The following is a 72,089-nucleotide window of genomic DNA, read 5'->3' on the forward strand; positions in this document are numbered from 1 at the left end:
GTTTTTTTCCTGATTCAGTTATCACAGATGGTAAAAAAAGGGCTGCCCTTTTAGTTTTTTTTCCAACCAATCGCGGCCAGGTTACTGTTAATCGGATCCCCAGAAGCCTCTACTAAATATCTTAATACTTGTGATTCCATTTATACTGCGCCAACAGATTCCGTAGTTACTTCTTATGAACGATTGCTACATGCAAAGGGAAAAGCATTTTACCTTATGCCACCCAAAAGTAGCAACGAGCTCTTTGGGCCCGACTACACTATACTTTTCAGATCCCTAGGGACCTATACTAAATATCTAAACACTTGGTAGTTCATTTCTACTGCGCCGACAAATTCTCTGGTCACTTCTTATGAACGATTTCTACATGCAAAGGGAAAAGCATTTTACCTTATTCCACCCAAGGGTATCAAAGAGCTATTTAGGCCCGACCAAACTATACTTTTCATATCCCTAGGGACCTATACTAAATATCTAAACACTTGGTATTTCATTTCTACTGCGCCGACAAATTCCCTGGTCACTTCTTATGAACGATTTCTACATGCAAAGGGAAAAGTATTTTACCTTATGCCACCCAAGGGTATCAAAGAGCTCTTTGGGCCCGACTACACCATACTTTTCAGATCCCTGGGGACCTATACTAAATATCTAAACACTTGGTAGTTCATTCTACTGCGCCGACAGATTCCCTGGTCACTTCTTATGAAGGATTTCTACATGCAATTGGAAAAGCATTTTACCTTATGCCACCCAAGGGTATCAAAGAGCTCTTTGGGCCCGACTACACCATACTTTTCAGATCCCTAGGAACCTATGCTAAATATCTAAACACTTGGTAGTTCATTTCTACTGCGCCGACAAATTCCCTGGTCACTTCTTATGAACGATTTCTACATGCAAAGGGAAAAGCATTTTACCTTATGCCACCCAAGGGTATCAAAGAGCTCTTTGGGCCCGACTACACTATACTTTTCAGATCCCTGGGGACCTATACTAAATATCTAAACACTTGGTAGTTCATTTCTACTGCGCCGACAAATTCCCTGGTCACTTCTTATGAACGATTTCTACATGCAAAGGGAAAAGCATTTTACCTTATGCCACCCAAGGGTATCAAAGAGCTCTTTGGGCCCGACTACACTATACTTTTCAGATCCATGGGGACCTATACTAAATATCTAAACACTTGGTAGTTCATTTCTACTGCGCCGACAGATTCTCTGGTCACTTCTTATGAAGGATTTCTACATGCAAAGGGAAAAGCATTTTACCTTATGCCACCCAAGGGTATCAAAGAGCTCTTTGGGCCCGATTAAACTATACTTTTCAGATCCCTAGGGACCTATACTAAATATCTAAACACTTGGTAGTTCATTTCTACTGCGCCGACAGATTCCCTGGTCACTTCTTATGAAGGATTTCTACATGCAATTGGAAAAGCATTTTACCTTATGCCACCCAAGGGTATCAAAGAGCTCTTTGGGCCCGACTACAGTATACTTTTCAGATCCCTAGGAACCTATGCTAAATATCTAAACACTTGGTAGTTCATTTCTACTGCGCCGACAAATTCCCTGGTCACTTCTTATGAACGATTTCTACATGCAAAGGGAAAAGCATTTTACCTTATGCCACCCACGGGTATCAAAGAGCTCTTTGGGCCCGACTACACCATACTTTTCAGATCCCTAGGAACCTATGCTAAATATCTAAACACTTCTGACTTCATTTCTACTGCGCCGACAAATTCCCTGGTCACTTTTTATGAACGATTTCTACATGTAAAGGGAAAAGCATTTTACCTTATGCCACCCAAGGGTATCAAAGAGCTCTTTGGACCCGACTACACCATACTTTTCAGATCCCTAGGGACCTATACTAAATATCTAAACACTTGGTAGTTCATTCTACTGCGCCGACAGATTCCCTGGTCACTTCTTATGAAGGATTTCTACATGCAAAGGGAAAAGCATTTTACCTTATGCCACCCAAGGGTATCAAAGAGCTCTTTGGGCCCGACTACAGTATACTTTTCAGATCCCTAGGAACCTATGCTAAATATCTAAACACTTGGTAGTTCATTTCTACTGCGCCGACAAATTCCCTGATCACTTCTTATGAACGATTTCTACATGCAAAGGGAAAAGCATTTTACCTTATGCCACCCAAGGGTATCAAAGAGCTCTTTGGGCCCGACTACAGTATACTTTTCAGATCCCTAGGAACCTATGCTAAATATCTAAACACTTGGTAGTTCATTTCTACTGCGCCGACAAATTCCCTGGTCACTTCTTATGAACGATTTCTACATGCAAAGGGAAAAGCATTTTACCTTATGCCACCCAAGGGTATCAAAGAGCTCTTTGGGCCCGACTACACTATACTTTTCAGATCCCTGGGGACCTATACTAAATATCTAAACACTTGGTAGTTCATTTCTACTGCGCCGACAAATTCCCTGGTCACTTCTTATGAACGATTTCTACATGCAAAGGGAAAAGCATTTTACCTTATGCCACCCAAGGGTATCAAAGAGCTCTTTGGGCCCGACTAAACTGTACTTTTCAGATCCCTAGGGACCTATACTAAATATCTAAACACTTGGTAGTTCATTTCTACTGCGCCGACAGATTCTCTGGTCCCTTCTTATGAACGATTTCTACATGCAAAGGGAAAAGCATTTTACCTTATGCCACCCAAGGGTATCAAAGAGCTCTTTGGGCCCGACTACAGTATACTTTTCAGATCCCTAGGAACCTATGCTAAATATCTAAACACTTGGTAGTTCATTTCTACTGCGCCGACAAATTCCCTGGTCACTTCTTATGAAGGATTTCTACATGCAAAGGGAAAAGCATTTTACCTTATGCCACCCAAGGGTATCAAAGAGCTCTTTGGGCCCGACTACACTATACTTTCCAGATCCCTGGGGACCTATACTAAATATCTAAATACTTGGTAGTTCATTTCTACTGCGCCGACAAATTCCCTGGTCACTTCTTATGAACGATTTCTACATGCAAAGGGAAAAGCATTTTACCTTATGCCACCCAAGGGTATCAAAGAGCTCTTTGGGCCCGACTACACTATACTTTTCAGATCCCTGGGGACCTATACTAAATATCTAAACACTTGGTAGTTCATTTCTACTGCGCCGACAGATTCTCTGGTCACTTCTTATGAAGGATTTCTACATGCAAAGGGAAAAGCATTTTACCTTATGCCACCCAAGGGTATCAAAGAGCTCTTTGGGCCCGATTAAACTATACTTTTCAGATCCCTAGGGACCTATACTAAATATCTAAACACTTGGTAGTTCATTTCTACTGCGCCGACAGACTCCCTGGTCACTTCTTATGAAGGATTTCTACATGCAAAGGGAAAAGTATTTTACCTTATGCCACCCAAGGGTATCAAAGAGCTCGTTGGGCCCGACTACACCATACTTTTCAGATCCCTAGGGACCTATACTAAATACCTAAACACTTGGTAGTTCATTTCTACTGCGCCGACAGATTCCCTGGTCACTTCTTATGAAGGATTTCTACATGCAATTGGAAAAGCATTTTACCTTATGCCACCCAAGGGTATCAAAGAGCTCTTTGGGCCCGACTACACCATACTTTTCAGGTCCCTAGGGACCTATTCTAAATATCTAAACACTTGGTAGTTCATTTCTACTGCGCCGACAAATTCCCTGGTCACTTCTTATGAACGATTTCTACATGCAAAGGGAAAAGCATTTTACCTTATGCCACCCAAGGGTATCAAAGAGCTCTTTGGGCCCGACTACACTGTACTTTTCAGATCCCTAGGGACCTATACTAAATATCTAAACACTTGGTAGTTCATTTCTACTGCGCCGACAGATTCTCTGGTCCCTTCTTATGAACGATTTCTACATGCAAAGGGAAAAGCATTTTTCCTTATGCCACCCAAGGGTATCAAAGAGCTCTTTGGGCCCGACTACACCATACTTTTCAGATCCCTAGGAACCTATGCTAAATATCTAAACACTTGGTAGTTCATTTCTACTGCGCCGACAAATTCCCTGGTCACTTCTTATGAACGATTTCTACATGTAAAGGGAAAAGCATTTTACCTTATGCCACCCAAGGGTATCAAAGAGTTCTTTGGGCCCGACTAAACCATACTTTTCAGATCCCTAGGGACCTATACTAAATATCGAAACACTTGGTAGTTCATTTCTACTGCGCCGACAGATTCCCTGGTCACTTTTTATGAACGATTTCTACATGTAAAGGGAAAAGCATTTTACCTTATGCCACCCAAGGGTATCAAAGAGCTCTTTGGGCCCGATTAAACTATACTTTTCAGATCCCTAGGGACCTATACTAAATATCTAAACACTTGGTAGTTCATTTCTACTGCGCCGACAGATTCCCTGGTCACTTCTTATGAAGGATTTCTACATGCAAAGGGAAAAGCATTTTACCTTATGCCACCCAAGGGTATCAAAGAGCTCTTTGGGCCCGACAACACCATACTTTTCAGATCCCTAGGGACCTATACTAAATATCTAAACACTTGGTAGTTCATTCTACTGCGCCGACAGATTCCCTGGTCACTTCTTATAAAGGATTTCTACATGCAAAGGGAAAAGCATTTTACCTTATGCCACCCAAGGGTATCAAAGAGCTCTTTGGGCCCGACTACAGTATACTTTTCAGATCCCTAGGAACCTATGCTAAATATCTAAACACTTGGTAGTTCATTTCTACTGCGCCGACAAATTCCCTGATCACTTCTTATGAAGGATTTCTACATGCAATTGGAAATGCATTTTACCTTATGCCACCCAAGGGTATCAAAGAGCTCTTTGGGCCCGACTACAGTATACTTTTCAGATCCCTAGGAACCTATGCTAAATATCTAAACACTTGGTAGTTCATTTCTACTGCGCCGACAGATTCCCTGGTCACTTCTTATGAACGATTTCTACATGCAAAGGGAAAAGTATTTTACCTTATGCCACCCAAGGGTATCAAAGAGCTCTTTGGGCCCGACTACACTATACTTTTCAGATCCCTGGGGACCTATACTAAATATCTAAACACTTGGTAGTTCATTTCTACTGCGCCGACAAATTCCCTGGTCACTTCTTATGAACGATTTCTACATGCAAAGGGAAAAGCATTTTACCTTATGCCACCCAAGGGTATCAAAGAGCTCTTTGGGCCCGACTACACTATACTTTTCAGATCCCTGGGGACCTATACTAAATATCTAAACACTTGGTAGTTCATTTCTACTGCGCCGACAGATTCTCTGGTCACTTCTTATGAAGGATTTCTACATGCAAAGGGAAAAGCATTTTACCTTATGCCACCCAAGGGTATCAAAGAGCTCTTTGGGCCCGATTAAACTATACTTTTCAGATCCCTAGGGACCTATACTAAATATCTAAACACTTGGTAGTTCATTTCTACTGCGCCGACAGACTCCCTGGTCACTTCTTATGAAGGATTTCTACATGCAAAGGGAAAAGTATTTTACCTTATGCCACCCAAGGGTATCAAAGAGCTCTTTGGGCCCGACTACACCATACTTTTCAGATCCCTAGGGACCTATACTAAATATCTAAATACTTGGTAGTTCATTTCTACTGCGCCGACAGATTCCCTGGTCACTTCTTATGAAGGATTTCTACATGCAATTGGAAAAGCATTTTACCTTATGCCACCCAAGGGTATCAAAGAGCTCTTTGGGCCCGACTACACCATACTTTTCAGATCCCTAGGGACCTATACTAAATATCTAAACACTTGGTAGTTCATTTCTACTGCGCCGACAAATTCCCTGGTCACTTCTTATGAACGATTTCTACATGCAAAGGGAAAAGCATTTTACCTTATGCCACCCAAGGGTATCAAAGAGCTCTTTGGGCCCGACTACACTGTACTTTTCAGATCCCTAGGGACCTATACTAAATATCTAAACACTTGGTAGTTCATTTCTACTGCGCCGACAGATTCTCTGGTCCCTTCTTATGAACGATTTCTACATGCAAAGGGAAAAGCATTTTTCCTTATGCCACCCAAGGGTATCAAAGAGCTCTTTGGGCCCGACTACACCATACTTTTCAGATCCCTAGGAACCTATGCTAAATATCTAAACACTTGGTAGTTCATTTCTACTGCGCCGACAAATTCCCTGGTCACTTCTTATGAACGATTTCTACATGTAAAGGGAAAAGCATTTTACCTTATGCCACCCAAGGGTATCAAAGAGTTCTTTGGGCCCGACTAAACCATACTTTTCAGATCCCTAGGGACCTATACTAAATATCGAAATACTTGGTAGTTCATTTCTACTGCGCCGACAGATTCCCTGGTCACTTTTTATGAACGATTTCAACATGTAAAGGGAAAAGCATTTTACCTTATGCCACCCAAGGGTATCAAAGAGCTCTTTGGGCCCGATTAAACTATACTTTTCAGATCCCTAGGGACCTATACTAAATATCTAAACACTTGGTAGTTCATTTCTACTGCGCCGACAGATTCCCTGGTCACTTCTTATGAAGGATTTCTACATGCAAAGGGAAAAGTATTTTACCTTATGCCACTCAAGGGTATCAAAGAGCTCTTTGGGCCCGACTACACCATACTTTTCAGATCCCTAGGGACCTATACTAAATATCTAAACACTTGGTAGTTCATTCTACTGCGCCGACAGATTCCCTGGTCACTTCTTATGAAGGATTTCTACATGCAAAGGGAAAAGCATTTTACCTTATGCCACCCAAGGGTATCAAAGAGCTCTTTGGGCCCGACTACAGTATACTTTTCAGATCCCTAGGAACCTATGCTAAATATCTAAACACTTGGTAGTTCATTTCTACTGCGCCGACAAATTCCCTGATCACTTCTTATGAAGGATTTCTACATGCAATTGGAAATGCATTTTACCTTATGCCACCCAAGGGTATCAAAGAGCTCTTTGGGCCCGACTACAGTATACTTTTCAGATCCCTAGGAACCTATGCTAAATATCTAAACACTTGGTAGTTCATTTCTACTGCGCCGACAGATTCCCTGGTCACTTCTTATGAACGATTTCTACATGCAAAGGGAAAAGTATTTTACCTTATGCCACCCAAGGGTATCAAAGAGCTCTTTGGGCCCGACTACACTATACTTTTCAGATCCCTGGGGACCTATACTAAATATCTAAACACTTGGTAGTTCATTTCTACTGCGCCGACAAATTCCCTGGTCACTTCTTATGAACGATTTCTACATGCAAAGGGAAAAGCATTTTACCTTATGCCACCCAAGGGTATCAAAGAGCTCTTTGGGCCCGACTACACTATACTTTTCAGATCCCTGGGGACCTATACTAAATATCTAAACACTTGGTAGTTCATTTCTACTGCGCCGACAGATTCTCTGGTCACTTCTTATGAAGGATTTCTACATGCAAAGGGAAAAGCATTTTACCTTATGCCACCCAAGCGTATCAAAGAGCTCTTTGGGCCCGATTAAACTATACGTTTCAGATCCCTAGGGACCTATACTAAATATCTAAACACTTGGTAGTTCATTTCTACTGCGCCGACAGATTCCCTGGTCACTTCTTATGAAGGATTTCTACATGCAAAGGGAAAAGTATTTTACCTTATGCCACCCAAGGGTATCAAAGAGCTCTTTGGGCCCGACTACACCATACTTTTCAGATCCCTAGGGACCTATACTAAATATCTAAACACTTGGTAGTTCATTTCTACTGCGCCGACAGATTCCCTGGTCACTTCTTATGAAGGATTTCTACATGCAATTGGAAAAGCATTTTACCTTATGCCACCCAAGGGTATCAAAGAGCTCTTTGGGCCCGACTACAGTATACTTTTCAGATCCCTAGGAACCTATGCTAAATATCTAAACACTTGGTAGTTCATTTCTACTGCGCCGACAAATTCCCTGGTCACTTCTTATGAACGATTTCTACATGTAAAGGGAAAAGCATTTTACCTTATGCCACCCAAGGGTATCAAAGAGTTCTTTGGGCCCGACTAAACCATACTTTTCAGATCCCTAGGGACCTATACTAAATATCTAAACACTTGGTAGTTCATTTCTACTGCGCCGACAGATTCCCTGGTCATTTTTTATGAACGATTTCTACATGTAAAGGGAAAAGCATTTTACCTTATGCCACCCAAGGGTATCAAAGAGCTCTTTGGGCCCGATTAAACTATACTTTTCAGATCCCTAGGGACCTATACTAAATATCTAAACACTTGGTAGTTCATTTCTACTGCGCCGACAGATTACCTGGTCACTTCTTATGAAGGATTTCTACATGCAAAGGGAAAAGTATTTTACCTTATGCCACCCAAGGGTATCAAAGAGCTCTTTGGGCCCGACTACACCATACTTTTCAGATCCCTAGGGACCTATACTAAATATCTAAACACTTGGTAGTTCATTTCTACTGCGCCGACAGATTCCCTGGTCACTTCTTATGAACGATTTCTACATGCAAAGGGAAAAGCATTTTACCTTATGCCACCCAAGGGTATCAAAGAGCTCTTTGGGCCCGACTACAGTATACTTTTCAGATCCCTAGGAACCTATGCTAAATATCTAAACACTTGGTAGTTCATTTCTACTGCGCCGACAGATTCCCTGGTCATTTTTTATGAACGATTTCTACATGCAAAGGGAAAAGCATTTTACCTTATGCCACCCAAGGGTATCAAAGAGCTCTTTGGGCCCGACTACACTATACTTTTCAGATCCCTAGGAACCTATGCTAAATATCTAAACACTTGGTAGTTCATTTCTACTGCGCCGACAAATTCCCTGATCACTTCTTATGAACGATTTCTACATGCAAAGGGAAAAGCATTTTACCTTATGCCACCCAAGGGTATCAAAGAGCTCTTTGGGCCCGACTACAGTATACTTTTCAAATCCCTAGGAACCTATGCTAAATATCTAAACACTTGGTAGTTCATTTCTACTGCGCCGACAAATTCCCTGGTCACTTCTTATGAACGATTTCTACATGCAAAGGGAAAAGCATTTTACCTTATGCCACCCAAGGGTATCAAAGAGCTCAATTGGGCCCGACTACACTATACTTTTCAGATCCCTGGGGACCTATACTAAATATCTAAACACTTGGTAGTTCATTTCTACTGCGCCGACAAATTCCCTGGTCACTTCTTATGAACGATTTCTACATGCAAAGGGAAAAGCATTTTACCTTATGCCACCCAAGGGTATCAAAGAGCTCTTTGGGCCCGACTACACCATACTTTTCAGATCCCTGGGGACCTATGCTAAATATCTAAACACTTGGTAGTTCATTTCTACTGCGCCGACAGATTCTCTGGTCACTTCTTATGAAGGATTTCTACATGCAAAGGGAAAAGCATTTTACCTTATGCCACCCAAGGGTATCAAAGAGCTCTTTGGGCCCGATTAAACTATACTTTTCAGATCCCTAGGGACCTATACTAAATATCTAAACACTTGGTAGTTCATTTCTACTGCGCCGACAGATTCCCTGGTCACTTCTTATGAAGGATTTCTACATGCAATTGGAAAAGCATTTTACCTTATGCCACCCAAGGGTATCAAAGAGCTCTTTGGGCCCGACTACAGTATACTTTTCAGATCCCTAGGAACCTATGCTAAATATCTAAACACTTGGTAGTTCATTTCTACTGCGCCGACAAATTCCCTGGTCACTTCTTATGAACGATTTCTACATGCAAAGGGAAAAGCATTTTACCTTATGCCACCCAAGGGTATCAAAGAGCTCTTTGGGCCCGACTACACTATACTTTTCAGATCCCTGGGGACCTATACTAAATATCTAAACACTTGGTAGTTCATTTCTACTGCGCCGACAGATTCTCTGGTCACTTCTTATGAAGGATTTCTACATGCAAAGGGAAAAGCATTTTACCTTATGCCACCCAAGGGTATCAAAGAGCTCTTTGGGCCCGACTACACTGTACTTTTCAGATCCCTAGGAACCTATGCTAAATATCTAAACACTTCTGACTTCATTTCTACTGCGCCGACAAATTCCCAGGTCACTTTTTATGAACGATTTCTACATGTATTGGGAAAAGCATTTTACCTTATGCCACCCAAGGGTATCAAAGAGCTCTTTGGGCCCGGATACACCATACTTTTCAGATCCCTAGGGACCTATACTAAATATCTAAACACTTGGTAGTTCATTTCTACTGCGCCGACAGATTCCCTGGTCACTTCTTATGAACGATTTCTACATGCAAAGAGAAAGCATTGTACCTTATGCAAACCAGCTGCACCATATTTTTCAGATCCCCGGGGGCTTATGCTATGCTCTTACGGCCGGCTGCGTTATGTTTTTTAGATTTGCAGAGATCTATTCTAGACATCTCAGTACATGTATTTTTATTTCTACTGTTCTGTTTACATATCTATGGTTTTATATATTTTGTAGGCCGCTGACAATAAAATAGTAATTTTGTGATATTTAAACTAGTTTCTCGTTGGATTTAATAAAAAAAAAGTTGCCATTGCTTTATTAGTTTTATTAAAATTGAATTTTTAAAAAATTGGTGGTTAAATTTTTGTGGTTTAATTCACAAGCTTACATATCTGAAATACAGGTGGCGCTGTTTTAGTTTAGCTATTTACCGCTAGATGTCGCTACTAGTACCTCTAAAATATTTTGGCGGATGGATTTTTTGGTGGTTAGTTTCACCCAGCCCCGTGAAAACTCTTTGTTGCCTGAAGCTGCCACCAAATGTCAGTAGCGCTAGCTACGTTTCAAATGTTCAAGGTCTGTTCACATGAACTGTATAACACTGTTTAAAAGTTGGATTCAAAACAAGTAATTAATAACAATATATGAGAAATCACGCTTTCTCTTGCATCGCTTCTTCTCCACAAAATCCGAACGCTTTTATCACCTGAGTACCAGTTAAGCACGTCGAAATGTAGTTTGTTTGCATTCGATAAGTTTCAGGTCGAGTTAACAACATTGGCTCGTAGCGATATGAACGTTGCTTAAAGCGCGTTCGCTGTCATTTTTGACAACTAACCGAGCCAGAAAGCCAGCTTATGTTGGCTTCACTCATTTTTCAAAGAAACGTCAAAACATTCACCCTCTTGGTTTCACCCAAGTAACTTCCACTACCTGCAACCTATGTGAACTTTAATGTATGCTTCCAGAAGTCGGAAAAAGAAAGAGGACTGTACAACATCCATCCGGTGAGTGTTTAGGATTTCGAGAAGCACATACAGTTCTCGGTTGGGTTTTCAAAAGGTCCTAAGCGACAAAAGTAAACAAATTGTGTTATCCACATGTAACCACTCCTCTCTAAACTTACTATCGCAGTACACGAACAGGATTCTCAAAATAAAACTTTTAACCAAGTTATAAAATAAATTATAAAACGTCGTATACGTTCTATCCACTATATTTTCCCAAATAACGTATACGTCCTTTTGGTTTCCCACGGTCGTATGTACATTTATTTTGGAATCCCTAGAATGAAAAGATACGCGCGTAGTAAAAAGTCGTAAGTGACATTTATTAAATTACTATTGAAACGTCACATACGCTTGTAGTAAAAGGACCTAAATCCGATTTTTTTAAAATTATTTTGTAACTTAACATAAGCTCATTAAAAATGAATTAGTCTAGTTTTTTTTACGAATTTCTTATGGTTCTTCAGTACATAATTATAAATCGCATTGCTATGCCTCCAACCAGCATAATTGCATTTAACTTTTCGTACCTAATGACTCTTATACCGACAGAACAACTATAGAACTATTATTCAATCATGGTCTCGCGTCTATAGCAAGATTAGAATCAGTCAACTGATACGTTTGTTGGGGACGAAGAAAGTTCTCACAGCTATATTTGAAAACGCTCATGTCGGCATTGGACCGACGAAGACACCTGTCCATCACATAAAATATGTCGACGCGACTGACTGGCTAAAGGACAAAATCGCCAAGAAATATTTAACAAGTTTGGCGTAACTTTTCGGAGGGCCCGAGATGAAAAATAACTAGTGCTGTAATTTTTATATCTAATAAATCAATACTCAGAGGGATAATGGAATTATACTAGGCATCTAATAGCACATTGAATTAAACAAACCCTCACGGCTTTAACACCTTTGAGTCGTTCTCATTGACCTGTTTAGATAACTACATCAACGACACTACATACTCATTACATACAGCTCGTTTTCCAATATGAACCAACGATGTGTTCCGTTACCAACCGAGAGAATTCAGATTAAATAAGTTCCCACCGGTAGCATCCAAATGTAAGTTACTTGACCGCAAGAACACAGATGCGCTTTGTAATGGATATCTTACCAAATCACGAGAAAATTTTCCTTCTCCCCGACACAGACAGTGCACTAAACTTGTTAACAATTGTTCTTTGGGAATAATTATAAAAAACACGCGAAATCACATAAAACTTATAAAACTTTCCTAGGTCGTATGGACAAAAAAAATAAATTTAAACAAACGTCCCTTTCGTCGTTTGCCTTATTGTTTACATCGTGCGTATGAGAAGAAACAGAGGGGACAAGATTATTTTGACGTTTCGTCTTTCTACAGTACTACACTATTACATCAAGTTCCCCTCTTTTTCAGTAAACTCGATTAAAAGTGTCGCGCGCTCTCTCGGGAAGTAGATGAACATTGAATAATGGTTGCAAGATTTGATTTAAATCGAAACGTTGTTTTATTTTAATAACAGATTAAATTATTTTTTTCAATAGTCGTATGCACTCTGTTGAACAGAAATCAGACCAAAGTGCTACGACGTATATGAAATGTTTACAGGAAAAACGACGTATCTTAAACTATCAAAATGTCGCATTGACAACGAAAGGTCGTATTGTCAAATTTTATTTAAAACTCATAATAAACGGAAAAATTTCTTTTCGACTAAATGACACCTTTAAAGCCAATGAAGAAAGATAACTATAACTATGAAAATTGTTATCTGAACCACTTTAGTTACGAAATAGGATTTAAAAGTATGTTCGCAAAACTTCAACCTCATTTTTCTCTGTTCAAGCAAAATGTCAATACGGCCTTTTGAAAAATCATCCGGGAGTTGTAAATCGTCAATGTTGCGGCACTCGGGAACCGGTGGTATATTATGAGACAGGCAGCACACGTTTCATGTCTAAAAATAAGACCAATAACAATTTGACAACTAGATTGTATTCCTGAAACGAGCCCGAAGCGTTTTTTCGTCGGAATTAACGATAACAATGCTGTAGCGGAATAACCGAAGGTTTGAGGAAGGAGGCAACCTGATTAATAACAACTGCTGGATTCTGATTACGCACCAGAAAGATCACTACTTTTTTATTATAGAATGAAGAAGTAGATGATGACGCTGAGATGGGAAACCCTCAAACCTTGGACGAAAAGGACTTCAAAAGAGTACTTCCGTCGAGTGTCATAATCGGTCAACGTTCGTTGTTCCAATACTACAAGGAGCGCCTTAACCCAAGCTCAGTGGTGAAGAAGTGTACTCACTGGCCGAATATCATGCCCTCTGGTGGACCAGCCAACAGCAATGACTCGGATTAGCTGGGACATGAACGCTATGAAGAGACTTCAAGATACAAACAGCGTAAATACTCCAGCATACAGGCGAACCTCTAAATATTACTGTTAATAGTGCTTTTTGCTCTGTTACGCACACAATTCGTAATGGTTTGTGTTAAACGTTTGTACGCGTATTTATCGCTGCTTCGTTATTTCGCTTTTTTTTTAATGTTAAAGTTGACGTATTAAGTTTTTTTTTGTACCAGTAAAAAGAATAAACGATGACTGTTCCCCGGATTATCACATCTTCCGCTATCAAGTAGATAAACGAGTTTTTTCCTGAATTTATTGGCCAACTGGGTGATCTCTATACATTAATGATAGCAGCACAATTAACACAATAGCCCGTGGCTGGGTGGCAGTTGCGGGGAGTGCGCTGAAGCAGCACGATGACTTCTGTTCTTTGCAATGTGTGCTCCCAGCGTATTACTACAGAAAATGATCGAGTCTATTGCTTTGGTGGATGCGAAAAAATCTTTCTCTCTAAATGCTTGGATATCTCATCTACTTGTGTCAGTGAGATGAATAGTAATATAGCGTTGAAATATATGTGTTACGAGCAGAGCTTAAAAAAATTGACATCGTTGCCTGAACTTGAAAGAAAACAAAATTCAATTCACGGCCGCAGCGATGAATGAAATTTTTGGTTCGTTTCAATCGTCATTCGTTCGGCCGACGCAGCGATTTCAGGTACGGACATGTTCGGTTTCATAAGCAAAGTGAATTTTATTTCTATTCTAGCTCTGAGAGGGATTATTGATCAAAAGTGCACCAAATATAGATTACGCAGTTCCCTTATGCTCGAAAATGTAGAAGATGCTAACTTCTGCCTTAAAACTGTCCACATAACAAATGAATGCTATGGTTGGTGAATGAATTTATATTTCCTCTGCACTCAAGCATTCGATTCTGCATGAAATTTCAGTCAGCTGGAAAGTGAATGAATGAGGGAGGCATTGAATCTGAATGTCGGTTTCGGTAAATGCGAGCAGAAATAGGTAACTGATTTTGAAATTTCGTAACACTGGTTACGAGTGTCGAAGAAAACAAATCAGCTTGAACGATATTATCAGCAAGTGCTCTGATCTAACCGTGAAAGTAAACAATTTGGAATCGCTTATCAGATAGCTAGAGATTAAATTGTCAGCATCTTGCAAGGATTATCTGACTGATTTCGAGAATCGAATATCACAAGTTTTGCAGTCTAAACTACAAGACATTGCCAGTAATGTTAAGATTTCTGGAAATTCAGTTGGCTCTGTCACCCAAACTTATGCAGATGTGGCTCGCGTAAGTACCAAACCAAAGGCACAGCAATCAACTGGAAAGAACTCCAAGTTTAATTCTGCAATACAACAAACAATCAGTGATAGTCGCAATGCTGATTCGGAGGCATTGGCAGTAACTACCGGTGGCCTACTTCGCTCGGGAAAAAGGCGTGGTGCAATATTTGACGGCTCCAATTCTGTAGGTTATTTTACGGTCGCGTGTACGGCGCACGCTAATCGCAGAATGATTATTTCTATACAGTTTATTCAAAACGTAATATCTAACAAATGTAAACAAACTGAGTTTATTATGCCAAATAAAAGCTAAGCATTGACTCTTTATCGTCCACAAATAATAGAGAAAAATGATAACTCTTTATATGTTAATTTAATCTTAAGTCAAAATGTCACATATAATATACCAAAGCTTTGCTAATATTTTGTAGATGTGATGTTTTGCGTTGTGATGTTTCTCCAAGTCGACTGTAGTTAGTATGTTTTTCCAATGCCAAACCTCATATCTACACTCTCGGTTGCAATTGACCATTGTATGAAATGCCTTAACCTCACAAATTTGACAAGTGCTGGTCCTTTTGTTTACAGTTTGGACTTAACAAATTTGGATTCAATTAAAATAAGCTTAGTGCTTAAAATCAATTCCCAAGAAATTTCACCGCAAAAACTACTTACCCATTCAGAGAACACTAGAAGTAATTGATAAACAATTGATTAGCTCACTTATTAGATCTTTCATATACATTTCCCCACAATAGGGAATAGCACAATTTAATTGTAAGGCGTTCTAGAGTACATCTATACTTCCAAAAACATGATTCCCAATATATTTCAAATGTTTCCCAATATATCATTTTGAGAATACGAATAATCTCTAAGTTCAAAATATAATCAACAGGACCACCGCCTGTCATATTTAATGCATGACGTCACTGTGCAGTGAACAGCACATGAAATATATCACAACTACAAGCCCGTCTCTCTAAACGTCACAGTAAAACGTGCCATCTACAAACGGAGCTGCCAAGACTAGGGGCAGATCACTTGAGATGCATTTTTAAAAATCAGCGAAATTAAATGCATTTATTTCCATCAAAATAGAAATTCATAATGTATTTTGCGATGCGTGCAATGTTTTTGCGTTGCGTGCAACGTTGTTTGCGTTGCGTGTAAGACGTCAAAACCCTACAGAAAAACTAGCCCTACATTTAACAAAATGTCGAACAAAGTGGATCAACGTAGGACGTTTGTTAAACAAACTTTTCTGCGAGGGAGTGCAAAGCTGATGCAAAAATGGAAATTAAATGCATTTTTTCTAAGGGGCCATACACAAATGATGTAGCTTTTTTCGGCGATTTTTGACTAGTAGCATTTGGTCACAGAATTCTAACCTCCCCCTCGTAAATAACGTAGCATTTACCTACCCCCTCCCCCTTGTACCATGTAAAGCGGCCGAGCGATGAAAAAAAAATTACATATGTTTTTCAATTATTTTAAATACATGTCATTTGAAAATGTTTGACGACTTTTATAAACTTTTTCATTATAACAGAAAATTGCATGCAAAATAAGCCCATTTCATGACAAATATAGTGTTGATAGTTTTGTTTTGAATTTTATATGTCAAGGGGAGCATGAAGAAAAGTTCTCTCAGTTCACAATCCTACAGCTGCCAATGATTCTAAGAAGCATACGTTCATCTAAATTACTAAATTGTGTTTGGTTTAATCCGAAGTGAAAATTTAATTCAGCTTCCAAACTAAGTCTACTAGTTAGCAACATTAGCTAACTAATGTAGCAAGTTAAAACGCATGCAAAATCTTTTCGAATTTTTGCGAACTTGTAATTCCGCGAATCGTAAAATTTACCTCATGAAAAACCACATCAAAAGTAACTTGTTTGCATTTAAATTTATTTCTCTTGGGAATGGAGGATCATTAAATTGTTTTCTCTAAACAATAAGTTTTAAACTTAATGCTACGTCGCACAACTTCAGACCCTACCCTCCCCCTCGTCGCATTTCGTCACAAATTTGGTACACCCTCCCTACCCCCCAAAATGCTACGTCATTTATGCATGGCCCCTAATTTGATGCAAATTTGTTATACATTCTTAGAGTGATCTGCCCCTAGCGCCAAGACCACATATGTAAAAGAGCATAATAGCAAAAGTGATCGGCAAAATGTAATAAAATAATAGTTATCAATTATCTCTCTATTATCTTCGCGAAAAACATGTAATATGCTTATACGATGCTGCAATGAGTAAATAAAGAGATGATAGTAGAATTAATAGCCTTCTGTGTGCTTTGTTAAATAAATTTGCGCACGCGATTTTCGTTTGACGTTTCTGTTACACACAGAAAAATGGATTGCACGTTCAACAAAACATTGGGTCAAATTCAACAAAGATATTTGTCATCTCAGGGCTAAAAAACATGTTTGTTGAATTCAACCCGGGATGTTCGTTGATTCTACAATCAGGATAGTTATCACCACCACTCGACACGTTTGTCATTTCAACAATCATTTTGGTTGAATCAGCGAACATTTTGGTTGAATCAACTATCAGTTTTGATGAAATGACAATGCTGTTTGTTGTCTTTCCAAACATGTTTGTCATTTTAAAAAAAATGTTCAGCTTGGATTAAGAGTATTTTCCTTTCTTTTTGTTTTTGATATCAATATACACATTTTACTTTCAAGTTTTTTTAATTGTCAATCAATATTTACATTAAAATTACAATGTCTGTAGTACAATTTGTTGTTCATTGTGTGCAAATCAAGAGGGTGAATGTTTTGACGTTTCTTTGAAAAATGAGTGAAGCCAACATAAGCTGGCTTTCTGGCTCGGTTAGTTGTCAAAAATGACAGCGAACGCGCTTTAAGCAACGTTCATATCGCTACGAGCCAATGTTGTTAACTCGACCTGAAACTTATCGAATGCAAACAAACTACATTTCGACGTGCTTAACTGGTACTCAGGTGATAAAAGCGTTCGGATTTTGTGGAGAAGAAGCGATGCAAGAGAAAGCGTGATTTCTCATATATTGTTATTAATTACTTGTTTTGAATCCAACTTTTAAACAGTGTTATACAGTTCATGTGAACAGACCTTGAACATTTGAAACGTAGCTAGCGCTACTGGCATTTGGTGGCAGCTTCAGGCAACAAAGAGTTTTCACGGGGCTGGTGAAAATTAATTGTATTCAAATTGATTGAACTAATGTTATTGATTGCTTCCATTATATTCGTTTTAAGCATTTCAATTGATTGTAAATGTTCGTTATAGCTTATGTATTGAATTTTGGAACCAATCAACGTAATGTTGTCATATCGATCAACTAAAATACTCCTCAACTCATACATCTTGATAAGGTTGCGTTGACTTATTACGAATATAGTTCCGTTTGTGTACACTCTACCGTATTTGGTGAATCTATTAACGCATTGAATTAAATTATGAATATATTCATCTATGTTGACGACAAACCGTTCGTAGTGAGTTGATTCAATATACTAAGTTATGATGCTTAGGCTTAAGGCAATCGCTAAATAACTTTTGATATTGCGCATGATGATCACTGATTAAGCTTTTCAATACAAAGGTCATGCATTAAATCGAAATAAACATTGTACACAATATGGTACGATGGAATTTTGTTAAAAATGCTGTTATTTTTTATACCAGTCTGTGAAATGTATTGTAGCTGCAAGTCATATTCATAGTTCTCTCTTGTTCTTAAGCTATTGCTGAACTCTATCGTATCTTTTTCTCTCTGTTCGCGATTTCGTTTGCACCTACGACAGTAATAATGAGCACGAACTGATTCAGCTAAGTCTAAGATGCCTTATAATCCAAGGTTATCGCCAGTTATGAACGCTAACATAAAATGAACGTGGATTTTGTTCCCTTCGTGAAGAATTTCAAGTCCTTCGATCTCCAAGTCAATCAATATATCAACTAAAGTTGTAAAAAGTTCCTTATTACTGAAAAAATTTCCTGTCTTCAGATAAAACATAACCTGCTACCAAGATGTTCACCAATATCGAAAGTACGTAGCCTGGTAAGCACGGGATGTAGTAATATATACCGCAAATAGATGTTGTTGATGCATGTGGCGAGACAGTATCGGTAGTATTGAAGTCGTCGAAGAATAGATTCAAGGGTATCACAATTTTGGAACCCATTTCTGCAGTTCTCATTTTCCAAATGCTGCCGTCCACAACAGTACGAGCGTATCCGCCTCCGGATGGAAGTAAATGTTGCAAAACTGTTTTTTATACGTTTGAGGACTCCAGGTATTTTCGCAATTGAAATTTGACTGGCATCAAAACTCCTGTAAATATATATATATATATATATATATATATATATATATATATATATATATATATATATATATATATATATATATATATATATATATATATATATATATATATATATATATATATATATATATATATATATATATATATATATATATATATATATATATATATATATATATATATATATATATATATATATATATATATATATATATATATATATATGTGTGTGTGTGTGTGAGTGTGTGTACATATACAGTGGCAATTATTTAGTTAGGTGCTCGCTAATTGGGTCGCGCCCCCAACTAAAAACTTAAAGCAACTTGATGTAAAAACCTTATGTCAAATTTACTTTGACAATTAAGCAAACAATAAGTAAAGTGTGAGCAGTTGAATTATACACTCCTACCCAGTCACCAAATTTTCTGGCAGAGACCGTTCTGCTAGGTTTCTTTCAGTCTTGTTTTAGCAGTCCTGTCAGATTTCTGCGCGCATCCTGTCGGGTTAGCTGAACTAGGGCGAACTCGGTTTCGCTCGCATTTTCTGGCAAATTCTGACAGGAACCGACCAAAACCCTGGCACAACTCGGAAATAAACCGTGCAAAGATCCTGGCAATTCCTACCTGGTAGAATTTTAGCACGAATCGAGCAAAACATCTGACAAAGTTATGGCAAGAAGCGTACAGAAATCCTGACCGTACGTTCCTGGCTGGATTCTGGATTAAAGAAAGCAGCATCGGTTAGTTTATATGCTTTTGTCAGAAATGATTGTTCCATTTGAGCGAATTCTCTGCCGTAATTCTCGCATAAATCGCGTAAAATGCTTTCAGAAACTCTGCCACCATCAATTTCGCTTTGCTCGACTTCTGCTAACTTTCTACTAGGTCACGGTGACTGGGTACCATTCTTTTTTGAAAGTTTGTGACATCTGTGAATCGTGTTCATTCGTTGGAGCGAAAGCGTGACCCATCTAACGAATCTGCGCTGTAATATATAATTTGATGCTATTTACGCACGAGTTATTGGGTCATTTCCCATTTGTTGCTCGTTTTTAACTACTCCAGGTTGCAGTTGATTGGTTATAATGAATTCCCTCGCATCAACATATAAATCAAGTGCCTATTATCTTTGTTTAAATTTATATTCCGTTTTGTTCTTACAAAAACAATCGATCATATTTTCTAAAATTTTCTTTCCTGTTTGAGTGACAAATCCTGTGCTCTCTAGTGCATTTAATGTATCTTGAAAAGGAACAAATAATGTATGTTGCAAATCCTGTTGTAAATCGAAGACTGTTTTTCTGGGCATAAAGTTAATATTAAGCCATTTCAATTTCAATTCCAGATTCAATTTGGTCATTTTTTCAGTTAATCTGTTTTGAAAGTTACCTAAATCATCTTGTTCTGTTGGCTTACCAACAGCTACATTATTCCTAGCTTTATTATTAAATTCGTGGGAAGGAAAATGTTTTTGGGGCTCGCAAGTAGATTTCATATCATTTATGACGTCTACATTCGATATGTTGGTTGAGCCTGAACTGCAATTGTTATCTTCATTACTGAAATGACTTTTGAAGTGTCTTATAAAAGAGGATCGTATGCCGTAAGTTCTCGTGCATTTTCCAATATTACATGCGTATTTATTTAACTCCCCGTGATATTTTTTCAAATGGTCGTATAATCGATCGTATGTGGCAGACTTCCACGTGCATCCGGGTATAATGCATCGGATCATTTCGTCTGTGTCAGCCTTTTTAACCCATTATGTCCTAGCGTATGAAATTTCATACGCAAAAACAACACATTTCTGGATCATACTTGTTATACAATAAAGGCGTTTTATAACTTCTGGTCTTCTGTGAACGTTAATTAATACCCTATAGTTTATAATGTGTATGCTCAATAATCTTTTTTATAAAATTCCTTTGTGTTTTCGAATGTCAAAGTTGGACAAAATTCAAACCAAAATATGAACAATACATATTATTAATTTTCTCTTCTAAATCACTCATTCTTGTTTCGAATTGTGAACGAATGGCCATGAGAGGTGTGAAAGATGTGGCTCAGTGCGAAAAAAATGGAAGAAATTGGTGAAACAATTGCGAAAATTCTGCTGGTAGTTCAAGGTATGAAATTTCATACGCTAGGCTGAACCGATATCTTTTTTCCTAAGGCAAAATTATTTCCTCTTTAGGACCAGGAAGGGATTCATAGCTTTCTCGCTGATTTTAACGTTGAATCAGTGCATTCAAGGCTAATAAATGCTCAATACGTAGCAAATGATGCCTGGTTCCACCCAGAATATTTTTTATGTAAATTCTCGTGAGAAAATATTCTTTTTCTTAAAATAATTACAAAGTTTGAAGGAAAGATGGTTTAATGCAACGAACCAATCATGAGATGAAACGGCACGAGAGAGGAGATAAGTGTTAAAATCATTCAAAAAAGCTTCTAAATGAATGATCTGAAGATATTATTCGATTTTATGTTGAATATAAAGATTTTAGCCGAATTTTCCCTGTAATGATTTTTTGATACCCTATCGGCCCAGCGTATGAAATTTCATACGTTATTTTTTTTCGCAACAAAACGTTCCAAAGTGGTTATTTTATTTTTCCCATACTTAATTCGGCATAATATGAGGGCTCACGAAGTATTTTACAAATTACCAAAAGTTTGAACATAGCTGGGTTATAATGGGTTAAGGCAGTGCACAAGGTAACAATGTTCAGTGATTTGATGGGAATATCATATAAATACCCTGCTAAAAGATTCCAAACGTCGGCTGATTGAGGCGGATAGTCTATATCATAGGCTATAAATAGTTTCAAACAAATATCCAAAGTTTTCAAGAAGTTAGGAAATTTGTAGGAGAACGCATTGTGCCATAGTGTGTATCCACTGGGGTTATTGCCGAGTACTATAATAATGGGAGTGAATTGTAACCCTCTCTCGAAAAATCTGTTAGTCAATCGTGCTAATTCTCCGTCCAACTGAATAAATTTTGAAACACTAAGAAGAATGGTTTCTTTTGTCTCGAGTATCGATGGTTTCCAGGGTTTTGATTTGGCAGTTTTACCAACAGGATGTCTAATAAACAGTGTCACGTCTGAGAGATCTGTGCTTCAATCATTGCTGAGATAATAACATTACACAAGTTAGAGACTCGGTATTTTGATGTTAAGCTTCCCATAATAATTGGAAAGGATTTGGTAATAATTTGTTTATATAATATATAGCATAGATTTACCTTCGCTTTCGGCGATTGCGTTGACTTGCAATGAACTTTGTCTAACCTCATCAGTCGGAAGCGTTGAAGGTATATTCTTTCCAATTCTCTTCCCTACGTTTACGTTACGGTCGTAGAGACAACCTCGTGCATACCTTCGTTTGATCGTTTGTCCAAAAGCGTTGTTGTAGATACTTGGCTCAAACCACGTATGCTGTAATACAGGAATGTACAAAAATTATTAGTTTTTTGAACGAATAATAACGAATCGGTTGAAATATTCTAGGGAAGCATAACCTCAATAAAACAATACCTTCAAATACCTCTGGTATGGTGGGGAAAAGGAGGAATAACTCCGATGCTCTGCTTTGTAATTCGGATGCTGTCAATTTGGAGAACCTCTCTCTTAAAATTACGTATTTAGGGGCGGCTTGCTCCCCTCTCATGTAAGTAAAGGAAAAAGGTAGGAAGTGGGATACATATTGTGTAATTGACATCGTCGTTTGCTGATTGATCATTGTGGCGGATATGCACACTTTGTTGTAGTGTTGTAGTTTCCAGCCTGTAATCGCAGGGGCGAGGGGAGGGTCGATATTTCGGATAATTATTGGCACTCTATATCATCTGCATGTGCGGTATGTCATGATGTTCTGGATAGACGGTTATCAAGAAGAGTGTGCACCGAAGACTCGTGAAGCAATGCCATATTGTAGATACAGGGATAGGTTGGTGAGATTCTACTGTGAATGAGAGAGGGTAAAATGTATTAAACTTGGACATCAATGGTTTTCAAAAAGATATAGATAAGAGAAATATAGGGGTGGTCACGGCTTGCCAGGACGTCCCGGACTGGCACATAGGGTGATCTACCTCGGGCCCGAAGGGAATCTATTAGTTGGGACCTGGCAACACAGTACTCTGCGCACAGCCAAACAACATGCTCGATGTCGTGATACACAATGATTATTTTCAGCAAGCCCTATACGACGGAGATGCGCGTCAAACGAGTAATGGTTGGACATGATCCTTGACATCGTACGAATAAAGTCCCGGTTCACATCCAACCCCTTAAACCAAGCATTCGTTGATACCTTCGGGATAATGGAATGTAGCCACCGTCCCAGATGCCCATTGCTCCATGAGGTTTGCCAACTATCGAGCGTCCTCTGACGAGAGATACTGAAAAATTCGTTGAAGCAAATTGGTCTTTCGTAAGTGTCGCCTTCTAATGCGCCCACCTTGGCTAAAGAGTCCGCCTTCTCATTGCCCGCAATAGAACAATGTGACGGGACCCAAACCAAGGTAATCTGGTAAGATTTTTCAGATAAAGCACTCAGATATTCCCGTATTTTCCCCAGGAAATACGGTGAGTGCTTTCCAGGCTTCGCCGCACGGATGGCCTCAATGGAGCTGAGACTATCCGAAACGATGAAGTAATGGTCTGAGGGCAGGGTGTCAATGATCCCGAGAGTATACTGAATGGCAGCTAATTCTGCGACGTAAATTGAAGCAGGATCATTGAGTTTGAATGAGGCAGCAAGATTTTCGTTGAAGATACCGAAGCCTGTGGACCCGTCGAGAATTGATCCGTCAGTGTAGAACATTTTAGCGCAGTCGACTTGATGGTATTTGTTATAGAAAATATTTGGGACCACTTGTGGGCGAATATGATCCGGAATTCCACAAATCTCTTCCTTCATGGATGTATCGAAAAATACAGTTGGATCAGAAGTATCTAAGAGATGAGCACGGTTGACGTTATATGTAGATGAATTGATGTTCTGTGCCATGTAATCGAAGTACAAGGACATGAATCGGGTCTGAGAATTAAGCTCGACAAGCCTTTCGCAATTTGCAATCACCAATGGGTTCAGAATATCGCATCGAATGAGCAATCGATATGAGAGGTCCCAGAATCGATTTTTCAGCGGAAGAACGCCCGCCAGCACTTCGAGACTCATCGTATGGGTCGAGTGCATGCAACCCAAGGCAATACGCAAGCAACGATACTGGATTCGCTCCAGTTTGATGAAGTGTATGTTCGCAGCGGAGCGAAAGCAGAAACATCCGTACTCCAACACTGATAATATCGTTGTTTGGTACAACCTGATTAGGTCTCCTGGATGGGCACCCCACCATGTTCCATTTATTGTACGGAAAAAGTTGATCCTTTGTTGGCACTTCTGTTTCAGATACCTAATGTGACATCCCCAGGTACCTTTAGAGTCGAACCATACCCCGAGATATTTGAATGTTGAAGCCTGAGCAATAGTTTGATCCATTAATTGAAGCTGTAGTTGCGCTGGTTCACGCTTTCTAGAAAATACGACTAGCTCAGTTTTCTCCGTGGAGAACTCGATACCCAGTTGGAGAGCCCATGCCGACAAATTGTCCAAGGTATCTTGCAGTGGTCCTTGCAAGTCGACGGCTTTAGGACCTGTAATAGAGACCACACCGTCATCTGCAAGCTGCCTTAGCGTGCAGGAATTGACAAGACATTCGTCAATGTCATTCACGTAAAAATTGTAGAGGAGAGGGCTTAGACATGAGCCCTGGGGAAGGCCCATGTAGCTAAATCGTGATGTCGATAAATCGCCATGCGAGAAATGCATTTGTTTTTCAGACAACAGGTTTAGCAAAAAGTTATTTAAAATTGGCGAAATACCATGCTGGTGCAACTTCTCATAAAGAATGTTGATCGAAACTGAATCGAAAGCCCCCTTAATATCCAAGAATACTGATGCCATCTGCTCTTTGTTAGCATATGCCATTTGAATTTCTGTTGAGAGCAACGCAAGGCAATCGTTCGTCCCTTTGCCTTTGCGGAAGCCAAATTGTGTATCTGACAGTAAGCCATTTGTTTCGACCCAATTGTCGAGCCGAAACAGTATCATTTTCTCGAACAACTTCCGGATACAGGACAGCATTGCAATCGGACGATACGAATTGTGGTCGGAGGCTGGTTTTCCTGGTTTTTGGATGGTGATGACCCTCACCTGTCTCCAGTCATGTGGGACAATGTTATCCTCAAGAAACCTATTAAATAAATTCAACAAGCGTCTTTTGGCAGAGTCTGGCAGATTCTTCAATAAGTTGAATTTAATTCTATCTGGCCCCGGGGCTTTATTGTTACATGATAAGAGAGCTAGTGAGAACTCCACCATCGTAAACGGTGTTTCGTTCGCGGTATTGTAAGGCGACGCGGCGCGGAAGATTTTCTGTGCCGGGGCGGAATCCGGACAAACCTTCTTGGCGAAATCGAATATCCAACGGTTTGAATATTCCACGCTCTCGTTAGTACTGTTTCGGTTTCGCATACGTCGGGCCGTGCCCCAAAGAGTGCTCATCGATGTTTCTCTCGTTAACCCGTCGACAAACCGGCGCCAGTAACTGCGTTTCTTAGCTTTCATTAAATTTTTCATTCGCTTTTCTAATATCGCGTACACTCGATAACTAGCAACTAACCCGTCGTTCCGGAAAGTTTTATACGCGGCAGCTTTCTCCGCGTACACGTCTGAGCACTCTTTGTCCCACCACGGGTTGGGAGAACGTTTTTGGGTGTTCACGTCGGGTACTCGTTTCGTCTGAGTTTGAATCGCGCTATCGAGAATCGAGTTGGACAAAAACTTATATTCTTCCTCCGGGGGAAGTATCTGTGTTGAATCGATAGTTTTGGATATCTCAGCAGCGTAGCTCTTCCAATCAATGTTTCGTGTGAGGTCATAGGGAACATTGATTGGTGTCGATGGTCTTGAACCAGTGGTGATTGCAATTACAATTGGTAAGTGGTCACTACCGTGGGGATCAGATATTACCTTCCACTTGAAATCTAACCGTAGTGATGTCGAGCATAAAGATATGTCCAGTGCACTTGCTTGCGCAGGTGGTCTAGGAATTCGTGTCATTTCCCCTGTGTTCAGAATTGTCATATTGAAGTTGTCACAAATGTCTTGAATTGTCGAAGATCGATTATCGTCGTATAGACAGCCCCACCCCGTACCGTGAGAGTTAAAGTCTCCAAGAAGCAGGCGGGGCGAGGGAAGGTGTTCAATCACGTTGGAGAATCTTCGATATCCCATCATGGCCCTAGGAGGAATGTAAATAGAAGCAATGCAAAGATCTTTGCCTTTGATTGTTGTTTGACAAGCGACAACTTCAATGCCTGGCGTCGAAGGGAGGTTGATTCGATTGAAGGAGTAGCACTTTTTGATCCCTAAAAGTACCCCCCCCCCCCCATATGAGTCTTCTCGATCCAAGCGGATAATGTTAAAATCGTGGAAGTTAAGGTTTATATTAGAAGTTAACCATGTTTCACATAGGGAAAATGCATCACAATGATTGTAATTTAGCAAGTGTTTTAATGAATCAATTTTGGGGATAATACTTCTGCAGTTCCACTGTAAAACAGTGATCAGATCCCTGATTCCGTCTAATAAGTTAGCCATCGAAGGATACGATCGCTGTAAGGAGGGGCCATTGTTCAGTCAACTGTTTTAAAAATGTTCTTACTGTTGGTAGAATAGCAACCAGCAAGCTTTTCATAGGATCGGTAATGTTGAAAGCTGTGAATATCCAGTCCACAATGTCAGAAAATTTAAGGAATCCCGTTTTAGGTTGAGTTTCTGACTGTAAAATTGGAGCACTTGGGATTTTTGGTGCCCCGGGGAGTGCTGGGAACTCCTGGTTGTATCTCAATTTCCCAAAACCATGAGCTATTAGAAACAGGCGTACAGGTAGACGAGCTCCTCCCACTTCAACGTAGCTCGGAAGTGCAGATCCGGCGAAGGTTACGCGAAACGAGTCTGATGGATAGTAATTACCATCTTCGATGGACTTTGAGTGCAATTGCTTGCACTCCAAAATCTTAACTGATTGAAGGTTAGGGTCCTTAAGGCGGCCAGCCCCATCATTCATCAGATCATCGACAGTTAGACCCGCATCACTTACCACACCGTCGATCTCCACATCACGAGAAGGGATGTAGACGCGATACTCCAGCGTAAAGAGGCTATTGCTAACGATATCATTGGCCTGTTTCAAGTCAGTAACGACTACGCGCAGTTTATCTGACTGAACCTTTTTAATCTCGGTTACGGCCGAGTAACGTTTTGTCAGCTCCCGTGCAACAGTTATGCTGTTTAACGGTTTATTTTTGGGCCGAAAGTATACCACCCAAGGACCAGCGGATCCATCCTGGTAAACCTTGACTCGGGGGGGCTGTGAGACATTGGGGGAAAGTGGGGGAAGTGGATCGACCATAACATTATCTGTCTCAGTATCAGATATACGTTCTTCTTCTTCATAATATTCCTCTTCGGAGGGTGATCCTTCTGTTTGTTCCATTTTGTTGCGGGAGCAACACGCTCGACCGCACTGTTTAACTTAAATCAAAATAAAAAATCAAAAGCAATAAAAAGAAAAAAAAATCATAAGAAAAGTAAAAAAACGAAACACTTCACCAGTTGGTTCCTGACGAGCTGGTAGGTGAATTGATCCTTCGTTTGTTTTATCCGTCACCCGCGTGACCTTCACACAGTAGAGCTGATATAGCTCGTCTAAACAAAGCCGTCTTTCAGGCAAGAAAAATGTTTAGTAACGCACTTCACTGCACTACTTTAACTGATATCGCAGGTAACAATTATCACTCGCGGGACTGTTTATTAGTAATGCTTTACTGCAGCCTCTGCCACAGCAAGCACCTTCGTACCACCGAAAAAACTAAACCACACCGGAGAGAACAAAAAGCACTTGTTTCCCGGTACAAAGTTGGGTTACGAATGTATTTGGAGAACCTGTCATAAAATTCATCCACAATAATCCGGGTAATCGTAGCCTTGTCCGTCCGTGATAGAAGCTTATGGTCAGATGCGTTGTATTTTTCAATAATCGATCTGCCTTTGCAGAGTGTGTTAGTAGATAATTTGCTGTACACTGTTCTCGAGATACGGAGTTTTTTTTCAACTTGTGCGATGGGTGCTGTCGCGTTTGGCAGAGGCCGTTAATATACCGTTAACTGGAAATAGTAACACATTGATGTTTGTTTGTATGTGGGGGATACGTGGTTTTTTAACGTTTTGGTTCAAAATTATAAGTAAAGGTACATGACAACATCGCCAATGGTTCAGCCCGTGGATAAACTTAGTTCTTTCCGATAAGAACGGAGCTGGAATTAGCTCTTCCACCTCTTTGCGCTCGATGATTTGGAGCGTGGCCAACGAGTACTTATTTGCTAAAAAATAAAAAACGTTAGTTTTTTTAATGTTTAAGCAGCAATACTTACTTATGAATGCTCCGACAACCTCTAAAGACACGCCAAACTGCCTCAACAAATTAGCCACTTCTGTCTCGTCCGGATCTAGCTGCTGAAATTCCTCAACAAACGATTCTGATTCTGACTCACTCATATTGGATATGAAAGGTGGAAAATTGTAGTTCCTCTAGCAAAATCTGGCGAAAATTACCTGAACTGGCACACAAAACCGCCGGCAAGAAATTTTTCCAAAAATAAGTTTGGCGGTATTAAAAATTTTCACTCGATTACACTACAAAAAAATTGCACGCCTAAAAAAATATGCACACTATCAATAAAACTGTTTGTTGAATCGCATAACACCATGGTTGATTCAACAAAATATGATTGTCAATGCGATAAAAAATGTTTGCTGATTCAACAAACAAGATGAGTTGAATAGGGATCTTTAGGGGTGTGCGGGTTAAGGCATATTCTGATGCAGATTAGTACCGTGAGTTAATATCTCAGTCCTTTTTCAATTTTTTGGCCCGAAACTATTGATAAAAACATTTTTTAGTTTGTTTCCTTTTAGGACAATAACACATTCAAACCCATGCGACTTGCACGACACTATAGGTTGCCTTATCAGATCTACCATAGTTTGCAGATGAAACTTGGGATGGCAGGTTGCTAGCGGATTGACAAAGTACCAGATCATGCTGTGTGGGGTGCTGTCCCGGTTAACAATGAGGCGAACGAGATATTTGCAGATACGTCATTTAGTAGGACAACTGTCAGTTTGCTGGTTGAGTTTAATTTGGTTTTTTTAAATTAAAAAATCATAAAAGTATAATTAAGGTTTAAGAATGATATGAGTGTACTCGTAAGGACACCCGCTACCAAAACATATAAAAAACTGGCACAATTTTTCCAAATTAAAGATCCCTATTCAAGAAACAAGTTTTTTGATTCGACCTAGCAAATTTTTTGTGCGTGTAGATATGATGGAATGAAAAAAACGCTCTAGATTTATTGAGATTAAAAAACCTTTTTCGTCTACAGATGGCATTACATTTATGTCCTTTGTGATTCGTATGGGATTTACAGGAGTGGACTATATTGTTAATATCAACGTTTTTTCTTGAAAAGGGCGATACTAGCAGTCACGCCATTCAAAGAAAATCAACAGTGAGTATTTCCAGACTTGGTTTTATTTCCTATTTAAGAACTATTCAGCTTTTTGTTAGTGGCTGCGTTCCCAAATGCGCACTCCACTTTGACAAGTCGTCCGTCCAATGTCAATTTTGACAAATCATCAGTCGTGTCAATTTTGACAAGCCCTTCCATCAGTCTCAATTTTCACAACACGGTAGGCGTTGATTTTTGTTCTCGTCTCAAACGTTAAACATCAAAATAAAATTTCGGTTGTTTTTCCGTTAAAAATACAATTTTGGGTATGTTTGCGAAATCGGCTTACAAAAATTGGACAACTAGCCACGCGTAATACGGTGATCCGGTTGATCGCGTCTTATAAAATAGGCAGATTGTGGAAAACCAATCATCAGCGACATTAGATTTAGACGAAACTAATGAGCCGGCAGAATTGCAACCGATTTCGTTTGTTAACGTTAGCAGCTGTCATTTGCCATTATGCTAAGAGGTTATTTTTAATCGCATTTTTCGTTGCGTTAGATGGTAATTTTTTTTTTTTTTAATTATTTATTAAACCTAGTCTGGCCTTCTGCGTTACCCGCCTCCACGGCCAAGTTCACTACATTTAAGCATATCAATTACATATCATAGCATACTACATATCAATATTATTGTCGTTAATAAATTTACATATAAGTATCCAAACTTCGATATTCCCTCTTTTTAAGATGGTTTCCATATCCGGAGGGATAGCTGTCCTTTTCAAAGCCACCCACAATTCTTGTCGCTGATTATCGTCATACTCTTCACACTCAAAAACTATGTGTTCCGGTGTAGCATCTCCTTTGCCACAAGTGCAATCCGAGGATGGCACTATTCCATTCCTATTCAGATGGGATAGTAACCGAGAGTGGTTTGAGATGAACTTCGAGAGAATCACAATCTGACGTCTTCCGAGCGATAGATGTTTGAACCAAGGCTCTGTATCAACTTTTGGTATAATTCGATGGCAGTATCGTCCTTTTGTGCTACAGTCCCAACGGTTTTGCCAAGCTAACATTGCTTTCACCTTCCCTGAACATTGTATGTCGTTGCTACAAAGTTCGCCAAACTGTTCTATTCCATTCGCTGTTGCTTCCTTTGCTGCTTTATCTGCTTGTTCATTTAAAGCAACTCCCCTATGCGCAGGAACCCACAGGAGAGAAATATCGTAACCTGCATTGTTTAGGTCTCTGAGAATTTTTCTGGTCTGGAACCAAACCATCGGAGTGGAGCTAGTGATTTTATCGTTCCGCAGCATCATCAGACTGCTCATGCTGTCTGACAAAATCAAATACTTGTTCCTTGTTTGTCGTGCCACATGTTCTAGAGCATATAAAATCGCTACCATTTCCGCGTAGAATACTGTTGCTGCTCCTGGCAATTTACTTAGGAGCACCTTTGTTTCATTTTCATTTTCATGATAATCTTCGTAGTGTTTAACAATGTGTATATTCACTTTTCGGTTCCAGTTATCGTCTACTACAACGGCATCTGTCTGCAATCTTAAATCCACCCTAGGAGTATAATGGTTTATATCCCTGTCGAATAAGTAACATGGTAATTTCGTCAACAATTTACACGAGGGTAAAAGATCGTGCATTGCTAAAATGCTCCTACTGATGGTGTTCGTCGTTAAACTGCTCGAAATGATCGGCTCTGCATATTGTTCGTGCCAAGCTTGCAAATAATAGCGTTTGCTGACAAATTTATCTACTGCTATCTGTCTTCTAAGCTACAAAAGGCATAAGTCCCGCCAACAACTCAAGCGATTGCGTGTGAGTTGTTTTGGTGCTACCAAGACATGTGCGTATACACTGCCACTGTATGCGATCCAACTGAATTGATATCCACTCCGGGCAGTCAGCCATAAACATCCCTCCATACTCTAATACAGATCTGATACATGACTTATATATTTTCAGAATTAACTCTGGATGTGAACCCCAAGTTTGTCCGGATATACACCTTAAAAAGTTTACATAGGGCAAGGCACGCTGTTTCACATAGCGCACATGTCGATTCCATGAGAGTGTTGGAGTTAAATACACCCCAAGGAGTTTCGCGCTCTCTTCGTACTCGATTGAATGGCCGTTAATAGTGATATTTGGCATGTTGCTTATTTTTCTTTGCGCAAAGATCATTGCACTACATTTTGAAGGGGACAGGTCCAGCCGTAATAGCCTCAGACCATTCGCGATGCAATCTAAACCCTGTTGTAGTATGGTACTGCTCCGCTCTGGTTCGCTGCCTCTCACCATCATCGATACATCATCCGCAAAATCAACAATTATTATTCCAGGAATTGCCGCTATAGTTTTTATAACGTTTTTAATTAGAATATTAAAACAGAGCGGACTGAGTGGAGATCCCTGCGGGAGACCCATCCACGTGGTTCTATTGATATAATGAAGTGAGTCCACTGATATAGTTAGCACACGTTGATGGAATAATTTGTAAACCGTCTTAACAACACTATTAGGTATATCCCATCTAAGCATTTCCGTCATCAAAATATTTATGTTCACGCAGTCGTATGCACTGCGTATATCCAGCATGACAAATAAGGCATGTTGACGATTCGCGATGGTTTGACTAGCATTGCGTATAACCGTGTGTAAGGCATCCTGAGTACCCTTTCCCTTCCTAAATCCGCAGATTTCATCAGAGAAGTAACCTCTGCTCTCCATGTGCCATTCAATTCGATTTTTAATCATGAGTTCAAAAGTTTTCCTGAAGCACGATGCTAGCGCAATAGGTCTATAGGATTTTGGATTTGTCGCCTGTTGTCCAGGTTTTAAGATCGGAACAATACGAAAAACTTGCCATCCTTCCGGTATGTCACCCGACCAGAAAATCGAATTGTATACTTCCAGCAATGTTTTTTTTCCATTAAATGGAAGGCTTCGTAGCGCGATATATGGCACACCGTCACTTCCCGAAGCAGAATTCTTCGTTTCTGCTAGCGTTTTGTTTAGATCATGAATATTGAAGAAAGGCGGCTTATCCTCTTCGACGGAATACCTCAATTCTGGGTGAAGCGGTTCGAGTGATGAAGGAGGAGCCAATCGTTCTAAAAGGTTTTCCATTATACAAGCATCTCGTAGTTGATTGGTACCGTTCGATCTTCCCTTAAATTTTTTCGCCATTCTCCAGAGAGACGATAAAGAGGTATCACTGTCCAGAGAATCACAAAACTTTTTCCACGAATCGCGTTTTTTAACTTTAATCATTTTTTTGAAATCATGGGTATAGCTGAGCGGAATGACCACTAGCTTGCCATATTCGGAATTCGTTTTGCACTTTCAGTTTTTGTCGATCCAGTTCTTCATCCCACCAAGGCTGCGGTAATTTATTAGAGGACTGCTTAGACGGTTCAGAAGCTGAAGACATAGCCTCTGTCACTACCGTAAACAGTTCATTATAATCATGCCTTTCTTTCTCCTCGACCTTTCGTTCCACTATCATTTCATACTTCTTCCAATCAACTTTTCTGAACTGACGATCGACTCTTGTCACTGTTAATTGCTGTTCACACACAAAAACAATCGGTACATGATCACTACCGAATGGTGTATCAAGCGTGTCCCATTCGAAGCACAAACTTATGTCGTTGGATACTGCGGTAATGTCAATTGCACTAGATGGTCTGGAACTATCGAATCTTGTATGTTTGCCATTATTAATAATCACCATACCACTGTTGTCGAATGTGCTGTGCAGGATTATACCCCGTCTATTATCGTTTGAATTTCCCCACAAAGTATGCTTGGCGTTCCAATCTCCTCCAATTATACAGGGCTTTGGAATTGACCCCATAAAATCTTCCAGAATTTCTTGGGTTAAAGTTGACTGCGGATGAATGTATATAGACACAACAGTTAAGTGTCCCCTATTGGACGCAATCGAACAAGCCACAGCTTCTATTCCACTACAATCTTTCAATGGGACCGCGACAGGATCAAGATCTTGATTGATTGCTATTAACACTCCCATAGAGTTGCGCCTTTGATCTCTACGAAGCACCATGTGGTCCTTAATATTAAAAGTCAGAAGTTGATCCAGGTGGGTTTCTGATAATAAAGTTACGGAAATATTGTAAGAGTTGATCAAGTTGACGAGCTCTGAGTTTTTCTGCTTGATACCCCTACAGTTCAACTGAAGGAATCTGATGGGCTCCGATGACGTTTCGTTGTTCGTTGTGCTCATTATAATTGGTCAGGAGGGCTCTCCACAGGGTCGTACACCCTTTCCCGATATTCGCACGGTTCGTAGATTTCGTTATCTCCGATCGGGTGTTCCAATACCTCGTGTACTGAAACGACGATCTGCTCAGTGGATTGACGACGAAAATGTATGAGTTCACCGTTGCTGATGTCTTCACAGGACCTGCTATAGTTGACTATCTGCTCATCCGCGATATCACCAATTTCCTCTTCTTCGTGTTTGCGTGTTGGTCTCACTTTTAATGGTGGATATTCATCCTCATCGCTGATATTGTTCATTGAGTTGCTTTTTCTTTTAGAGAGCATCGAGCTTTCCCCTAGCTGATTCTCCTCTCGATCAATGGTCACTGTCGTACGCTTTGGAGACTGTGAAGTTGGGGGAGCCAATGCGGCAAACCAATCAGTCTTTCCCTGGGAAAAACTATTTTGACGCTTCTTTTCCTCTTCCTTCTTTCGACTGAACAGTGGACAAAGGGACCGATCGTCCGCTCTGTGATCACCAGAGCAATTGACACAGATGGGTCCGCCTATACAAATGTGACCTTCACTAAAGTCATCCACTTGACACGAGTTACATCGGAGTTTACTTTTGCATTGTTTTTCCATGTGTCCAAATCGCCAACAACGGCGGCATTGTCTGACTGAGTAATTGTATTTCCTGATCGGGTATAGCACATTGTCAAGCTCAATATGGGAAGGCAAGTCGTGACCTTCGAATGTAAACACAATAAGAGACAATGGTTCAGTAACGCCTAGCATTTTTCTTTGCATTCGTCTGTATTCAACAACGGGTGGATTATTGTTCTGATACGCTTTTGATTTCTCGAAGGCTATAGCGTAGGCAAGATCCTTATCCTCTACTCCTTCCATTGTTGCTACTCCTAGACACTCCACCAATCTTTGCGGTATGTACAAGTTTACGTTAGGGTACTTTTGAGCCACGAGTTTATTCGCGGTTTCTGCCGATCTCAAATGTATTTTAGCCTTTCTCTTGGACATACTAACTGCTTTTATGTATCCATCTCCAAAATCCGTCAGAATCTTTTTTGACAATTTGGCAATCTCCAGCTTCGCGCAAATAGTTTCAGCAATAACTATGAACGGACCCGGGTGAGATGTACCATATTTCCGTACACGGAAGACTCGATCCGATTTAAGGTCATCTCTCTCCGTCCCCATCGTTTGTTGTATAGCCACAACTAAGCACTAACTGGTTCTATCGGCGTTCGATTATCACTCCTCTGAAGAATACACAGTACGTGTGATCGCTATCGAAGTTGAATATCGACTTGGAGATGGTAAATTTTACTACAAATGTTGTTAAAAAAACGCGCATATCCAAATAAACTTTGCTAAGATATTACATTGTCAGAAGATTAGTGCTTTTCCGAATTTACACCGAGTTTCATTGCTTTATTACTGGTCATATCGTACGTGATTAATTCTGGTAAGAGCAGAGGCTCGAATCCCTAAATTCTGGTTCTAATTAGTATTCGTATTAGTAGTTTTTGATATAGGCCGAATGAAGCATGGATCGCTGGTCATTCTGAAGGGAGAATAATAATGAGAAAAGATCTTTAAAAAGTTCAAAATTTCAGTTTTGCAGTTCAGGTCAGGTCAAAACGAGCTTACGTTTGATGATATTGAGAGGCGCTATAATGGAACCATGCCGATTTTACATATTTATTGTCCGAGCCAGCAGCTCCTTGATTGGCGCCTCCAGCTCCTGCTCCTCACATTTTTAGACCAAAAGCACATCGTATACTTTCGCAATCAGTGCTCTGATCGGTTCGGAGATTTCCTTCAGCAAAGATCCCAACGAATGGAGAAATTCTTTGTTTTCTCTAGCCAACACCCAGATTACTGTTGACCTAATCGAACGAACAGGTTAGTTCGGTAATTCCTTTTCTAACAATAATCAGCTTTCTAATAAGGTTGTTGTTGTTTCGAATAAAATTCTCATTTCCGCTTTCGGCAACTAACTTCAGGAAGGCTGCCAATTCGAGCATTTTCTTATCCTCTTCGGGATGAGTGTTGACACCAGCAGGCAGAGTCGAAGGTAATTCAAAATGTTGCTGTATCGAAACTATAAGGAAGCCACACTTTTCCAGTACCTGGCCGATCGATAATCGTCAAAGTTTTCCATTCGGACTTCATAGAAACACATTCAACCACACACTTGAAGCACAATCCATTTAGGTTCATGAGTAGTTGTGAAAGGATTTTTGGGCTGTTCCTTCTCGGTTCTTGTTTGCAGTTGTCAAATGATAGAATTGACTTATAATTGAGATGTTCTTTCTTGGAAACGCCATACAAATAGGTAGTCATCCTTTCCTTCAACTGAGCATTTTCTCCACAGATAATCAGCAGCAAATACCAAGACGGAACAGAATAATCTTAAAAACGCATTTGATTGGAATACGAGACGAACCGTCCTCTGTCAGTCATGACCGTGTCATTTTCTGCCTTGGGCAGTATGGTTTCGCCAATAGCCTTTGTTTGCTCCCTCCATTCGAAAACCGCGTGAGCCAAGCCTGACTTCGCTTGACAATGATTCGTCTAAAGATGAGATGGAGCTCGATAATAAACTACTTCTCCGCTGAAACTATACCGGTGCTCTGCAACCGAGTTTGTTATGATCACAAATTTTGACGTTCATCGTTTCAGACGAGAACAAAATTCAACGCCTACCGTGTTGTCAAAATTGACAAGACTGATGATTTGTCAAAATTGACATTGGACGGACGACTTGTCAAAGTGGAGTGCGCATTTGGGAACGCAGCCACCAACAGAAAGCTGAATTGTGTTTTTTACATCCTAGATTGCATGATTCAGTGATCGAAACCCAAAACTTTATAAAGTATTTGAAATTATTAAATTAAAATTTGTTTTTTCTATTGAAATTGACAAAATGATAGTATCGCCCCTTTGACGATTGTTTACTTTTTCGGTTTCACCTATCACCATTGAAGTATCACCCTTACGTTTTTTACAATAACTACCGTTTTACACTAGGTTTTACACCACCGATTTCGTCCGGGTTTTTTCAATAGCGATCATTGTTACTATTTACAGCTGATATCAGCTTGATAATCATAAAAAATACGAAAAAAAACAGTTTCGCCTCTAAACTGCTAGCAAAAAAAGTATCGCCCTGTTTGTTTCCATGGAGCGTGGAGGGCGAAACTTAAAATAAACAAACAAAAATACAGTTTCGCCCGTTGTATTTTTTGCTGTAGTTTAAGAAAGCAATATCGTAGAATCCTAATTTTTAGGTTAATTTGTTGCGTTTCAAAGCCCTCATTCGCATGTATGAAAAAAGCCTTATGTTTACATTTGTAAGTATCGCCCTTTTCACAAAAAAAGTGTTGATACACAATATTTGCATCTGCCGTGGTAACAGAGATGCCAGATTTGTAGACATGTCTGAAAATTCGCAGACTTAATTTTAGCTGCAGCTTTTTTCGATGTCGCAGATATTTGCAGATTCTTTAATAGACCTTTCTCGTCAAAAAATTTTATATGATAGAATGCTTCCTTTTTTATCCCCAATTCGTTACTTCCTATTGCCGCGATGATTTGGTACCTCTAACTATTGAAAAAATCAAAAATAGTGCAAGCTGCTCATTTAACCCCATATTCTGAATACCTATCTTGCCTTGTTTCCCCGTATTTTTACACCATTTGGATGAATTTCCTGTGGGGAATACTAAAAGGATGCCAGATCTGCATATATATTAGTAAATCTGTATATTTTGCGTTTTCACTGGAGATCTTTTGTAGGTTACAAATATTTAGCAGAACAAAGCCTATGCCAGCCAATTTATACATAAGCCTTCAACATTTTTGATCATTTATATTATATACATACTACATTTCTACGTCGCATTTATTGAAGATTTTTGTAGCAATCTGCAGACTTTTATATTTTTACTGCAGGCTATTGTTTAAATAGACCTGGCATCACTGATGCTGAAATGATTCATTCATATATTGCGCACTTCCCACCAACCTGGACTCCGCACTTTTAAAGTGCGAGTGATCTCAAAACTGCGAGCTGTCAAAAAACATGTATTTCAAGTGATAGAGATGGTACTTTCATAGACAGACCAGTCGAACTAACCGGTCTATGAGAAGAATTTAATGGAAGAATGGTAAGTGCGCAGTGCGGTTAGAATCCAGTTTTTAGTGCCACAAGCAATACCTGTCAAAAATATAGAGCATTGTGTGAAAATGTATAACCTCACTTTTCTGACAGTTCGGTGTGCTTGTTTACCTAAGATTTGTTTACACGGACTTTTAAAATTTACAGTACTTGAATACTTTCGATGCTCTTTGAAAGAATATCAACTCAAGAGGGATGAGGATTGGAACAATGGTAACCTGGTTCATACATTGACCAATCGGCGCTGGATGTAAAACTCGGTGGCATATGCTGAATCGAAAGATCAAGCATTGAGCTATAAAACGATTGCTTTCTGGATGATGGATAAGGATTTGTACACATTTGTTTGTTTGCTCGTGGGTTAATTCCTAACAAGATGATCCGATTGATTACTCATTTTTAGGTGGTGAAGTTTACCTGAACTTTATAGGTAACGAATTCGGTCGATGATAAGTTGTTGAAATGATTTTGATCGTTCAATGCCCATATCGAAGAACGTTTCCATTGGTCAGAATGCCTACCAGCGTATGATAGCTGCAAACATGAGGACAACAAGGTTATCGCTTTCGAATGGAACAATCATTTATTATTCGTGTTCAAGTTCCATTACAGTAAAAGTTTCGTCGATTATCGCATTGTCGTTGATTTAGCCGGAAAATGCAAAATAGCGCTCGGCACTGACGACAAGGAGTAAGAAGGATTTGATTGGAGTGATAATAATGCAGAGCATTATATATTCTGGTAGAATATCAGGGAGGAGAAATTATATGTAAATTTATATTATATCCCGAGTTGCATTAATTTTGGCACCGCAATAAAGCTATCTGCAACTGCTGTCTTGTTCAAATTGGCACGAAATAACTAGGCAGCGAATGATAGATTTCATAGTCAATTTATTTACTTTTTCTGAAGGATAAGTAATTAGTAGGGGAAGATGTGCTAAAACGCACCCCCTAAGGAAATATTATCATAACTAAGCTACAGAACATCAATTGGGAGAATTTGATTAATGATATCGTTTAACCATCATTTTCCTCTGTAATCAAAATCATAACGCTTTGCAAAATATTCAAAAACATGAAAATACTTCAATTCTTCAAAATCATTAAAAATCACCTTTTGAAAAATAAACAGGGCATAACGCACTTGTGCGGGGGCAAAATGCACCACAACAACGGGGCATAATGCACTACAACAACGGGGTAGAATGCACCGCAACAACGGGGCATAATGCTCGGCGAACAAGAAAGTAGTTTTGTTTTCTAACGAGATTTCACAAAAGTGTGCCATTAAATTGCCTTAGGTTATGCAATTGGTAAGATTTCAGAACGATTTTTCTGTTTTCGATTAAAAACCAGGAAAATCAGAGAAGAGGGCATTTTGCCCCCGATGGAGCAGAGATATAAATTTAGCAAAAAGTGAACTATTTAGTTGATTTTTCATATATAGTGCGACTGATAATGAGCAACGGTATAAATAGAAGTGGAATGCACTGATATAATAGTAAAACGGCATTTATAACAGCTGAAAATCCTTGTTGCACGAGCCACAATAATTACATGAGAAGAGCACGTTATTGTTTTTTGTTTATTTCTCGAGTTGCTATTGATGTACGGTTATCAAACTTTGACAGTGTAAGTTAACTATAACGGACTTTCGACTGGTGTTACTCTTTTCTACTAATTTTTAGCAGTTTTCGATTTAAACAAGGGGTGCATTTAGCCCCGGGGGTGCGTTTTACCCCATCTTCCCCTATGTTGTGAATATATGTGTCGCCGGTGCCGTGTGTTATGGTGGTACCGGACGGAACCGTTGGTCAGCAGACCGTCCTTGTCGTACTGGTCATAGATGCGACGTTTTTTCTCATCTGATAGCACTTGACATGCTTCGGAGATCTGTCTTAACGCTCTCTACTAAGCGCAGGATACGCAAAACCGCTGCTAGCTTTCGAAAGAAAATTCCTAGCTGCTGCTACTCTATCAGTCTCTCTCTCTCTCTCTCTCTCTCTCTCTCTCTCTCTCTCTCGACTGAGGACTACAATTTCGGTCGATTAAATTATGCTATGAAAATTGTACTTCCTGGAATTTCATCTAACGAGTTCAATTCATTGTGAGGAATTTCGCTGCGTTCCATTATTGCTTGCCTCTGTAGGTGACGATGTGTGTGGATTCACTTCGGCAGCCAGCTCTTATGTTTTGGGTAATTTTGCTATCTTATTCTGCTGAATAAATCATCTGCCTAAAGCTCCTACGTTATACTACGGTCACTTTAAAAACGCTCTGCTATTTAATCTTGTAGCTCTCGGCAAGTCAGTCCTGGCACTTTTCTCGACTATTCCTGGCACTATACCGCTGACGTCGCACTTATCACGGTGATCAAACTTGGCGAGAGCGGCAGTGGTTTCGTCGGAATTGTTCACTCGACAAGCAGTAAGTGCAAGGACTCTGCTACTTATGCCTGAGCCCCTCTTTGAAACCTTCGTCCTGCCGGAGTGTTAGCTTCGTCCGATACCGGAGCGTATTGTTGAACCGAAGCAGTCTGCCACTGGCGCTGCTTCCTTCGAATCGGAATCGCTGAATATTCCCGTTAGCCGAATGTCCAACGTGGCCGATGGCAAACCGATTGCAGCAACACCACCAGCCGTAGCTGACATTTTAGCCTTCAATCCAAGTCCCTGCCATTGGCATAGCGACAGACGAGTGCGGCGCAGGCTGGACATCGGTTGACTCGGTGCCGGACGGGGCGAAACAGCTGCAACAGGAGCGGACCTAGTATGGGGTGTAAAGGTCCATTGCCATAGATCACCAAAATGCTCTGCGACTAACATTGTGAACAAAACAAACCAAATGAAATTGATCACAACAACGATAAAATAATCTAAATTCTACCCAAACATTTGAAACATTTGAAAAGGGTCACTGCCAAACGTAAACCTTGAGAAAAAGGCAAAAGAAGTTTTGGTCGAATTCATTATAATTCTATTTAAAAATTTAATACTGTTTTATTTAGTTTGATTGCGCAAATTATTTACATCAGACACTCCCCTTAATTCATTGTGTACGTATTTCACTGCCTTTATAATCCTTTTGGAATCAGTTACAATAATCCTTTATAATCATTTTATAATAAGTGTATTGCTAGTTAGGACTTTTATATCAGCCGGGCCCTTTTATAATTCGTTATAAAATCATTATCAAAATTCTTCATAATCCATTGTTGCGTTATGTTTATGCACATGGCCAGATAGATAGTTTTTAACTGGGACGTGACGTGTGGATACGAAAAAACCTAATGTCAATTGCAGACAGGGGGAGCTGTCAAATGCAGCCTAAGGGAACCGTCAAATGCAGTGAGGGGGAACTGTCAAATGTAGCCAGTCCATTTAAAATATGTGAGGAAGAAAGAGTGGCTATGCAAGGCAAGAGATCAAATGAACAGAAAAAATGAAAAAGAAAACATCTATCCACAGGTTTTGTCCCAGGATTTTAATAGAGAACATGAAAATTCGATTGGTTTGCATTTGGTAGTACGCCTTTTTCAAATGTTTGGCTAGAAATTCCTTACTTCTTCAATGAATCATGTACAAGAAAAGTAAAAATGTTAAATTTAACGGAATAATGTGTGATGCCGACATCAAATAAAAAAATACAGCTGAGCGACCTTGTTTGGAAAGTGTTAACATTTGGCAGCGAACCAAACCAAGTTTCTCATACTATGATCGAATCAACAAAAATTCCAAGACCATGTAAACAATCTCTCTGAACTGTCAAAAAAGTGAGGTTAAACATTATCATGCAATGTTCTCCACCGAGAGGTTCACTTTAGTTTGTTTACATATTGCTTGTGGCACTAAAAACTGGATTCTAACCGCACTGCGCACTTACCATTCTTCCATTAAATTCTTCTCATAGACCGGTTAGTTCGACTGGTCTGTCTATGAAAGTACCATCTCTATCACTTGAAATACATGTTGTTTGACAGCTCGCAGTTTTGAGATCACTCGCACTTTAAAAGTGCGGAGTCCAGGTTGGTGGGAAGTGCGCAATAATCAATAAACTTTGTACCGCGACTCACCACTTCATTTGCCGCGTTGCCAGGAACTCAAGCAAAAATATACAAAACAGTGTTGCCCAAACACACATTTTGAGTCCCACCATTCTTGCAAAGGTGAAAAAAATACTCAACATTCTTGCATTTTTCAAATTTAAAAAAATCATAAAAAAATCACGATAGCTCCAAATAGTCTCATTTCAACAGCAATATTCTTAAAAATGTGTAGTCTTTTAAATAAAAATAAGAAAAAAGGGGGTTAGGTCGGACGAGAAAGGTCTATTTGGTTGCAGATATTTACAGACTTTTGAAAATGATAGCTTTTGGCTACGATAGTTTCAAATCTACTTTAGGTTTTTCCTCCATAAGCTATTTCTATTTCTCTTGGGTCATAAATGCACTATTTTCATTTAATATAACACATCATCAATAAGTCATTTCTGGTCATGAATAGTTTTCCTGACATTTTATGTTCTTTCCAGACATTACTCGAAAAACATATGATTACGGCTTAAAAGCCAACTTTCAAATTTCTTTTTGAAAGGAAATTCCGGACAAACCGTTATTCGCCAATCACAGATCTTAGTAGTAAACGAAAGAGAAAAATTTACTCTTTCATTAACTGTTATGAACTGTGTTTAGCAAATAACGGTTTGTCCGAAATTCCCTTTAAAGGAGAATTTCGACAGTTGACTTTTAAGCCGTAATCATATGTTTGTCGAGATTTAAAATTATTTTTGCGGACATTTGGCATCTCTATGTGGTAATGTGCACGCCACCGAAAAACTACCTAAAATTCAGTACTTTTGACTCAATCTCGTGGTATCGTGCAAGAAGATAAAATTAGGTAAACCGTGTTGAAGGTAGTTTCCATTTAACTACGGCAAAAATAATAACTCAATCTTGAGTTTAATTTACTTAAATTTAAGTTACCTAATTTTGAGTATACCCCAAACAACTTAAAAGTACCTTACTGCATGGAAGACCTCGACTGAGTCGAATCTCTCGTTTTGTTTTTGACAACACTAATAAATGCGAAAGCGACGCACAGCTCAAAAGTACCTAAATTTAAGTTAAAAGAACTTATTCTATAGGTTATTTTACGGTTGCGTGTGGGTTGTCCCCAGGGGTGTCAACCTTCCAGATTTATCTGGATTCTTGCAAATTTTTAAGCGTCGTCCAGACATACAGATTTCGGTTTGTTTGGTCCAGAATTCAGAAAATTTGTCCGGATTCATCCAGACAATTTCGAAAATGAAATGAGTTACAAGAATGCATCGTTGGTTTTTTAACTGCCTTTTGACCTACGATTTTTAAAACAAAACTTTTTGAAATAACGAAATACAACGTACCATAGCTATTTTTTCGCTAAATCTAGAGAAAATTTTCAATAGGACGTAAGTAACAATGAGAGATTCTCTTTGGGGTCTTTCTTTTCTATTCATTACTCGGCCATTTCAACATTTCCCGGATAGAATTTTACAATAGCATTTACTCTACAAACAATCATAAAACAATAAATATTGTAGTTATTACTGTTTTAACATTGTTCGATGCCAAGTTCTCACAGTAGATTTACAATAAAATTCCATGTAACAACAAATTTCACTGTTCAGCAAAAAGCTGATACAGTGCATTCACATTAGTTTTACTGTTTTCGAGAAAAAAATGTATGGAGAAAAATTGATTTTTTTTTAATGTTAAGATACATAACCACCCCCCTTTTTCACTGTAAAAGTCTATTTTACATTGAAATTTACTGTAAAAACGTTAAAGTTTATTGTTTTTGTATTGTAGCATAACACTAAAACTTACTGTAAATTCAATAGTAATTCTTCAAAAGGGCGAATGAGACTTTTGTAAACAAACTTATTTCGCTCATTATTCCGCCACCGAGTTGAATTTCATGAAAAATACACATGAATCAACATCTTTACCCTTGGTAGAATCATTTTCAAATGTTTTCTGTGTTGAAATGATAACAAATTAGGAGAAATCAGCAAAACAAAAGTTTGTTTACAAATCTTATTAGCCCTATTCAAATGTTGATATGGAATTATTGTAAAATTACTGTACTGTCAAAAAAATCACTGTCAAAAAAATCATGGTTTTGTTACTGTACATTTCTATTCGGGTTACTACTCTACTCTTTGCATAATATTCTAGTAAAAATCGTCGGCTTTCGATATGTACTGGAAAATTAGTGCAAAGTGTTGTAATGACGTCGTAATAAACGAAAGAGAAAGTAAACAAAGAGAGGCTCTCAATGTTACTTACGTCCTATTGAAAATTTTCTCTAGAAATGTGAATAAATTTTGTTGATTTTCATCAGCTGGAAGTTCAGTAATTCAAGATACTGTAAGGTCAGAGATTTTAATTTATATGCTTTATGCAAGAGGGTGAATGTTTTGACGTTTCTTTGAAAAATGAGTGAAGCCAACATAAGCTGGCTTTCTGGCTCGGTTAGTTGTCAAAAATGACAGCGAACGCGCTTTAAGCAACGTTCATATCGCTACGAGCCAATGTTGTTAACTCGACCTGAAACTTATCGAATGCAAACAAACTACATTTCGACGTGCTTAACTGGTACTCAGGTGATAAAAGCGTTCGGATTTTGTGGAGAAGAAGCGATGCAAGAGAAAGCGTGATTTCTCATATATTGTTATTAATTACTTGTTTTGAATCCAACTTTTAAACAGTGTTATACAGTTCATGTGAACAGACCTTGAACATTTGAAACGTAGCTAGCGCTACTGGCATTTGGTGGCAGCTTCAGGCAACAAAGAGTTTTCACGGGGCTGGCTTTAAGGCTAGTTTACAGTTTGGGAAATGGATCACGGGATTTCGCACGGGATTTGCGTCGGGATTTGATCAGGGAAAATTTCCCGCCGAGATCTCTCCAAACTGTCAAACCAAAAACTCTGCTGCTTCTTAAAAATACAAACAGTATCCAACTTGCAGCAAATCGCAAACCTTCTAAAAATACTATTTTCCCCGTCGGAAACAATTTGTGTTGAATTGTTCCCGGCCGGATTTCTGTGTGGAGAGTTTTAAAATCCCGTGATGTTTCCCGCGGTTGGGTTTACACTTCAGGAAAACTGTCATTTTTGTGTAGACTCATTTCCCGTCACGGGATTTGAAATCCCGAGCTCCATTTAAAATACACAGGGACCCAAATCCCGTGACACGTTTTCCGAACTGTAAACTAGCCTTTATGCTGAAAATTGAACGTGGTACAGATTGGCGGCGCAATTAATGAATTTTCAGAAAGCCGAGATATTTTAACATATAAATATGTTTCATTAGTAAATTGCAACAAATGCAGCTCTTAGACGTGAAATGAAGCTTATTCAAAAAATAGCCATCAACCTAGCCATCAACACAATTCCAGAATTTTTCGAAATTTTTTGCATACTTCTTGGAAAAACATTTGGCAGCCCTGGTTGTCCCAACGTATTGCTAAACCTTGTTTCGTGCAGTTTTCGTTATATACCAAGAGCCGTTGTTCGCAGCCGGCATCACGCCGATACTTCAAGAAAATCCTTGATCATTATTCAGTAGCCATCGTTCGACTCGTACATACGTCGGGAATATTCGCAAGAGATAAAAGCGTGCGAGTCCTGCTTTAAAGCCGTTGATCGTATAAACTGCTAGAACTTTAAATTCGCTTTTTATCAACTTGATCTATAAATCTGTGAAAATGTCTGAAGAGAAAAAGGTAATTATTTATATTAGTTTTCAGTTGGCAAAAGTAGTGATTGGGCGCATGGACGCCATAATATGGCGCACTTCTAAGAGTAATTTTCTACAATAGGCTTCATTTTTTTTATTTCCAGGACTCGAAAGGATCAGAATCGGAACATATCAATTTGAAAGTGCTTGGACAGGACAACGCCGTAGTGCAGTTTAAGATAAAAAAGCATACGCCCCTACGAAAATTGATGAATGCCTACTGTGACCGCGCGGTAAGTTACGTTTTACTGAAAGTTTCCGACAAATTGTATAATCCATTGTGTACTCTGAGATTATTTCAATGTGTGAGTGCGTTGGTTTATGAACATACGCACATGTATTAATAGGTTTGTTCCAGTACCAGGAGAAACTGGAAGTACTCCGGAGCAAACAGGTAGAAAATCGTTCCTGTACTATCTTCTCTTTTTTCTTCTGGTAGCAAACCGGAGTGAAAAGGAGCAAGAATTTTTTGCTCCGGAACAACAGGGAGTAACTTCCATGTACTAGAACAAACCTAATATTGCGTAGAGATATATATATATATATATATATATATATATATATATATATATATATATATATATATATATATATATATATATATATATATATATATATATATATATATATAGAGTAGAATTCCTATTTTCACCATATTAAGGAGGGTACCTAACTGTAATTACTCGGCTTACAATCGATGGACTGAGCATACACCAATCAAAATTTAATTTAATAAAACAAATGCCCTGAAAATGATGAAATGTTCGTGTTTGGGAGTAACGCAAACTCGAACTGAGTATCCCAATTATCACCATACCATTTGACCCAATGCTTGGAATAAAGATGGCAGACTGCTCTAACCAACGGCTTCAAATGGAAACATGGCGAAAATAGGCTCATTACCCTATAGTGTTTATTTCATGAAACTATCAAATATTGGATGCCGTTCTCACGATTCGACTATACTGCCCATGATCGCAAATCAGTCCCATAATGATAGGAAATCCCATAGAAAACGGGACAAATATGCGATTTTGGGCAGTATATCAGTGTAGTACTCTCGTTACAACTTGGCTGTAATAAGTTTATCATTACGTATTGTAACACCAATGCAATAATAAGAAGCACTTGGATTGCCGTTTAGAAATAAAAATAATTAACGAAATTGTTTACAGGGTTTGTCGATGCAAGTCGTGCGATTCCGTTTTGACGGCCAGCCGATCAACGAAAATGACACACCGACGACGCTGGAAATGGAAGAAGGGGATACGATTGAAGTATACCAACAGCAAACCGGCGGAAAGCTTTATTTTTAAACCTAACTTTAACTACTGTCAATAAAAATCCTTCAAATAACCATTCTACCATAAGTTGTAAAGTATCAATAACTTATAAAAGAAACGACAAATATTAAATAAGCTATCGTCCGATGGGCAATTATTTTCTAACGAATGTGAATTGTACTTTCAACGATAGTCAAACCGATATGGTATTCAATCAAATCACATTCGTCTTAATGCAGAATAAGGTTGTAAATCGCCCGTAACCAGAGAGTAGATACTCTAGAATGAGGTATACGTTTACGAACTGAATTAAGGACGATTCACACGATACATCAGGCTCCCGTCACTGGTACGGAACGTCAAGATTAGTTAAATGGAGGCATTCATACGCAACGGCACGGCACGTGCGAGCGGGCACATGAGAAACGCATTTAACTTATGCTGACGGAACGGTGACGTTCAATATTTTTGACAATACTAGAGTATTGACAAAAATATTGTACGTGCAATGGAACAAAGTTGTATTGACGCTGTGAATTTCAAATGGGATTGAAATATTGTAACAATGTCATCAATACTGGTACTGACAAAAGTATTGAACATGTAAGGGCCGCTATTCCGTCCATTCTCAATTTTGTTTTAATGTATTAAATCCATACGGGAACCTTTCCGTTTAAACTTTTACAAGGTCAAGGAAGCTACATTAGGAGTTTGAACTTAACGGAGAAATTAACGTGACAATGTAGTTTTAATACAAGCATTTGTATTTTTAAAGTATTTGTTGCAAAATTAAACATCATTTTCCTGGAAATAAAATAGATGAACTTTTATTTTAGAAAAATAAATCACGGTGGCCGTTAATGTAAATTATTTGCTGCGCTTCGTAAATTTCCACAAACTTTACTGGCCGGCGATCCTAATATCAAATGGCTTATAGCGCGTTTAGCAAATTGTATGTTTTTGTAATTTCCAAGAATGTGAACCTTCGAGTTCTGCAGAACAATGCGTGTTTTAGTGGCATTCTCCAGCGTAAATCTGGTTCTTCCTCCTTTACCTGCGAGTCGACCAATCGCTCGAGTCAAGTGATCACCTGTAAAAATCAGCTATTAATTTGCCATTTGTAACAGAAAATTTGTACCTTTCAAGACTTTTACGTCGTTTATTTCGAAAGATTCTATGAAAAGATCGTCAAGCCTTAATAGCGCAAGTGCGTCTTCAATTTCAAAACCTAGAATAAACGCACGTACGAAATCTGTTCCTTTTTGAAGGTTTGCTGGATCTTGCATTTCGGGACCAAGTCGAATTTCCACTTGTTTAGTTTTGACGTTATACCTAATCTGCAGAAGTAGCTGCTCGACAACGGGTGTAAAAATGTTTAACCATTGCTCCTTCAATGCGGATTGTCTGCCAATGACAATTACTTTACAAAAAAAGAACATTTTTTTAATGAATAACTAACCTCGATCGTGGAACAAATACCTTGCGTACTTCCTGCTTCAGTTGAAGTTTACCTATATTGTTTTTTTGAACGTCAGGAACATCCTGAACATCAATTGGATCGACTTCCATAGCTTACAATAATTTATATTAATTAGTAACGCGGGGAAATGAAAGCAGTTATATTTATACAACACATGGTATTTAACTTTCAAAGTAGGTAGAATAGAAAAGGACTGGAGAACACTATCAAAAACTTATTTGATTCAATCCTAACCTCAATTTTAAATCAAAGACGTTTCTTTCCGCGTGTCTTACACTGAAAACCTAAGGGCATGTTCAGGAGCGTTTTATTTTGAATGGGAGTTTCAAAGTAGAACTGGAACTGAAACATTCACATCCCCAGCAGAGCGTTTTGTTTTATAATTTCGAACAGTTTTGTTTCAAAATTTAAAACTGTTATACGACGCCGTTCTGTTTGTTGCTGATTTTAAAACACGTTTAGAACTGTGTTTTAAATACATGCAGATTTTCCAGCACAGATACTTAGGGCATGTTCAGGAGCGTTTTATTTTGTATAGGAGTTTCAAAGTGGAACTGAAACATTCACATCCCCAGCAGAACGTTTTGCTTTATAATTTCGAACAGTTTTGCTTAAAATTTAAAACTGTTATACGATGCCGTTCTATATGTTGGCTGATATTAAAACACGTTTAGAACTGTGTTTTAAGGTTGCACAGAGAATGCGTAAAATTCGCAAACGAAAAAAGCAGTTTTTTTCCACACCGTATGTCAGATCTTCATAAAAATCAATCAGCGTATGTAGAATGTTGTTACTGTACTGCTGATTGATTTTTATGAAGATCTGACATACGGTGTGGAAAAAAAACTGCTTTTTTCGTTTGCAAGTTTTACGAATTCTCTGTGCAACCTTAAATACGTGCAAAGTTTTCAGCACAGACACTTAGACCCGATAGACTGTGGAAAAATAAATTTGAATGCAGTGACGCTGAAAGCACGGCGTGACATGAATTTTAAACTGAATAGAACATCCGCTAAAACTGCTTCTGGGGACAGCAAGTTCTAGTTTTAAAATTTTCAGTTTTATATAATTAGGCAATCCATGAGACGTTTCTGATCAGCTGATTATTTCTTCTTTACTTATTCTGACGTTACTCCGAGGGGTGCGACGTCCGATAATATCGTTGATTCGATCCAACATCAAACGAATCGGACTAACAAAGTTGTTTGTCGGACGAGTTTTTCTGTTCGCAGGAGTATACTTGTTGACAGAACCCACCGCTGAATTGTCAAACAAACGTCTAATGGATTGCCTAATAGAACTGTCAAAATTATGAATCTAAAACTGAAACACTCCTGAACATGCTCTTAGACCTGATAGACTGGGGAGAAATAAATTTGAATGCAGTAAACGCTGAGGGCATGGCGAGACATGAATTTAAAACTAAATGGAACATCCGCCAAAACTGCTGCTGGGGACAGCAAGTTCTAATTTTAAAATTTTCAGTTTTATATTATAGAACTGTCAAAATTATAAATCTAGAACTAGAAACACTCCTGAACATGCTCTAAGAGCATGTTCAGGAGCGTTTTATTTTGTATTGGTCACTGCACAGTGACGTCATGCTCTAAATGTGACAGGTGGTGGTCCTGTTGATTACATTTTGAACTTAGAGATTATTCGTATTCTCAAAATTAAGCATTTAAAATATATTGGGAATCATGTTTTTAGAAGTACAAATGTTCTCACGAGCGCCTTACAATTAAATTTTGCTATTCCCTACTGTACGAAAATGTATATGAAAGATCTAATTAGTGAACTAATTATTTGTTTATCAATTACTTCTAGCGTTCTCTGAATAAGCCGTGTGGTGTCCGGCGGGCTGAAATCTTTTTGCACTATTTCAACCAAGAATAGAACCTCTGGGAACTGCTCCCATGTCGTAAGAGGCGACTAACAACATGCTAGGAGTTCCTAGGCCGAGGTTTTGTTCCCCGGATAAACGTAAACCATATACCAACCATATTATCAATCGTAGACCAAACTATATCTGTTATGGTATAGCAACTATAGAATAACCATTGCGTGATATGGTATCAACCATAACCATTATCCTATTTTCAAACTCGACCATACAACCAATGGGTTGTTAAGAACGGTCACCATATCGAAATGAGCTTTGTTTCATACATATTTTTAACATGTAGTATTCCTCAACCATATCAACTATAGTAGCATGGATATAGTAAAACAATAACACTACAATACATGATACGGTGATTAATTTTTTTGGATTATAATCTTAATCATCCTTAAATAGTTAAACTATTCGATTACCTACGATATCTGTTATTGTACAATTATGGTACAAATATTTTATTTCACCGTACTGAAAATGGTAGGGGTGTTTTCTCCAAGCAATAAAAACTACGTACAATAATAACAAATCATTTTATTCAATAAATCCAAGACAATAAGATTACTTATGTCAAATTCAAATTATTACACGCTTCTGTGTACTGTCGTATTAATCATAATGCATTATACGTTTAATTTCGATTTCCATTACCGATTCTATTTATACCAAAAGGCACGCGGTTAGTTTCGATTTTGTTGAGATTCGAAATTTTTTGGGCAATACTTTTATTTACCAGCTTCTCGTTGGCATAGTGTGCAATTTCACGAATTTTGTGTGGTCCCAGGCGCATGGCAACACGTTCAACAAGTTTTTCTGGAAAATACAAAGAGTTGACTACAACTTTGTTACATGAAAATGAAACAAATTTACCAAAAATAAATTTAAGAATTTTAGGGTCAATTTGCTCTTTTGCCGGGTACAAAAGCGAACCATCTGCGTTCAGTTTGTTTTTGAATCGTGGCGTAGGTTGTCCTGTCACACTCATTGTTTTCAATCTGTCAACTCCAAAGAAGTGAATCGCCAAATTAGAAATAAATTGGCTATCCGTGGTAGCATTGCGATCGATGTTTTTAATTTCTTCCAGCGTGATGTCGAAATCAGATTGAATCGTGAATGTGACCTGAATAAAGTTGAGAAAAATGTAACTAAATTATTAATAGCAATAAAATACGACAAATTTACCGAAGGAATTTGTTGCCGATCCTTCAAATCCTGTAGCTCCCGTGAAAGAGACAGTGCGTGGTCATTTGATTGGGCTAATTCCTTTTTGAGCAGCTTGATTTTTCTACGAAGTTTCTTAATGGTATTCTTGTTCTCCAGCGCTTGATTTTCCCAAACGTCACATTTGCCGCAATTTTCATTACCTTCAATTGTTGATGACATCTGCGACGTTGAGTGTTGGCTTTCGAGCGATTGTACTGGTGAAAATGTTGGTACATCGACTATGAAATCAATTTCATATGGTTCGCTCAGCTCATTCGGAGTATCAGTATGTACAGTAAATGGTTCAATCCGACTAGGAACTGTTTTCTTAGGAATGCTGAGATCTTCAGGCTTTGATAGCTGGTCATCCAGTTTTGGTTGTAGTACCTGCTGTACCGGGTTAGAAAATGCCTGAGTATTTGATCTCACAACCGAAGTTGTGAACTCCGAAGGCGACAGCGCATCATTTGAAACTAGATGTAAAAGATGTTGTGCCTGGCTCGACGAATTTGGCGCAGTGTTGATTTCAACAAACTTTGGCAGTGTATGTAGAACCAGTAACTCCTGGGTGCAATCTGGGACGTGTATGGTAGCCGTGGCACCCGCGATAACATGTGGCATTAGATCAATATCAATGCTTCGTCGACAGGTAGTATGTTCGTTACTTGTATTATCTGTGATGAGTGTTTTTGGCTGGTCCTGAGTAGTATTGACACAACTTGGAATATCGGGTGACATTTGAGATCCACATATAGCTGCAACATGGTAAGGGTTGCTTGTTGTTGAAGTTACTGACGCACTAGCAGATAGAATGTTAGTTTTCTGGGAACTATTCCAACCCGTCGAAGATTCCGAAATCGATGAATCTAGTGGATCCTGTGACATCATTTTCTGCGGTGTATCTATAGCACTAGTCGCAGAGTCGGCTGATACAAACGCGTACCCAGATTGACTGAGCGATAGTCCCTGCTGCTCGAGAAGCTTTTGCAACTGTAGAGAAGAGAAAAACAAAACGAGTTCCACCTTTTTTCTGCAATACTTGGTCGTTCCAGGCAATGCCCTTCATCAAAAAAATATATAGAATCCCAAAGAAATATCTTACTCGCTGTTGTACGTGAGTTGCATTCATCCGGTCTGCTTTTCTCTTAATTTCAGAGGTTAGCCTTTGCTGTCCATCCTGTTGGCGGGATTCTATTTTAAGAAAGAAAAATTATTACTTGAAAACAGTTTTACCACTTTAAATGTGCTTACGTTTACGAGAATTTGTATTTTTAGCAGCATTTTTTTCTTCGGTGGCATTATAAAAGTATTTAACTGGAGCAAATGGTTCAACCTCAACGCACCACCTATGTATGTTCAATATTTCAAAATGGCTGACTTCTGCGAATGATAAAGCATTTTCGTACCAGTGTTACCATATTCACAGGTTTTTCTGTAACGTCACAGATTTTTTTTCATAATTTTTGATCACAGATTTTTGGTATTTTGATGAAAAATTCACAGATTTCCACAGATTTTTAGAAATATTGTGCTTTTTCAAAGATTTTTTGGAAATTTAACACTTTGTAGTTTGCTGTTTGTATCATTACAAATGGTAAGATTTTTTTGATGGCAATAGAGATTTCAATATGGCATCCCTGTTTCATACTCACTTCCCACTCAATGAAATGGCGATTGGGCCGGTTTACCTAAAAGCCGGTAAGTAGTAGGCACATTGAAACTTTCTTCTAGGCTAATTGTAGTAACTTCCCTGTTTACTTGAAAAATTACCACAGCTAGTTTCATTCTAGAGCGCTCAATATATAGACGGAATGATGGGATTTCCATCAATACGTCAATCTCATTTGAATGCATATCGTCAATCCAACTTTTTTTTCATTGCGCCTTCAATACTTTTTGTCAATAATCGACAGTATTGAAAAAAATATTGAAAGCACATATGCATAACAAAACTTATTTATTTCGTGGAAATAACATCACTGGTGCAAGTTGGTTTAAACATTTTAGTATTTGTAGAATATCGAGTGACTTTTAGTCAAAATGCGATCCTCGAGAATGCACAAATTATTTTATTTGAACAGGAATATTCCTCATATGCGAAGATTCAAACGAGTAAGTTTATTTGATGTTGCAATTGTGGTCAAACTGAACCAATACGATTTGTTTATAGAAAAAAGCTGTACCTATAATTACTCAGCAAGAATCTAGCGAAGTTGGCGTAGATTGTTTAAATGATTCTTCAGTACAATCAGGCCATCAAACAAGCAACAACATTGATTATTTGGCGCTTACAAATACTTTGCATTATTCCACAAAAAGCGAGGAAATGGCAAACAGTGTGGGCATGTCGAAAATAGTCCATTTTCCGACAAGTGGTGGTAGTATTGGGATGGGTGATGCCACCAAAATCACCCTTGGATCATCCGAATCCCGAGAGGTCGAATCTACAGCCTTTCTGATTGACTTTTCAGATGATGATTCATGTACTGCAATAACAAATGAAATGTGTGATGAAATTGAGGACGGTGAAATTCCAGTTTATGAAAGTTTCCACTTGGTAAATTTATTCAAATGTTTGTTTTTTCTACAGTGTGTTAACGTTTAAATATTCCAGAATTACTATGATGAAACTTTTCATCCATATCTAACCGTAACTCGTGCTGAAGTTTTGTTTATGTTGATGACTATTTTTATGAAACATAATTTGACAAATATTGCTCTAACCGATATACTTCGAATGCTGAACATTATCGCTGGATATAATACACTTCCGGAAACCTTCAGCAAATTTCAGGATTTTTTCTCGAAAAATAAATACCAACGACATTACGTATGTAAGAAATGCGGTTTGTATATCGGCGATGAACAAATCAACTGCATAAATTGTAGAGGCTCGGAGTCGTTTTTCTTCATTATGTTCGATTTTTGTGAAAATCTACGGGATATATTACAAAAGAACTGGACACAAATCCAAGAATATAAGAAAACTGTATACGACAGAAAAGATTTAGTCGACATCGTAAACGCTGCTGTGGTAAGGGCCACAATCGAAGCCAATCAGATCTCACTTTGTTTCAACACTGACGGTGTTAAAATTTTTAATTCAAATGTGAAACGATCATTGTGGCCCATTATAGCTGCTGTTAATGATCTGCCACCCGGTTTGCGATTTTTGAGAAAGAATGCAGTCATTGCTGGATTATGGCTTCATGGTGGAGAACCAGACCTAGACATTTTTTTGAAACCCTTCTTTATGGCGTTACAAAAACTGAACTTAGAAGGCTTGAATTTGGGATCAATACATATCCCCTCAATTAAAACAATAGCCTGTTGTGTTGACACAATGGCTCGTTGTAAGTTGCAAAAGTTCAAGCAGTTCAATGGATATGATGGATGCAGTTTCTGCTTACATCCAGGGCATATATCGGGCCAGCAGATTAAATATGGATATGTGGATGAAATACAACATCGAAATTATGCTGATACGTTACGAGCGATGGCACTAAGCAAGTCCCGTGAAATACCAGTCAATGGTGTGAAAGGAGTATCACCTTTAATACTAATACCATCGTTTGATGTCGTTGACCACTGCCCGGTAGATTATATGCATTGTGTTCTACTCGGCGTTACCAAACAACTGTGCAAGATATGGTTTGAAAAACCCAGCAGTGAATGCTATATCAAAAATAAAATTGTTGATATTGACACCATATTAATATCTATAAATCAATTTACTGAGGCTTCCAGATCAGCCAGAAAAATAAGTGAGCGTAATTCATGGAAGGCTAATGAGTGGTTGCAGTGGCTTCTTCACTATAGCTCAGTTTGTTTAAAGCCATACTTACCTAATGCTCATTATAATCATTTTCGTCTTCTTGTAACGGTGATTGCAGATTTACTCAAAACAAATATATCAAAAGAAACACTAAATAAATCCAGTGAACGTTTGAAGGAATTTGTGAAAAAATTTGAAATATTGTATACATTGGACGAAATGAGCTACAACGTGCATTTGCTATTACATATTGTTCAATGCTGTGAAAATTTTGGTCCCCTTTGGGCTTTTTCTTTATTTTTCTTTGAAGACATAAATGGCGTTCTCAAGAAGTATGTAAAAGGGCCTAAAGAACCATTAGTTCAGATTGCAAACCGTTACATTATGTCCCATGCACGCTATTATTCAGATGTTCCCGCAAAGTTCACACCAACAATCCAGAAGTTTTGCGAGACTTTGAAATCGACGAAAAAAGCAACGGTACAAATTAAAAACCATCAATTCGCATTGCCTTCTAATATTATTAATAAGTACAACAACAATTGTTTTAAGGAGATTTCATATCTTAAATTTAACGGTTACACTTATAAACCGGCTTTGAGCAAACATAGCAGAGAACACTCTAATAATGATGCGTTTTTCTCCATATCCATAAATCAAGAGATACGTTTTGGAGAAATCCAAAATATTTTATCCGATGAATGTGAATATTATTTTGTATTCCAAAAAATAGAATATTCTATTGTAGATGAACACACTATCTTGGGAGAGTTTTCAAATGACGCTTATTATTTCGTTAAAGTAGATCAATCTTTATCTAAACATATTAAAATAGAATGTAACGATTCCAAATATTTTTGTAAGCTATTGTACCAATTAAATGTTGATTGAGAGAATATATGAAAGGCTTTTCGGCAATGAATTCGCAAGTTTATCTTTTTGCACATGCTATAAAGAAAGTCTTATCAATCCTTGATATCAAATTCCTTAGTGGATGTTTCGCGTTCTGTTTTCACTGACATCACAGCCGAATAATAGCATACCGGACAGGTGCAGGCGTAGCGTGACAGTGGGAATCCTTTCTGATTGGTGCTTGAAGATATGTCGTGTTCCTTATAAGCCAGTTTGTCAAGCCAAACGATGCAAATAACTTAAAAACCTCTCATTTACGATAAGGATAATGTATATCTTCCAAATGTACTTCCTTATATTACATATAACCATTGAAGGATACACGATCATACAGGGAAGATATTTGAAATGGTAACTATAATGTATATAGTTGAATAATAATTGTACCGTATGTATTGGAATATATTGACACTATTCCTATTATGGTGAGTATAATATGAATAGATTTGTAATAGTTAGAATGGTTGCTCGAATGGTATTTATTTATACGGGTCCGTACCGAAGACTTAATCTGGGCGGACCTTAAGGTTTTCCATATTACCCTCTTTCCAGTCTGTATTTAGTGAATCACTGACATATACCTTTTCTGATTCGCCTTTCTTGATTGTGTACCAACGTTTTAAGTTTCTTCTGGCGGTTGTATATTAGCCGTAAATGACGAAATCTAATTCTACACTAAGTAACAGAATATATTAATATACCGGCACTTCCACGCCAAGGTTTAACTTCCAAAGCTTTGGCTTAAAAACCGTTATTAAAAAATGGAAACTTTCATGCAGGAAATTTATTGAATTGGCCTAAGATGGAGCTGTCGAATTTCACAAAAAGCTTTTTATGTTGCAAGTGATCTGTAGTTGTGTTAAATTAGGTATTTTTCTATTATATTTGGAACCGTCTACCGACAAATCTACATTTACGAATACCTCCAAAAGTGACTTCTTGAGGTCTCATGAAGGCCTGACACTAGCTTTATGATACTTTTGCTTTTCTAAACAGTAATAAAAATCTCAACATTCAAGAACTTCACTTTGTCAGAAAATGTAGGGCCATCGGAAGCTAAAACTTCGTAAAATCGCACTCCTGGTCCTTTTTTCAGTGCAGTACTCTACGTCACTCGTTCAAATTTGCACCGCTCTTATGGTAGTCGGTATTTGCTAGTATTACTGTTCTCCCATCCATTCTGGTAGTCAAACGGTGGGATAGCAAAATTCTTACAAGTTTCCTATCTCATGCCTCCACGCGATTCTAAGTCTATTGATGACATTTGGTCCTTAGACCGCAGAATGAGAGGGTGCGAACAGAATGAGAGGGTGCGAACAGATCTAGTCGAGAAAACATTGCCGTAAAAATGAATAGTTGATCGGAAATTAGCCCCAATACGACTAATCTGACTAGTATCTATGAACACGGCTCAATACGTATTGAAAATTCGCCGCGTCTGTTTTTATGAACCTAATTTAAAGCTCCGTTATTGCTAACAAGCCCGTGCATCAGATTAACAATCCTTTATATTTCCCTTCAGTGTTCGGTATTATCGCTCGAATACTTGTATTCCACAAACAATCCGATATGGAAAATAAGAAATACTTTCCTTGATTTATAACATCTCGCGCTATTTTTGCCAGTATAATATGCTGTCACTTGGTAGTTTTCAAGCCAATAAATATATCGTAGAGAAGAAGTAGCGAGTTCTGTCCAAATACTGTTGCAATAAATAGTGATCCGGCCCATTACGCAGATAAGATTAGCTTTTCCAGGCAATACTCCCACGATCGGCTGTGTGGAGTTCAAATTGTTTTTGTTTAGGGAACATAGTATACTCTCGGTAGCCGGCTGCCCAGAGTTTAAAAATAACCAAAAACTAAACAAGATCATCTCTTTTTCGAGTGATCGTGCACTCGAAGACTAACTAAACAACTACCTAATAAAATATGCTTTACAGGTCGCATCGTTTGCTTGGAGCGAATCCTAGACCTGATACCCTTCCAAACCACCAACTCCGCGACACCTATGGAAGAGTCTGATGAATCGTCGTCCTTCCGTTAAGTAGATGGAGCATCAACACTTCCTGTCTACCTTATCCTTTATCCTTCCCCGTGAACGATGGAGATGGGGGCGGCCGGCAATGATGGCTATCATGCTGTTGAGGTTTTAATATGGGTCGGATTGGTATGAATTCCTACTTACCACTTCCTAAGCAACTCTTATTAGATAATCAGCAGTCAAACATGATGAAGTCAGTGTGCAATCCGCCAAAATCATCGTCACAACGCAACGCAAACGCAACGCAACTTCTAGCGTTCTCTGAATCGGTAACTAGTTTTGCGGTTAAATTTCTTGGTAATTAATTATTAGCACTAAGCTTATTTCAATGGAATTCAAATTTGTTAAGTCCAAACTGTAAACAAAAGTACCAGTACTTGTCAAATTTGTGAGGTTAAGGCATTTCATACAATGGTCAATAGGATTTTCAAAGTAGAACTGGAACTGAAACATGCACATCTCCAGCAGAGCGTTTTGTTTTATAATTTCGAACAGTTTTTTTTTTAAATTTAAAACTTTTATACGACGCCGTTCTATTTGTTGCTGATTTTAAAACACGTTTAGAACTGCCTTTTAAATACATTCAAAGTTTTCAGCACAGACAGACCCAATAGACTGGGGAAAAATAAATTTGAATGCAGTAATTCTGAAAACATTGCGAGACATGAATTTTAAACTGAATAGAACACCCTCTAAAACTGCTGCTGGGGACAGCAAGTTCTAGTTTTAAAATTTTCAGTTTTATATTATAGAACTGTCAAAATTATGAATCTAGAACTAAAACACTCCTGAACATGCCCTAAGGGCATGTTCAGTAGCGTTTTATTTTGTATAGGAGTTTCAAAGTAGAACTGGAACTGAAACATGCACATCTCCAGCAGAGCGTTTTGTTTTATAATTTCGAACAGTTTTGTTTTAAAATTTAAAACTTTTATACGACGCCGTTCTATTTGTTGCTGATTTTAAAACACGTTTAAAACTGTGTTTTAAATACATGCAGAGTTTTCAGCACAGACACTTAGACCCGATAGACTGGGGAAAAATAAATTTGAATGCAGTAATGCAGAAGGCATGGCGAGACACGAAATTTAAACTGAATAGAACACCCGCTAAAGCTGCTGCTGGGGACAGCAAGTTCTAATTTTAAAATTTTCAGTTTTATATTATAGAACTGTCAAAATTATGAATCTGGAACTAAAACACTCAGCAGCAGCAGTTTTAGCGGATGTTCTATTCAGTTTAAAATTCGTTTCTCGCCATGCCTTCAGCGTTACTGCATTCAATTTCATTTTTCCCCAGTCTATCGGGTCTAAGTATCTGTGCTGAAAACTTTAAAACTATTTAAAAGACAGTTCTAAACGTGTTTTAAAATCAACAACAAATAGAACGGCGTCGTATAAGGGCATGTTCAGGAGCGTTTTATTTTGTATAGGAGTTTCAAAGTAGAACTGGAACTGAAACATTCACATCCCCAGCAGAGCGTTTTGTTTTATTATTTCGAACAGTTTTGTTTCAAAATTTAAAACTGTTATACGACTCCGTTCTATTTGTTGCTGATTTTAAAACACGTTTAGAACTGGGTTTCAAATACTTGCAAAGCTTTCAGCACATACACTTAGACCCGATAGACTGGGGAAAAATAAGTTTGAATGCACGCTGAAGGAATGGCGAGACATAAATTTTAAACTGAATAGAACATCCGCTACAACTGCTGCTGGGGACAGCAAGTTCTAGTTTTAAAATTTTTAGTTTTATATAATAGAACTGTCAAAATTATGCATCTATAACTGAAACACTGCTGAACATGCCCTAAACGTGTTTTAAATTCAGCAACAAATAGAACGGCGTCGTATAAGGGCATGTTCAGGAGCGTTTCATTTTATATAGGAGTTTCAAAGTAGAACTGGAACTGAAACACTCACATCCTCAGCAGAGCGTTTTGTTTTATAATTTCGAACAGTTTTGTTTCAAAATTTAAAACTGTTTTACGACTCCGTTCTTTTTGTTGCTGATTTTAAAACACGTTTAGAACTGTGTTTTAAATACATGCAAAGTTTTCAGCACAGACACTTAGGCCCGATAGACTGGGGAAAAATAAATTTGAATGCAGTAACGCTGAAGGAATGGTGAGACATGAATTTTAAACTGAATAGAACAACCGATAGAACTGCTGCTGGGGACAGCAAGTTCTAGTTTTAAAATTTTCAGTTTTATATAATAGAACCACAGAGAACAGACATCCATGATCGAACAAAAATATTTAAAAAACTACAAGGGGCAGCCTTATGGGGTTGCACGAACTGTAGACGTAGGACTATACTACTTAATGTAAAATATTTAGTGTGTGGGAAAAAACACCCGGACCGGTGAAGAAAAATGAAATTTTAGACAATATAATCACATCGCATGTATAGAACAAGCTTTCTAGTTGCTCTCAAACAGATCCTAAAAGTTCAAACACCCATGGATAACCCCAAGTTTGTAGATGTGTTTTCGATGCCACAGGATTGTAAAATGGTAAATATTACGTCATGAAAATTCAATTCTTCCGTGACCATTTTTTTTTGCCTGCAAAATGCCCTGTGTGTATGCAAAGCTCATGATTTGTTGGGTATTACCATTGATCGGAAAATGCTTTCCAACGCTGCGCATTGGAATTTTGCAGGTCACCAGAATCTGTTCATTTTACCCACTTGCTATAAACATGTCTTATTTTTGGACATGTTTAGAAATCAAGAATCATGTTTGAAAAAATGAGTTTATGACGAATTATTTTTACCAGATATGTACAAAACATGTCCAACAAGAAACATATAAGGTGATTGTAATATCTCATTCACTTATTAGTTAGAAAATAATGACTTTGCTTTGCACATTCGCTCCAAACATTGAACCCAAGCGCACAATGCAAAATGAGTCAACGCTGATGATGATGGGTAGAGCGAAAGAGACAACTAGTACCACCACGACACTATTAGCGCGTTTCACCAAAATTCCACGCGGCCTTTCCCGATTGAAAGAAACGGCCGCGCTTAGCCCATCTGTTATAATATCGTGATTTTGCATAGCGAAGGGCTGAATGATTTTGTTCCAAAAACAGCCCTGCGTTATGCAACACTTTGTGCAGGTTGATTATACTAGTTGCAAGTGGGGCCAAATTCACCAAGTTCCGTAAAATTCCTTTTAAATTGCAGAATTGATAAAATTGCTTAGATGAGCTAAACTAATTAATCAAATCCTGTTTTAAAAACTGTCCTTTCGTTTAAACCAAAATGGGAAGCTTATTACTACCACTACATTACTTAATTTCAAGCGCAAATAGCAAATACATGTGCTGGTTAAACCAAAAATTTACTGGCAACATTACAGCGGCATTTAGGAAGCAGTTGGAGCGGTCGCCTGTTGGACGACACAGGGTAACGTCCCTCCACAGCCAGTGTAACGGACTTCTAGCTCAGCTACACTGGCTGTAAAAAACACAGCGCAGTGATCTGCTTCGCCAGCCGTTCAACAGGGAACTGAGCGTGTCTGGCCAAGTCCGTTCTTTAAATAGTCGATGATGACGTCATTCATAGAAGCGTTGCGCGCTAGGTACACCAAACCGTCGTACAGGGCTTGGGAAGCGCTATCTTCTGTGTGTTAATGCGCGATATTTTGACAAGGTTGTATATTATTTAATTTTTTAATGCTATGATATCAAAAATCTTTGGGTTTATCTATTGGAATCTATTCTTAGAAGTATTTCGGGGCGATTTGCGCAAAAAATTTGAAAATTTATCGTGAGATGGCTGAATTATATGCGTTTAAAATTGGACCACTTTTCGTTACATACCATTTTTGTAGAATTTGCAGAGTGCACCCCCATATCGAAAACAAAGACGTAGTCCTACGTCAAAACGTGTGTAAACATTTTAATTAATATACTAAAAACACTAGCGCCGCCACATCAACCTATCCCAACTATCCGTCAAATCGATTCCGGAACCGGTTAGAAATCCTGGATGGATTCAGCATGGAATCTAGCTCAAAGAAAACAACCGATTCCGACTCTATCGGTTGACGCATTTGAGCTGGAATTCATGCTGGAAGTCCGCATCGGTTCCGGACTAGTTTGACTGGGTAGAGGAATAACCGCTGTCAATTCTGTCGCACTCAGCCACAAAAAACATGACGACAGTAGCGCACCTGGTTTAGATATCCAAACTACCTTCGAAACCGTTAGAGATTTTACACAAGTTGAATGCTGAAGATGGACGTCTGTTCTCTGTGATAGAACTGTCAAAATTATGAATCTAGAACTGAAACACTCCTGAACATGCTCTAACAGTTTTAAATTTTAAAACAAAACTGTTCGAAATAATAAAACAAAGCGCTCTGCTGGGGTTATGAATGTTTCAGTTCCAGTTCTACATTGAAACTCCCATATAAAATAAAACGCTCCTGAACATGCCCTTATCGTTTTGACGTCTGACATTCCGCTCCGTTCAAGAGTTGACCTACACGGTTAAAATAAAGTACCCATTAATGGATTTCATACCACCCATCTCAGACAAAACTGGGAAAACTCATTATTTGGGTAAGCATTCCATACCCATAAATGGGTAAAAATGGATTACGTAGTTTTATACCCAATTTTATACATGGAGACAAACTGAAAATGGGTAAAAATTCACCAATTTAAAAAACAAAATTTTGGAATATAAAAATTTTAGGGAAAATTCGCTAGAATTTTAATAAATAAGAAATCACGCTCACTTCAAATGATTTATTATTAATTAAAGTAGAACACAAGTTCATTATAGATGTGCTGCCACAGTGTCGTCCTGATGTACTTTTTCTTCGAGAACTGTGTCGTTCATGTCGACAAAAATCTCGCCTAGCAAAATATAATGGTACTCTCGTTGAGACTAGAAGAATACAAAAGTAAGTGAATGATAATTGTAAACAAACATCCATAATTACCGTCTACAGTCAGCGCTTGTCGAAATGCAGCCCAAAATTGTCGACTCTCTGAAATTTCACAAAGTGTTTTTCAACCATTTATGGGTATTATTCTTGCTCAATTCCAATAATGAGATGGGTAATATTTAACCCAGTTTCTTATTCAAAAAAGTACCCATTTCGTGACAGCTCGAATAGAACCTTAAACTGAGTACTTCTGGAACTAATAACTGGGTACTATTAATTAACCGTGTAACGGGTGGCACAAAAGTGCCCACTGAGACGTCCAAAAAATTGTTTCAAAATCGTTCAACACGGGTCCAACGATGGACGTTTGTTGAACGGTTATTTGGACGTTGTTCAAATTGGTCCAACGAACGTCATTCATTGAACGATTTTGAAACCAACCGTTCTTAGAGCATGTTCAGGAGTGTTTCAGTTTTAGATTTATAATTTTGACAGTTCTATAAAATAAAACTTAAACTTTTAAAACTGGAACTTTCTATCCCCAGCAGCAGTTTTAGCGGATGTGCTATTGAGTTTAAAATTCGTGTCTCGCCATGCCTTCAGCGTTACTGCATTCAAATATATTTTTCCCCAGTCTATCGGTTCTAAGTGTCTGTGCTGAAAACTTTGCATGTATTTAAAACACAGTTCTAAACGTGTTTTAAAATCAGCAACAAATAGAACGGCGTCGTATAACAGTTTTAAATTTTGAAACAAAACTGTTCGAAATAATAAAACAAACCGCTCTGCTGGGGACATGAATGTTTCAGTTCCAGTTCTACTTTGAAACTCCTATATAAAATAAAACGCTCCTGAACATGCCCTTAGAGGGTGGGTTCTATTAATAACACTGAATCCCTCTGGATAAAGACTCGCCAACTCTATCTTATTCTTATTATTTATCAGTAAGTGTCATTCCAATCGAGCACGAGACCTGTCAAAAGCCCTCAATCCGAAGAAAATTGCTTCGAATCCTTCCCTGTCAAAAAATGCGGACGAACATAGTCAGGCGATTTAAACAGTTTGCCGTTTAACTCAACTCGCCTGTGCTAATTGCCCCTAGGAACAAATGCAATTTGCGAATGCGATTTAAAGGCAATTTCAATACTTAGACAAATTTTCTGGCGGCTGAAAAGGACTTGATTGTTTTTGCGTTTTTCAAACATGGCGGTTCATGTTTGGCTTAAGCTGGAAATAGTTTTTTTAAACGATTGGCGTGTTCTCGCTTGTATTTTGTTTGTCTAGTGCACTTCATTTAGCCAACGAATGTGGGAAATTGTGGAATCGTGTGTAAATATAGTGGAACAAGATATCTGACCTAAACTCTTATGGCGATTTCGCTTGAACCTGAAACTGAGTCAGGTTTTACCCCAACCGCTGTCAGTTCATACATTTTGACAGCAGTTGGGGTTAGGAACTGACTCAGTTTCGCCTCAAACGAAAACCACATTAATAAAAGTCAGATTGTAGTAAGTTTTGGTGTGCAATGCCAGTTTCACCATTGATTCTTCCTATAGTTTGGTGGTGATTGATAGAGAATTACAACGCTGTACCCCTCGTCACTATACACATCTTGGTAACTATACATGTTTCTCAGTACTACCGGCAACCCTGGCGCGCACCGGAAGAGTAATCTTATCCTACCTATGTATGTTTGATGTACCTTAATAAAACGTTTGCTTGTAAACGCGTGTCTAGTCTTTTCGCGAATAGTTTTTCGTGTCCGTTCCGGTTTTATTCCTCGCAGCCGACGTAGATCCACTGTTGAACCTGTCCGCCTTGACCCACAGGTTATGGGCCCAGTGGAGGTTTCAAGGAATAACAGTTTTTGTCCGCACAAAATCGGAGTTTTGTTGTTGGAAGTTCGTTGTGTGGAACGGGGAAGTTGCTGCTCGCGTCGCGTTTGCAACCTGTGCGAAAGTTTATTCGTGTTGTTTAGTTCGTGTTCGCAGCAGAAAAATGGATACAATCAGCAAGTTTTCAAAGCTGAATAATCAAAACTGGCAATCATGGAAATTTCGGATGGAAATGTTCCTGACAAGGGAAGAACTGTTTTACGTCATTGAGGGGTTGTGCATTGAAGACAATCAATATAGCCTCGTAAAGACAGCACAATCGTCTCGCGAGTTTTGGGACAGTTTGCAGAGGTATCACGAAAAAGTCACCGTGACTTCTAGAGTATCCCTCCTCAAAAAGTTATGCAATTTGAATTTGCGAGAAGGAGGCGATTTGGAAGCACATCTTTTCGAATTGGATGACCTATTTGATCGACTGGAGAATGCCGGACAGGAATTAGAAAATCAGCTTAAAATCGCGATGATATTGAGGAGTTTACCAGACTCCTACAGTGGGCTTGTGACAGCGCTTGAAAGTAGGCCGGATGAGGATTTAACCGTCGAGCTGGTACGGTCAAAACTCTTGGACGAGTACGAGCGCCGAAAAGAGCGATCAGGTCATGGAACATCCGTCGAAGCAAAGGCAATGAAAAGTGGCATAAAGCCTCACAGTGTAGTGAAAGATAAACCCGAGATCGTGTGTTTCTTTTGCAAGAAGTCTGGCCATATGAAGCGGGATTGCTTGCGATTTCAGGCTTTGCAAAACAAAAGTGATAAGGATAAGCGGGATGAAAACAAGAAAAATTATCGTCCTAAGGCCAAGCAGGCCACAGAGAAGAGCCCTAGTGCAGTGTTGTTTATGGCCGGAGAGAAGAGGCAAAGTTGTTGGGTTGTGGACAGCGGTGCTAGCAGCCACATGTGCAACGACAAAAGTTTTTTTGCCCCGCTCTGTGAAAAGAGTGCTCCAGAAGTGATTCTCGCGGATGGTACCATAGTGCAATCAATCGGATGTGGTACTTGTGAGCTGTCTGGTGTAGATGGCTGCGGTAATGCAGTGAAAATCGCACTGGATGAAGTATTATTTGTGCCATCGTTGAATAGCAGTTTGCTTTCTGTGGCAAAGTTGTCTTCTAAAGGGTTTGTGGTGATTTTTGGAAAAGACGATTGCGATATTTGTGATCAGTCGGGAAAAGTGAAAGTGAAGGGCACACGCTCGGGTAGTTTGTATAACCTGAATACGGTAGAAACAGTGATGAAAATTGAAACGAAGAAGCACAATGATCTGTGCCAACACCAATGGCACCGGCGGTTCGGTCACCGTGACCCGTCGAGTGTTGATAGAATGAGTAGAGACAAATTGGTGGTTGGTATGACGCTGAAAGATTGCGGAATCAGGTTGACCTGCGAAACATGTTTGGGAGGAAAATTGTCGCGGACGCCGATTCCGAAAACGGATGAAAGGAAGTCTACAAAAATTTTGGATTTGGTACACACGGACTTGTGTGGCCCAATGAGAACTGCAACACCCAGCGGCAACCGGTTCCTTATGACAATCATTGATGACTTCAGCAGGTATGCAGTCGTATATCTCCTTGCTAGGAAGTCGGAAGCAGTAGACAAGATCATCGAATATGTCAGGTACGTACACAATTTGTTTGGTAGAAAGCCGCGTGTCGTTCGCTCTGATGGAGGCGGCGAGTACGATAATAAGAGGCTTCAAACATTTTTTGCGGATGAAGGGATTAAGGTCCAGTTTACCACACCATATACGCCACAGCAAAATGCTGTAGCAGAGAGGCGCAATAGGTACCTGCAGGAGATGGCTACTACAATGTTGCTTGATACGAAGCTTGATACAAAATATTGGGGTGAGGCGGTATTAGCTGCTACTTACCTGCAGAATAGGTTGCCCTCGCGCTCAGTGGACACAACGCCATTTGAGAAGTGGTACGGAAGAAAACCTAATGTTAAGCATTTGAGGGTTTACGGGTCACAGGCATGGGTTCACATCCCAGATGTGAAGCGAGGCAAGTTTGATAGAAAAGCTCGCAAACTGACATTCATAGGCTACTCAGAACAACATAAAGGGTATCGTTTCGTTGATTTAGAGACGGAAAAAGTAATCAGTCGCGATGCTAAGTTCTTAGAGTTTGATAGTTCGTCTCCAGCAGAGAAGGAAACTGGGTCGACAAGTGACGGAGTTGAGTGGCTTGCTGCACAGGGTAATGAAAGTGATCAACAACCGATAAGTAAGCCGGTGGTTGGATTGCTAGACGATTGTGACACAGAGGGAGAGGATGAAGCATCCGATGATCCCACAAATCCAGGCGATGGTGATCGAAGTGAGTGCGAGGAATTCTTCGAGTTGAGTTCCACTCCCTTTCTGGTTGATCCTCTTGATATTAAGCAAGAGCTCACGGTAAACCACGATGAGCCAATAGGAGTTGCTACGCATGCGATGACTGAGCCAGCATCATATAACGAGGCGATGAAGTGTCTCGAGCGTGATTCATGGAAAGAAGCAATGGATGATGAAATTTTGTCACATAAGGAAAACGGTACCTGGGAGTTAGTACAACTGCCGCCAGGAAAGAAGGTGATCAGAAGTCGCTGGGTGTATAAGGCAAAGATGAATGAATCTGGACAAGTCGTGCGACTCAAGGCGCGAGTTGTGGCTCAAGGGCATACGCAGCGATTTGGAGTGGACTTTAATGAAGTGTTTGCTCCAGTGATACGCCGCGCCACATTGAGGACATTTCTTGCTCTAGCTGGAAGAAACAAGATGTTTCTCAAACATTTAGACGTCCGTACAGCGTATTTGTATGGTGATGTTAGCGAAGAGATCTATATGCGCCAACCCCCTGGCTATGTGATCCCCGGGGAGGAGGAGAAAGTATGCCTTTTACGTCGCAGTATTTACGGTCTTCACCAATCAGCTCGATGTTGGAATAAAAAGCTGTCCGACGTTCTACAAGAAATTGGTTTTGTGGCAAGTTCCGCCGATCCTTGTCTGTATACAACTTTAAGAAATGGGCTCATCGTATATCTTATTGTTTACGTAGATGACATGTTAGTCGGTTGCGCAAATGAGGAGGAGCTAACTCGAGTTTACAGTCAGCTTAAGGAATACTTCGATATTAATTGTCTTGGTGAACCGAAACATTTTTTGGGTTTGGAAATTTCGAAGGATTCAGAAGGAGTCTACAGCTTGAGTGTGCAATCGTATATCAAGAGGTTGATTGTGACGTTTTGCATGAAAGATGCCAAAGGAGCACGAACACCAATGGATCAAGGCTATCTTAAGGACACGAGCAAGAGTGAAGCGATGAATGACATCACTATGTATCGTAGTCTCGTCGGTGCCCTCATGTACATATCTGTTTGCGCAAGGCCCGATATTGCTGCCAGTGCCGCGATTTTGGGACGAAAGTTTAGTGGCCCAACGGAGAAAGACTGGACAGCAGCGAAGCGGGTGCTCCGTTATTTGAAATGTACAGTTGATTGGAAATTAAAACTAGGCGGATCAAATAAAGGCAATCTGGAAGCATTTGCTGACTCGGACTGGGCTGGAGATCCAGGAATGCGAAAGTCGACTACTGGGTTTGTTGTCTTCTTCGCAGGAGGAGCTGTCTCGTGGGCAAGCAGGCGCCAGGACTGTGTGAGCCTCTCGTCCATGGAGGCAGAATACGTGGCACTAGGGGAGACGTGTCAAGAAGTGCTGTGGATGCGACATTTGCCACAGGATTTAGGCGAGAAGCAGGAACAAGCCACCGTTATACACGAAGACAATCAAGGTTGTCTAGCCTTCGTACAATCTGAAAAGACCACCAGACGGTCCAAGCACATCAACACGAAGGAATGCTTCATACGTGACCTTTGCGAACGAGAAGTAATCAAGCTTCAGTACTGTCCGACCGATGTGATGCGAGCAGATGTTTTCACCAAACCTTTGGGGAATGTGAAGCACAAGGGTTTTGTAACATTAATCGGTCTTCATGGGATCCGAGGGGACACCGCTGAGGAGGAGTGATAGAGAATTACAACGCTGTACCCCTCGTCACTATACACATCTTGGTAACTATACATGTTTCTCAGTACTACCGGCAACCCTGGCGCGCACCGGAAGAGTAATCTTATCCTACCTATGTATGTTTGATATACCTTAATAAAACGTTTGCTTGTAAACGCGTGTCTATTCTTTTCGCGAATAGTTTTTCGTGTCCGTTCCGGTTTTATTCCTTTGATTTTTGTCTAGATTGGGTGTAGCAGTAAATATTATTAAAGTTTTTCTGTGATTTTAATGCCATTTTCAAATTAGCCAGATGAATTTTTCGGTAATCCGTGCTGCCATTATCAAATAAATTGTATTTCTATGTATTCAATGAAGAAGAAGAATTTAGATGCGTTCAAAAGTTTCGAGCATCGTTTTAAGACAATATTGCGATCTTGCTATAATGTAAAATAAAGGGTTAATTTTATATGAAAATTTCAAATAATATTTACATTTTAATGAATTAATCAAAATACCAGACAGAATGACAGTTTATGAACGAGGAGAGGAAAGGAAAGAGGAAATGGTCACTATAAAAAAACAACTGGAGGGGGATTCAACAAAAGCGTCTTTTTCACTTGAATCTTTATAAATCTTAATAAGTCTTTATAGTGTTTGAATTATGTAATTTATCTGTATCGTCGCCTACAAGATCAATGAATTACGCCTAAAATATATTTTATGCTTGTTATGAAACCAGTTATGGAACTGAGACGACGCTGTAAATGTTCTCTACTCCAAGAAATGGGAATATAGAATCAAAAATATGCTGTGACGTGCACGTTTTTTGGTAATTCAAAAATACTTTTTGGTTTAAAATAATTTATATCATCTGTCTATTTAAAACATGTGATAAAAGCTATTTTCATATCTATAGTAAAGACAAATAATAATGGTGTAAATCGTGCGAAGAAAGTTTTAAAAATTTGTGACTTATTTAACAATTTTAGAATGAGTGACGCCTTGCTAGTCAGATTTGACGGTTCTCCAGTTTAAAGTTTCTTTTGAGAGTATACTGAGAAAATGAAAATCATCAACGTAAGCTTAGGTGCATGCTAATAAATATAAACAAAGTTTCGAAAAAAATTGACAAGTTACTTCGACATGAAGTTTGACATCGACATATTTTTAATGTTCGGGTGCTCATGCAGCTTAATCTGATGATCCGAATCATGAAAAAAATTCCATTTCTATCTATTAGTTAAAATCTTATACTACGAAAGTAATTTGCAAAATAACCTTGGCTAAATTTGACAGTTCGACGGTTAAAATTGTTGGATGATGTAAAAAGAAAGGTGGAAACAGTTTTCTGTACTTTATTTAGGTTGGCAATATTTTTCAGTAGTAAATAAAGGGCAAATATAAAAACGAAAACATGTTATATCAAACGTTTTTTCTGTTATTTCATTATTTGGATATTTACGTTCCAAGGCTGCAGCCGTACCTATCTACCTATCAAATACCTATAGATACCCGGATAGAATTTTACAATAGCAGTTACCCTACAAACTATCATAAAACAATAAATATTATAGTTATTATTGTTTCAACATTATTCGATGCCAAGTTCTCACAGTAGATTTACAATAAAATTTCATGTAACAATAAATTTCACTGTTCAGCAAAAAACTGATACAGTGCATTCACATTAAATTTTACTGTTTTCGAGAAAAAAATGTATAGAGAAAAATTGATTTTTTTAATGTTAAGATACATAACCACCCCCCTTTTTCACTGTAAAAGTCTATTTTACATTGAAATTTACTGTAAAAACGTTAAAGTTTATTGTTTTTGTATTGTATCATAACACTAAAACTTACTGTAAATTATTGTAAAATTACTGTACTGTCACAGTGAAAATCATGGTTTTGTTACTGTACATTTCTATTCGGGTATGCATTGGTCAACATTTCACAAATCAGATAAACATGCCTCTACCGGCGAGTTTCCTTATTCAAGGATTCTCTTAGTTAAATTTTTATAAAATTAAATTCTATTTTTCAGATTGAATTTAATATTGTATCGATTTTTAATAATCAGTTTGAGAAATTTTTTAGGAAGCCGTGGTAGAATGAAGGAGAAGAACGGCACAAAAATCCTATTTCAAAAATAGAAGATTAGACACATCGTTCCGAAATTTGTCCCTTTTCACTCGAGTACTGGAAGCAAACTGTCGTCTGACTTTATCTTCAAATCAATGTAAAGCACCCGGAAAAAAAACTTTCACTGATTTTATGCTGTCCCAAGCTCCTTTCCATCACACGATTGAAGTCATGTGCAGGTAATACGCTTGCATCAATGACACGCAAAAAGAAATTTGCTCATTTATGCGTCGCCCACCTTGATTGATTTTAGCTGTCGAAAGTTTTCTTGCTTCTTGACAAGTGCTATTATTTACACTTCGTGCGTAGTGTCTGTTTCTCCCTCCCAGGTTGTACCCATAAATGAGTACAGACCTTGTATGTCAACCTGGGTATGTTTCACCCATTATTTTTCGTAGAACTGTTACAACAAAATGCGTAAAAAATACCCATTCATGAAATTCGCGCCAGAATGAAAAATACTGTCAATAGAATTATTTCTAAATTAAAAAA

The 72,089-nt window shown here is 38.7% G+C and overlaps 3 protein-coding genes and 1 long non-coding RNA gene across 5 annotated transcripts; 2 read left to right on the forward strand and 2 right to left on the reverse strand.

Annotated features, from left to right (window-relative positions):
• The first annotated feature begins 38,583 nt into the window (after window positions 1–38,583).
• Window positions 38,584–39,134, forward strand: LOC131688107 (uncharacterized). The gene is made up of 2 exons (XR_009305226.1): window positions 38,584–38,631; window positions 38,691–39,134. It is a non-coding gene; the product is annotated as an uncharacterized LOC131688107 (long non-coding RNA).
• Window positions 39,135–45,876: 6,742 nt separating this feature from the next.
• Window positions 45,877–47,433, forward strand: LOC131688036 (small ubiquitin-related modifier 3). The gene is made up of 3 exons (XM_058972202.1): window positions 45,877–46,055; window positions 46,174–46,302; window positions 47,245–47,433. The coding sequence occupies exons 1-3, from the start codon at window positions 46,038–46,040 to the stop codon at window positions 47,383–47,385; spliced, it is 288 nt and encodes a 95-aa protein (XP_058828185.1). The 5' UTR covers window positions 45,877–46,037; the 3' UTR covers window positions 47,386–47,433.
• A 685-nt stretch (window positions 47,434–48,118) lies between these two features.
• LOC131687915 (RNA-binding protein pno1) lies at window positions 48,119–49,083 on the reverse strand. Of its 2 annotated transcripts, none has more exons than XM_058972038.1 (3): window positions 48,812–49,082; window positions 48,491–48,756; window positions 48,119–48,442 (listed from the first exon to the last, which is right to left on the reverse strand). In XM_058972038.1, the coding sequence occupies exons 1-3, from the start codon at window positions 48,919–48,921 to the stop codon at window positions 48,210–48,212; spliced, it is 609 nt and encodes a 202-aa protein (XP_058828021.1). In that variant the 5' UTR covers window positions 48,922–49,082; the 3' UTR covers window positions 48,119–48,209. The 2 variants fall into 2 exon arrangements, with proteins under 2 accessions (XP_058828021.1, XP_058828079.1); XM_058972096.1 differs by having other exon boundaries at window positions 48,303–48,442; window positions 48,600–48,756; window positions 48,812–49,083.
• A 2,209-nt stretch (window positions 49,084–51,292) lies between these two features.
• On the reverse strand, window positions 51,293–58,611 carry LOC131675933 (uncharacterized). Its single transcript, XM_058955058.1, has 6 exons — window positions 58,541–58,611; window positions 53,184–53,312; window positions 53,035–53,123; window positions 51,912–52,922; window positions 51,600–51,849; window positions 51,293–51,542 (listed from the first exon to the last, which is right to left on the reverse strand). The coding sequence occupies exons 1-6, from the start codon at window positions 58,566–58,568 to the stop codon at window positions 51,361–51,363; spliced, it is 1,689 nt and encodes a 562-aa protein (XP_058811041.1). The 5' UTR covers window positions 58,569–58,611; the 3' UTR covers window positions 51,293–51,360.
• Window positions 58,612–72,089: the final 13,478 nt, after the last annotated feature.

Source organism: Topomyia yanbarensis, chromosome 1 (assembly GCF_030247195.1).
Source record: "Topomyia yanbarensis strain Yona2022 chromosome 1, ASM3024719v1, whole genome shotgun sequence".
NCBI lineage: Eukaryota > Metazoa > Arthropoda > Insecta > Diptera > Culicidae > Topomyia > Topomyia yanbarensis.

Bases quoted from the DNA above. Each gene is read 5' to 3' on its own strand.
- LOC131688036 (XM_058972202.1), top strand. The intron at 46,303-47,244 runs GTAAGTTACGTT...AATTGTTTACAG, and splicing joins ATGCCTACTGTGACCGCGCG to GGTTTGTCGATGCAAGTCGT.
- LOC131687915 (XM_058972038.1), bottom strand. From the start codon at position 48,921: ATGGAAGTCGATCCAATTGATGTTCAGGATGTTCCTGACGTTCAAAAA. The intron at 48,757-48,811 runs GTTAGTTATTCA...TGTCATTGGCAG, and splicing joins GTATTTGTTCCACGATCGAG to ACAATCCGCATTGAAGGAGC. The intron at 48,443-48,490 runs GTACAAATTTTC...TGATTTTTACAG, and splicing joins CGACGTAAAAGTCTTGAAAG to GTGATCACTTGACTCGAGCG.
- LOC131675933 (XM_058955058.1), bottom strand. From the start codon at position 58,568: ATGCGACCTGTAAAGCATATTTTATTAG. The intron at 53,124-53,183 runs GTAAGCACATTT...TTCTTAAAATAG, and splicing joins AAATACAAATTCTCGTAAAC to AATCCCGCCAACAGGATGGA. The intron at 51,543-51,599 runs GTAAATTTGTTT...TGTATTTTCCAG, and splicing joins AATTCTTAAATTTATTTTTG to AAAAACTTGTTGAACGTGTT.